This window comes from Carcharhinus amblyrhynchos, chromosome 6 (assembly GCF_965287045.1).
Source record: "Carcharhinus amblyrhynchos chromosome 6, sCarAmb.v2.hapA, whole genome shotgun sequence".
Taxonomy (NCBI): Eukaryota; Metazoa; Chordata; class Chondrichthyes; order Carcharhiniformes; family Carcharhinidae; genus Carcharhinus; species Carcharhinus amblyrhynchos.
Window position 1 is genome coordinate 68,891,874 of NC_137329.1, and position 63,106 is coordinate 68,954,979.

Sequence of the window (63,106 nt, forward strand, 5' to 3'; positions counted from 1 at the left end):
TCCAGTTCTGCCCTCTTGCACATGCCTTCAGTCCATCCCTAATATTAGTTCCTTCAGCAGTCTAATCCCTAACCTCTGGAACTCCCTCCCTAAACATCTCTCCCTTTTAAGATGCACCTTAAAATAAACATCTTCTGGCCATTGGGATATCTCTTTACGTGACTTGGTGTCAAATTTAACCTCGTAATGCTCCAATGAAGAACCTTGAGTTGTTTTACCTTATTAAAGTTGCTACATAAACGTAAGAATGTTGTTGTTGAGCCTGTAAGCGGGGATTAAGGTTGTATTTTCCAGCGCCTCCAGCCTGATTGTATTCTGCAATTATTTCTCTCCTCCAGCTTTGCTGGGGGCCTGAGCAAAGCATTGTCACCACACCAAGAACACAGGGCTGCAGCCCCCTAATTCCTGATGATAAACCTGAAAGGGAGAGCACTATCTTTGACTTTGGGGCTGGATGTTGAGATTCTATTTTGAAAGCTCAGTTACTAGCCTGAAACTGAGCCAGTGTCAGGAGCGGAGCAGGAGACTGTTGGCCATTCCTCTCTCTCAGAATAGCTGCCCATGGCAGCAAGATCTCCTGCCAAGCCCCTCAGCAGCTGCCAACAAAAAGCAAACTACTGTACTCACTGGAAATCTGAAATAAAAACAAGATCTGGCAAAAGCTCTGTCAGCATTTGCAGAGAGAGAAAAACTGTTAACGTTTCAGGACAGTGATGTTTTGCTCCATCAGCTTTCTGTTCAATGATCCCATATGAGCTGAGCTTATCAGACAAGCTGCAGTAAAGAGCAAATCCCGATTAGGAGCACTCTAACACTGAAGGATCATGGGGCTGAAACTCCTATCTGTCGTGTGCAGCCAACCACTTGTCTTTGGGCTTCCAATACAAGAAGCACCAGGATAGATCACAGGAGAAGCTGCCTGGCCAGCCAGGGAAAATAAGCTGAGAGGAATGCCACACCTGGGATATTAGAGCTGATCATTAAAATGTTGTTGACTCTGGTGTTTAATGATTTCCTCCATAGTTGCAAGTAATGCTAGTGGATCCTGAGACAAAACACAAGTGTTTCAACCTAAAGAGTAGTAATGAATGTGGGAGAGTCGTGTGAATCCCTGGAGAATGGCTACGTGGTGATCGACTTATGTACTTTTGTATAAACTGCTACTCTTCTGAATCCAAGTACTCCTCTTGTTAGCTTCCAAGGCCTCAGCCCCACAGTGACTGGGTCCACTTCCTTCAGAACCTCCATGTCCACACAGACTGGGCCTATTCCTCTCAGGCCTCAGTACCTACATTAACTTGGCCTACCTCCTCCAGGGCCTCCAGCTCTAGGCTTTTTCGAATGGCAGAGTTTTCTAGGACACTACAACCACAATCCTCACAATCTACCAATGTGTTGAATTTCCCATCTGAATCCTTAATAATCACAGTTGAGATTGCCTTTGTCTCAATGTTCAAATACTGATATTGACGCTTAATGTGGAGTGCAGTTATGTAAACAAGGAAGCCTTGTCATCCAGAAGCCATTTGGGCACCCACGTAGCTCCAAAACAGCTCTCAGATTGGAGTGTCTCAAGGCAAAAGGCATCCAAGCAAACCAGGCAGTCAAGTTAGGGATAGGAGTAGGCCATTCAAGCTCTCAGGCCTGCTCCACCATTTATAAGATTTGGTTGATTTGAGTGTGGCCTCAACTCTACTTTCCTGTCTTATTCTTGTACCCTTTGACTCCTGTCTCAATCAAGAAGCTATTTGACTTAGCCTCAAAAATATTCCAAGAGCCAGCCTCCACTACACCTTGGGCAAAAGAACTTCACAGCCGTACAACCTCCTACAACAAAAAAATCCTCTTCATTTTAACTGGGGCTAAAAGGATCAATGTATAAGGGGGGACGGGGAGAGTTGGGATCAGGATGTTGAATTTGATGATCAGCCATGATCAAAATGAATGGTGGAGCAGGGTCGAAGGATCAAATGGCCTACTCCTGCTTGTAGTTTCTATGTTTCTATCCCTATAGCTGGAGTACTGTGTGCAGTTCTGGTCACCTCACCATAGGAAGGATGTGATAGCAATAGAGAAAGTACAGAGGAGATCCACCGGGATGTTCCTGGGATGGAGCATTTGAGCTATAAGGAGAGACTGGATAGGCATGGATTATTTCTATAGTCATGATGTGGATATGCCGGCGTTGGACTGGGGTAAACACTGACAACATGTTGTTTCTGTAGAGCAGAGATGTCTAAGGGGGCCATGACTGAGATATATAAGATTATGAGCGGAATGGACAGGGTGAATAAGAAGCAGCTTTTCTTCTTGATTGAGGGATCAATCATGAAGGGACATAGTTTTAGTGTAAGGGGCAGAAGATTCAGAGGGGATTGAGAAAAAGCCCTTTTTACACAGATGGTGGTAAGAATCTGGAATGTATAGCCTGGAAAGGAATTAGAGGCTTTTTTAAAGATTTACAATCTTTAAAGATCTTTTTTAAAGATCTGTTTTTTAATCTTTAAAAAATATTTGGATGAGCACTTGAAATATCGTAACATTCAGGGAATGGGACAAGTGCAGGGAAATGGGATTGTGGCACCTTTAGTGGAATTGTCAATGTAGACTTGATGGGCCAAAGAACCTTTTTTGCACTGTATGACTCTATGAATCTATGGGCGGAATATTATGACCTCATTGTCTCCATTTTGTGGCGCAAGAAAGTCTTAAAATCGAGCATGATGTGATTAGCTGGAATGGCTCCTGTTTCTACCCTCCGTCCCATTTTACCACAAAAAAATTAGTACAACCAGGATCCACCCAAAATGGGCAAAACGTCTATTTGCACTTGTTGCATTTGTCACAATGTAATTAATGAGTTTCCCTCCCAATCAGCCCAGCTCACTTGCCTTAACCACCTTTTCTCGCTGCAACTGGAATCGATGAAGAAAACACTTTGAATATAAAAGTTGGATTCAGGTGCAGGCACAGTGAAGGTGAGTGAGGAGGTAGGTTCTGTGTTCAAAGTGTTCCATGCTGCTGAGGGGGAGGGGTTGTTTTGTGGCAGCCATGTTGCATTTCGGGTCGGGGGCAGGGGGAACTGCAAATGTATGTGGGAGGCTTTTGTTCTCATGGGGTCTGACTTTGGACTGTCAGCGCGGACCCAGGTCTGAGCGCTGACCTTGGGTCTTAGCACTGGCTCTGGGACCTAGTGCTGGCAACAGCAAGCCCAGTCGTTGGTGGGAGATGGGCTGGAAACTCTCTAAAGTGGCAGCGCTGCAGCCTCAGGACTTGTCAAGCAGCACTTTCTGTGGCCACTACTGCATGGGCTCTAGATGTGTGTTGTGAGTGGGGAGGGAATGGGGGAAGCGACTGGAGGCTGTGGGGGGAATGTGGGGAGTTTGTGTTGCAGGGGGTCTGTGGGGGGGTGAGTGTGGAGAGTGTGTGTTGCTGGGGGGCTGTGAGGGGATAGAGGGAGTGTGTGTTGCAGACCAAGAACCTATCTATCTCTGTCTTAAAAACACTCAATGTGGCAATGAGTTCTACAAATTCATCATCCTCTGGCTGAAGTAATTCCTCCTCACCTCAGCTTTAAAGGAACGTGCTTTCATTCTGACATTGTTCCCTCGAGTTCTAGTCTCTCCCATTAGTGGAAACACCCCCTCCATCTAGGCCTCTCAGTATTCTCTAAGTTTCAATTAGATTCCCCCTCATCCTTCTGAACTCCTTCGAGTGTAGAACCAGACTCCTCAACCACTCCTCCTGTGACAAACCCTTCATTCTTGGGGTCATTCTTGCGAGCCTCCTCTGGACCCTTTCCAAGGCCAGCACATCCTTCCTTAGGTATGGGGCCTAAAACTGCTCACAATATTCCAAACGGGGTCTGACCAGAGCCTTATACAGCCTCAGCAGTACATCCCTGCTACTGTATTTTAGCCCTCTAGAAACGAATGTTAACATTGAATTTGCCTTCTTAACTTCCAGCTGAACCTGCATGTTAACCTTAAGAGAGTCCTGAACCAGGACTCCCAATCCCTTTCTGCTTCAGATTTATGGAGCCTTTCCCCATTTAGAAAATAGTTTACATTTCTTGCAACATGAATCTATTCTCCCTCCATACTGTTTTATGGAGGAGGGCAGAATTATAGAAAAGCTTCAGCTGTTACAGAGACATTCCTGTGTCAAAATATATGATTTGCGGCATAAAATTAGTTGGCCCTCATTAAAAAAGACTGGCGCGATAAAGATTTTCCTGTCAGAAGGGATGTCATGATTAAAAACATTGATAGTTGAAGATGAAGACAGAATTGGTTGACACTGAAAATGTAAAAAATGCTTCTTTTTTCTCTGTTGTGACCATAAAGGAAAACAGTACTTTTCCAGAACAATCTATTTTCCAAAATGATTTCTGGGTCTTTCGGGCCAAACCAAGTAGACAAAATGATTTCTCTCTGTTGTAAAACCTGGTATGGATTTTTCACAAAGCAGGAAATGGATGCTTCTTGGTGGAAGCAAAAACTATCTCCCAGCTTACTATAGGAGTGACATTTGGCGATTGAACCTGGGGCTGCAGGAAAATTAAACCAATCTGGATTGGTTCAAGTGGTATACTGAGGTGTTCATTCACCAGGAGTTCATTCATCCAACTTGACAATCACCAGGCAAGAGTGTTCTCTTCCTTTGGGGAACACTTTGGCTGTGACGGGCATTCGGCCTCTGATCTTCAGGTAAGTGTTCTCCAAGGCAGCCTTCACAACACACGACAATACAGAGTTGCTGACCAGAGACTGATAGCCAAGTTCCACACACATAGGACAGCCTCAACCGGGATCTTGGGTTCATGTCTCACTATCTGTAACCCCCACGACTTGCCTGGGCTTGCAAAATCTCACTAACTGTTGTGGCTGGAGACAATACACATCTCTTTAACCTGTACTTAACCCTCTCTCCACTCGCATAGTCTGAACCTTTAAGACTTGATTACCTATGGAGACTCGCATTCCAACCATAATTTTGTATATTGAGTTTGTATCTTTATATGCCCTGTTTGTGAACAGAACTCCCAGTCACCTGATGAAGGGGCAGCGCTCTGAAAGTTAGTGGCTTGTGCTACCAAATAAACCTGTTGGACTTTAACCTGGTGTTGTGAGGCTTCTTACTGTGTTTACCCCAGTCCAATGCTGGCATCTCCACAGCACAGCTTCACAGCGCCAGGGGCCTGGGTTCGATTCCAGACTTGGATCACTGTTTGTGTGGAGTTTGCATGTTCTCCTCATGGGTTTTCTGCAGGTGTTCTGGTTTCCTCCCACAGTCCAAAAGATGTGCTGGTTAGGTCCATTGACCCAAACAGGCGCCAGACTGTGGCGACTTGGGGAATTTCACAGTAATTTCATTGCAGTGTTAATGTAGGCCCTACATGTGACGAATAAATAAACTTTAACTTTAACTTCACTGGTGGGGGGGCTCTTTCAGATCGTTCTTTCATTCTTTCGGGCCGAACCAAGTAAACAAACTTAAATTACATTCGGACAAAGAAAAAGGGGGCAGCTCCCCAAAAGGAGGGGGAACGGCCCAAACAGAAACAAAAGGTACAAAGGAAACTTAAAACACGTCAAATCAAAATGTGATTATCGGGGTCTATAAGGCACCTCAGCCCCTGCGGTGCCCAACGGGCATGGAAGGAACTTCATTGGAGCATTGCAGCAGGCCAAGAACAGAAATGGGTTAACAGACCTTCCAATCAAGTCCTAATTTGATGTCAATTATTCAATAGAAGTCATTGTTATAAAAAGGGCTTACATAGGGCACCATTTTGTTGGTGGAGAATTGTGTGTGAAGTTGGATCAAAGAATCAAAGGTAGTGTTATGAAGAAGCAGAACTTGTGTCTCCTTTACTCGACAGCAACCGAGAGCCTCGGTGGTAGCAGAGGCTGGTTGTTGCTCCCAAGTAAAGGGCTGCAAGTTATGACTTTTTCAGGGGGGTTTTAAAAAAAGGAAGACTTCACTCAAATTCTAAATCAACAAAGGAGTGAGTAAGAATAAAATGGTTGACACCAGAGTAGAGGTGTCAGGATGTGACTATCCACCATTTATTTTCAGAAACTTAATCTTATGATTAATGGAGAAGTGAAGTTGTCATGTGGCCTATGGTAACTGCTTTGGGGGGAAAGGAAACAAAGTATGGTCTTGGCTTTATTTACCTTTTTAGAAGTAAAATCAGATGCAAATTATTTTTCAAACTGTAGCTGGAACACTTGAATTTAGAAGGTCTGGATAATTAAGCTTCATGGATAGATTTACCAAAAAAAACTTACTAATTATGTATGAAGCCTGGTTAGAATTTAATAGATTTTGGGATTCAGAGGAACTTCCATTGAAGAGTATGTGATGGAATTTAGACTATATAAAAGGCTGCAAAAAACACTACCTGAAATTTCCTGTGTGTGTGCATTTAAGTTAATAGACTATCATAAAGTGACCAATATGGATAGGCTCCTTGTTTTGATGAGTGTTAAGTTTGCAGATAATTTCATTGATCAAATGACAGGCTTTACATTCCTTTTTAAGGAAATGTTCTAGCCCTGTGGCTGTTATGACACACAGGACAGTCAGTGATGACTATTATCAGACAGCAAGATTATATGGCCACAAGCAGGTTAAGTATAACAAAAGATTGGGACACAGAAATCCCTTTGCTACCTTATAGCAGGAGGAAGGATATGGAAACTGGTGGCAAGAAAATCAAACCCAGAAATGGCTGGGGTATGTTTGTTTAATGTTTTTGGTATGACTTTATGACTTTAAATTTAATTATCATTTCAACTGTTGAAATGATTTGTGTTTAAGGCTACACATGACATGGAAGAATCAGAGGAAAGAGTGACCAGAAAGAAGGTGCTATCTGATGAGAAGTTTTACTTCTGTAATGAGTGTTCATTGCAGAATCTTTTAATTGTGCTGTAAATAGACAGTGGCTGCACATAGTGTGTGGAATTGACTGGTTAAAATGTTACCTGGACTCTTTCTAACCTTGTTCTGATACCCAGCATTTAAAGAATTTGAAAGTTTACAAGTTTCTGGTTTGGGGATGTCCTGAAGTCACTGAAGAGTGGTGATCCCTTGCAATACTAGTGAATAACTTCTTCAGCACAAATGTGTCAAGTGTGATACTTTTGTTTGAGTAGGCTGTTGATGAAGAAAGCACATATGAAACTGGATATGGAAAATGATAAGGCACCTGTTTTTGGAAAAACAGGACTTCTAATTTACACAATCAGGTCACAATTGTATCCTGTTAATGACAATTTTTCAAGTAAAGAAATTAAGGAAATGTTAGCATCCATAAATGGACTTTAGCTGATTTTAAAAAGCTGTGTTGAAGCTGCATCGGCAGTTTGTGCATTCATCTTCTCGGCCTGAGAAATTTAAAGGATGCTAGGGGTAAGAAGTCAAGACTATACTAAGCTGATAGAACGGGAAATCACTGAGGTTTGTAGGAAGTACAGAAGGATACTATCCTCAGCCAGGGATTTTAATGACGGTGGCCATGTACCTTTAAGATCTGGGATAAAGCAAACAGTATATTTGCACTTTTAGATTTAGCTCAATCATGTATGCAGTAAAGGAGAGTAATTCTGGATCAGATCATGAAAAATGGACAGGGGATGGGGCCATTAGCAAAAGTCATTACAGACAATGGAGGGGAACTTCCTAACAAGGAGTTTAGGGATATGTATGAAAGTATGAAATGTAATAGTCATGAATATGGCTGTGGAGAGCCCACTTAGTAATGAGGTGTGAAAGAAACCATGCAGGTTAAATTCAGCTTTAGCAGGCTGGATATGCAAAGAATTCATTGGAGATGGTTTGGGGGCTGTAGACCATATCAATTTTGTATTTGGTAGAAATCCTAAAGTTCTGGTCCTTGTGAATGATCAGCCACTAACTTTGCAGAGTATTTAAATGCATTACATATAAAGGAGAGCATTTTTGAAAGCAGAATTCTCAAAGAATTTGCAGAGTTTTAAGGCATAATATACTACCATCAAATACCATTTTTAGCAAGGAGACATAGTATACTATGAGGTAACTTTTTAATGACTGGAAAGGCCCATGGAAGCTTATAGGCACAGATGGCAGAATGTGGATATTGAGGAATTTGGAAATAAAGGAAGAGTGTACATACAACAGAAGGTGCTAGAAGCCTTAAAGTTCATTTAAGGTAGATAAATCCCCAGGACCGCATGAAATACATCTCAGGATGTTGTGGGAAGCAATGAAGGAAATTGTGGATCCAAAAGCAGAGATATTTGAATCATTAAAAGCCACAAGTGAGGTGTGTGAATATTGGAGGGTAGCAAATTTTGTGCCCTTTTAAAAAAGGGCTGCAGGGAAAAGCCTGGGAACTACAGGCTGGTGAGCCTCATATCTATAGTGGGTAAGTTGTTAGAAGGAATTGAGACAGGATCTACAGGCATTTAGAGAGGCAAGGACTGATTGGGGACAGTCAGCATAGCTTTGAGTGAAAAATCATCTCTCATTTTGAAGGGGTAACTAAAGTAGATGAGTAGTGCAGTTGATGTTATCTACATGAACTTCAGCAAGGCCTTTGACAAGGTACACCATGGTAGGTTGTTGCATAAGGTTAAATCTGTCAGATGCAAAATTGACTTGATAGAAGGTAAAGGGTTGTTTATTGAACTAGAGACCTGTGACCAGTGGTGTGCTCAGGGATTGGTGTTGGGTCCACTATTTGTTAATATAAATGTAGATGAGAATTTGGGAGGCATGGCTAGTAATTTTTTGGATGACACCAAGATTGGTGGCACAGTGGACTGTGAAGAAGGTTATCTAGGACTGCAACAGATCTTGATCAATTGGGTTGAATGGCAGATGGAGCTTAATTTGGATAAATCTTATTTTGAGGTGAAGCATTTTGGTAAATCGAACCAGGGCAGGACTTGATCAGGTTAATGGTAGGATGTTGGAGAGAGTTATAGAACAGAGATCCAGGATACAGGTTCATAGCTCTTTGAAAATTGAGTCACATGGACAGTGGCAAAAAGGCATTTGGCATGCTTGGTTTCATTGGTCAGAACATTGAATATAGGAGTTGGGCCATCTTGTTGAAGTTCAACAAGATGTTAAGGCCACACTTGGAATACTGTGTACAGTTCTGGTTGCCCTATTATAGAAAGGGTATTATTAAACTAGAAAGAATGCAGAAAAAATTTACTAAATTCTACCAGACTTGATGGTTTGAGTTATAAGGAGAGACTGGATAGACTGTCTTTTTTCTGAGGTAGGAGGCTGAAGCGTGATCTTGTAAAGCTCTAAAATGAGGGGCAGAGATCAGCTAGATAGTCAATATCTTTTCCAAAGGTAGGAGAGCCTAAAACTAGAGGGTATAGGTTTAAGTGGGGGAGGGGAGAAACAAAATGGTCCAGAGGATCAATTTTTTTCTCAGGTGGTGTCTGGAACAAGCTGTCAGAGGTAGTAGTAGACACAGGTACAATTCTGTCTTTTAAAAAGTATTTAGACAGTTACATGGTTAAGATGGTTATCAAGAGATATGGACCAAATGTGGGCAATTGGGGCTAGCTTAGTGATTTAAAAAAAAGCAGCATGAACAAGTTGAGCTGAAGCCTGTTTCTGTGCTGTAAACCTGACTCCTAATTGTTTTGTTACTTGGTAATCAGGCTGTTAAGGGACATTCATCAAGAATAATGAGTGCAATTACAAACTTGCAAATTTAGAGCAGACAAACCTGATGAACCAGGGTCATCTGATACTTGCATGTTACAGAATTGAGGACCAGCTAACTGAAATAGACAGGATACCTGTAGAGGAACACAGTACTTCTGAAATAGAACAGGCCATTTTTCTGAAAGGATAAATGCCAAGAGTGACCTATTTGCCTGATGAGTCCAGTCAATGGAAGGATGCAACTGTTTAAAGCAGAAGGCCACAGGAAAGTATAAACACTGGTTTAATGTACAGAACATAGGGGAGGATGTCAAGACCATGGATTGGGAACATGAAGTTCAAAAACAGAGGGCACAGAAATGTAGCTCCCCTTCAAATAGGAAGTCTGATAGTAAATGTGATCACAGGAAGAGATTGAGAACTATTGAAAGGATATTTGACAGCAGAAGGGAAAGATCAAGCAGTGGTAGTACAGAATGAGATCAGGTGACATGGGGGTGTAGTTTGACAAGATAGTGGGATAAGTAAGACTACAAATGTGGTAGTAGAAGCCCACATGCTCAGTTTAACTCCCAATAAATTAAATGAAAAATTTTATAGAAAGATGCCAAACAGCAAGAACTGCATAGTTGGAGTGAATTTTGGGCGTACACAGGTACCAGATAAGGGACGAGGAGTTCAATCTCACAGATGGATTTGCATGGAAAAGGTGCTTCCCAAAGACCAGGCTTGTGGCAAGGGGATTTGAAAACAATACTTAGATCAGGCTTTGAGTGGATTGTTAAATTCAGGCTGCTGCCAGTTGAAAGCAATGTTTTACTAGCACTATGAATATCTTTATGGTGTCTTTGATACATGTTGATGGGTTTTTTGTGTGGGGTAATAGCAATTCTAAAGCTATAGTAATCTCTGGGCTGAGGAAGAATTCAGGGTTGGAAGTCAGGCTGTAGGCACTTTCAAATATGTTGGGTTGGCGATCAGACAGATTGAGTCAGGTGTCACTTCACATCAACAATCAAATTTGAGTGTCAGTCCAATAGCAGTCAGTTGTGGTGGGACTTCACAAAAAGATGCACTGGTTTCAAAGATGGAAAAAGAGGAACTTTGAAGTTTGAGCAACTGAATTAGCTAGGTAGATAGACTAGATTGGATGTTAGTTTTGATCTGAGAATTGAGTTTAAAAAATGAGTGATCCTACAGTGGAAGACATAAGTGCAAACAAAACATTGGCCAAACTAGAAATGCAAAAGTATTTTGGGGTGATCTTAAGCACTTGAAACTCAGTTTGTAGAGATGCCTCCAATGCCAATTTGTGACAGGGTTTCATACACAGGAGGTTTTATTCTTTTTGTGGGAGGAGGGAAGAATAGAAAATATTGCCCCCTTGTGTGAGGAATTAAAAATGAGTGGATAAAAGCACACTTGCTGCTAAGACAAAAGCTTTGAGGCAGTGGATATAGCCTTTGTACATATCCCAGATATTATCAAATTTTGGGATTAGGGGATTTGGGTAAAATACCCACAGTGTCACAGACAATAAGTCCCTGTGGGGAAATGTACACTCCACAAAAAATAAGATTGAGGACTGACATAGCCAGCTTAATAAATATCAAATTAAATGGGTCAATAGTAGTCATCAGTTATCAATCCAATTTCTTGTACTAAGAGGGGGACTAGTTTGAGGAAATTTTTGGACATTAGGGAAGGGCATATCTATCTTGGAATGCAGGTTTGTTATTTTAAGTTAATTTTAAAGAGGGAATAGTGTTTTGTTCTGTTTTTCTGTGGAAAACCAATATTCAAAATTTTCCCTCAAGGGGAGACAATTAGGAATGAGTTAACAGATCTTCCCATTTAAGTCCTAATTTGATGTCATTATTTGATACAAGTCACTGATATACAGGTGGCACTATTTTGGTGGAGAATTGTGTGAAGTTGAATCAAAGAAATTTATTTTATGAAGAAGCAGAACTTGTCTCCTTTTCTCTACAGCAACCAAGAGGTTCAAACAGGCATGAGGGCAAGGTGCTGAGTTCTGAGCATGCAACAGAAGGTTGGGGTTATGCTTGTGGATTGAGCAAAGTATTCTGCTCAGCTGTCATTCAGCCACCATTTCATCTCCCCAGTGTAGAGGAGACCTCATTGGGAGCAGAGAATACAATAGACCAAGTTGAAGGAGGTGAAAGTAAAAATGTTTCTCCTGAAAGGAGTGTTTGGGGACTTGAATGGTAATGAGGTAAAGGGGCAGATGTTTTATCTTCTGAGTTTGCAAATGTTACAAGATAAAGGTGATGTTTCCCTCTGATTTTTGGACCCACCCCACAAATCTATCTTACCTCAATCTTAAGTGGTGTGAGATGGTAGAAAACTATTGGTTTTGGTAAATTTAAAGCAGAATCTGCCACTATTGTGGACAATTAATGGGTCTTCATTTTTAGAACTGGTGACAACATTATTAAAACAATTAACAAACTAAAACTCACCACTGGAATGGTGTTTCAACTACAAGACTCATTCGGGAATAATGAAGTAAATCATTACAGAATATCGTTCTTAAATAATATAATTCCAGGCATCAGTTGGAAGTATGAACTTTCTTGTGCTTTGGTCTGGAATACTTTGAGTTGAGTAGATGGTGATTTGATGAAGACACTGCAGTTTTCATGTATATTTCATGAGTCTTTCCTTCTCTCCCCAAGAGACAGCAAGCATACTCTAACAGTTATTTTCCTAGTCCAAGTTTAATTAACTCAATAGTACTGCAATTTGTGGCTTAAGGCTGTCAAACAAATTTGAATTCAATTATTTCTTGAGTGCTTGCTTTAAAATTATTGGTCCAATTTCAAAAACTTGTTTTGCTAGGCTGGAACTCTGGCTGCTATTTTGGATACAATGTTGCAAATTTGGTTTTTACCGCCTGCTTTCTGCAGGTTAAAATCCCAAGCGCACAGATGCATTATTTTTAGAGAATGCTATATGATTTCTTTTGGTTTTCATAGCATTTTTCAATATTTACATGTCAAACACCAGATTTTTGATATTGTCTGTATTCTCTGCTCCTGTGAGGTTTCCTCTAAATTGGGGAGACTAAACAGACTGGATGACAGCTTAGCAGAACACCTTTTGCTCAATCCACAAGCATAGCCCTAACCTATTGCATGCTATTTCAACTCAGCACCTTGTCCTCATGCCTGTTTGAACCTCTTATTTGCTGTAAAGGAGATACAAGTTCTGCTGTTTAATGAAATTTATTTCTTTGATCCAAATTATAAAAAGGATCATACCTGGAGAATTGTATATATGCAACTTCATAACAAAAGAATTTATACCACCTTTTCTGGCCTTCCACATTTTTACTTCTCTTTGCCAATCCATATAGCAGCTTGCCTTTTGCCTTTAAGTTTATTGTACATCCAAACTGGCTGACATACAAATTCCATAGAAATATCAGCACTGGTCTGCACCTCAAGCAAGTGTTCTAGCTGTGACCTATATGGCTATTTTCTTGACCTCAAAGACTATCATCTGTCTCTAACAAAGAAATTAGCCCAATAATCCCTCCATGTTCTTCAATTCCCTTTGCCCCAAGAGCTCTAACTCCATCTTGAAAACATTCAATGCTTTGCATGAAATGGCTTTCTGTGGCAGTGAATCACATAGCCTGACCATTCTAGGTGAAGAAATTTCTCCCTAATCCTAAAAGCTTTATCCCTTATCCTTGGCATATGACTGCTGATTCTGGACACCCCCCACAATCAAATATCTTTCCTTTTCCTGTTAATACGTTTGTGCCCCAATGGTTATAATCCCAAGCATCAGGGTAATCAGGCCATCCACCTGAAATGTTTATAACTCTTCACAAACACTGCTTGGCTTGTACGTTTACTCAGTGTTTGTTCACACAAATAACCATATAATTGGTGGGAGTGGCAAGTGGGATGCTGATAAGACAGTTGGCAGAAAAAGAGTGCCCGTTGGGCACCGCAAGGGCTGAGGTGCCTTATAGACCCCGATAATCACATTTTGATTTGATGTGTTTTAAGTTTCCTTTGTACCTTTTGTTTCTGTTCGGGCCGTTCCCCCTCCTTTTGGGGAGCTGCCCCCTTTTTCTTTGTCCGAACGTAATTTAAGTTAGTTTACTTGTTTGACCCGCCTAGAGCACCCCATCTCCTGTGTCCTAAATGACAGTGTGGAGTTGATGTCTGGTGTGAGTAATGGCGGGGGGTGTCAGTCTGAACGGTGTGCTGCCTGCTGCGACCTCTGGACTAGCAGCTTCAAAACAGACATCCCTCCATCCAAGGATCTCACAGTGAATGAAAACCAGAGCCGGCTCCGCCCCGCCGCCAGCCAGGGAAAGGGGTGGAGCTGCGGCCCGGGTTTCGATTGACAGCGGATGATGGCCAATGGGAGGCAGAGGATGGGTATTGGCCCCACCCCGGCGAGGCTCGAGCGTCGAGGTTTTATTTAAAAGGGTAACGGTAGGGCGGGGGACGCAGTGTCTGGAAGCTTCCAGAAGTTGCAGACATGTCAATCAGTCTGGGCAATGGCGTCTGTATCCCTATGATCGGCCTGGGCACCTGGAAAGTGAGTGCGGGACTGACTCCATCTCAGTGAGCGAAGCCTTCTCCGGCCAGGGAAGCCGGGAGATTTGAGGGAGAGGGTCCGTGTGGGTATTGTGCGGGATGGGAGACCCGTGTGGGTATTTTTTTTGGGGGGGGGAAAGGTGAGACGCGGGGTTAGGGCGGGGGCGAGAAAGAGAGAGACCCGGGGTGGGGGAGAGGAGAGAGAGAGACTGGGGGGGGGGGGAGAGAGAGAGACTGGGGGGGGGGGGGAGAGAGAGAGAGACGGGGGAGAGAGAGAGACGGAGGGAGAGAGACGGGGGGAGAGGGGGAGAGACGGGGGGAGAGAGAGAGAGACGGGGGGAGAGAGGGGGAGAGAGAGAGAGACGGGGGGAGAGAGAGAGAGACGGGGGGAGAGAGAGAGAGACGGGGGGAGAGAGGGGGAGAGAGAGAGAGACGGGGGGAGAGAGGGGGAGAGAGAGAGAGACGGGGGGAGAGAGGGGGAGACGGGGGGAGAGGGGGAGAGAGAGACGGGGGGAGAGAGAGAGAGACGGGGGGGAGAGGGAGAGAGACGGGGGGGGAAGAGGGGGAGGGAGAGAGACGGGGGTGGTGGGGATAGAGGGAGAGAGAGAGAGACCCGGGGGGGGGCGGGGGGAGACCGGGGGAGGGAGAGACTGAGAGAGACGGGGGGCGTGGTTTGGGGGGGATGGGGCTGGGGGATGCAGCCAGTTGAGGGATTGAGGATTGATTATCTAACAGGAAGCAGAGAGTTAGAATCAATGGATGCTGTTCTGGTTGGCAGTTGGTGACTAGTGGAGTGCCGCAGGTATCGGTGCTGGGGCCTCAACTGTTTACCATTTACATAGATGATCTGGAGGAGGAGGAGGCTGAGTGTAGGGTAACAAAATTGGCTGATGACACGAAAATGAGTGGAAAAGCGAATTGCGTGGAGGGCGCGGAAAGTCTGCAGAGAGATCTGGATAGGCTGAGTGAGTGGGCGAGGACCTGGCAGATGGAGTATAACGTTAGCAAATGTGAGGTTATCCACTTGGTAGAAATAATACTAGGAGGGTTATTATTTAAAGGGTGAAAAGCTGCAGCATGCTACGGTGCAGAGGGACCTAGGGGTCCTTGTGCATGAATCGCAAAAACTCAGTCTGCAGGTGCAGCAGGTGATCAAGAAGGCGAATGGAATGCTGGCCTGTATATCGAGGGGGATAGAATATAAAAGCAGGGAGGTCTTGCTGCAACTGTGCAGGGCACTGGTGAGGCCACAACTGGAGTACTGTGTGCAGTTTTGGTCACAGCATTTGCAAAAGGATATATTGGCCTTGGAGGGAGTACAGAGAAGCTTCATCAGGCTGATACTGGAGATGAGGGGGTTAGCTTATGAAGAGAGATTGAATAGACTTGGCATTTACTCGTTAGAGTTTAGAAGGCTGAGGGGGGATCTTATAGAGACTTATAAGATAATGAAGGGGCTAGACAGGGTAGAGGTGGAGAGATTCTTCACATTTAGAAAGGAAAACAGAACTAGAGGGCACAGCCTCAAAATAAGGGGGGCGGTGGGGGCAGTTTATTATTCACTCAAAGGGTGGTGAATCTCTGAAATTATCTGCCTGTTGAAGTGGTGGAGGCTACCGCATTGAATATATTTAAGTCACAGGTAGATAGATTTCTGATAGACAAGGGAATTTCGGGTTATGGGGAGAAAGCGGGAAAGTGGAACTGATCCACTTCAGGTCAGCCACGATCTTATTGAATGGCGGGGCAGGCTCTAAGGGCTAGATGGCCTACTCCTGCTCCTATTTCTTATGTTCTTATGTAAGTTATTGAGCTGCATTTTTTTTAGCTGAATTCAGCCAAGAAGTGGGTGGGGCTGGAAAACGTGGCGAGCCATTCAAAAGTCAACTGAGTTCTCGAAAGGAGTGGAAAATCTTTAGCAGAAAAACCCATTTGAATAAGCAATTTGATAATGTAGTGAAGAAGATAGCATCTTAGACCTGTGAGAGCAGATTAAAAACTATTCACGCAAACATGAAATTGTGAATTTAATGGAATGAGGACTAATGAAGTGTAAATTCATTGTCAAATTGGGTGTAGAAAGGGAAAGATTAGATGAGGAAATGAAAAATAAAATTTATCACTTAATCTTTTAACAATTAAAACAAAGGAAGACTCTAGAATTGTAATAATTTTCAGTGTCATTGATGTTCATTGGCAATAAATAGCTCTCAGGTTGTTCAAAATTGTGCTCCAGATTATCAGGTTTAACTTATGGCAAGATTAATTTCTTTCTATAGCAAGTCCAGAGGTGTATTTCAACATGTATTTCACTGGCAATGAGGATAGTCATATTATAAAGATAGTGTTGATCGTGGATGGGATGTACTACTTGAAATTTAGCTTTTAGTCGAACAGGGTACCCTTAAGATTTTGCTCACCCCCAAGAAATAGCCAGAGAGGATGGATAGTTAGTCCCTAATAGCATTGACCCTCAGTAACAATTTCCTATCAATTTACTAATCTCATCGCCTTCTCTCCCACTTCATATACATATTTGAGCTGCATAACTAAATATGTTAGAAATGGGCAAGTCACAATTTTCCAAACTGATCCAGATGGCTCAAGTGAAAGCAGACCAATGGTTGAAAAAAAATGATGAGGCATTCTGATACAAGTACAAAATGGTGAAAACAAAAATTGCTAGAAATATTCAGCAGGCCAGGTAGCATATTTGGTAAAGAGTTATCAGGCCATCAACTTAAAATGTTGATTCTATTCCTCTGTGCACAAATGCTGCCTGACCTGAATATTTTCAGCACTTTCTGCTTTCATTTAAGTCATCTGGGTCAGTTAGGAAAATTATGACCTCTCCACTTCTTAATATAGATAGATATGCAGCTCAAATATAGGTCTGTGAAGTGGGAGAGAGCTGAATAATTGAAGTTGTTACTGAGTGTCAACGATATTAGGGAGGGGATCATGGATAGACATTCAGGTAGCTCTAGATACATTCTATTTGGATTATACATAATTCTGCCTACAATTTCCCCATACTAAATTCTATCAGTTCCCTGCCTCTGAGGGTCTACAAATTCCCTTTAAGTGCTGCATAACCCCCTTCACTTCACTCCTACCAGTAACTCTTGAGAAAATGTAGAGACTGTCCAAGGCATAATTGCCTGCAGTTTTTATTTTACTTGTTTAACCTTTCTCAGAGATGGTTGAGCACGTAGGGAGGGATAAGAAACATCATTTGAAAGAAACAAAAATTCATAGATATTGACTAATTGAGGGGCAAATGTGCAGAGATAGGGAATTGCATTTTCAAAAAAGGGTAGACTGGGATAGACATTAAGGGGATGGTAGGGATGCAGTGAACCAAATATGCATGCAGTTGGAGAGTGGACACTCAGTGTAATGGGATTGGTGTTAGAAGTGCAAACTAGGTATATAAGGATTTACAGAATTGGTGAACTATGTGGTAAGATGGAGGGAAGAATACCTATATATGGAACAGATAGAAAGCGTGAGTGTGTATTTAGTGTATAATCAAGGATACGTGAGCACAAAGGAAGTTTTGAAATTAGTATGTGAATGGAAAATGCATGTAGAAGAATGCAGTGGGAGCGATGTATGGAGATTAGGGAGCGCGAACAGGAAATAGGGCACTGGACACCTGCAGAGACGAGGAGAGGAATGAATGCAGTGTGACACTGAAGTGGGAGGGAAGTGTTGATATGTGCAGAAAAGTTGAGTTACAAATGCTGACTTACAGAATGGCGTTTGGTCTTGTAAGAGAAATGAGAGTCAATAAACAGGATACAGTGGCATTGTGTAGTGTTAAAGGAGGAAGAAGAGACGTGCAGGTGCAAAAATGGGACTGAGGGTCTTATGCACAGCTGCATGTTTGCATGATAATATGTGCTGATCATGGACAGGCACTCTAGTGAAGTAATAGGAAGAGTTGGTTACAGTCATTCAATGTGTTTTACACAAGCCTTGATGAACACTTTGCTTTATTCAGTCAAAACCAGGTGAAGTGACAGAAGCAGTGAAGAATGCTATTACCACTGGTTATCGTTACATTGATGGTGCATATGTTTATGAGAATGAGAAGGAAGTGGGTGAAGGCATACATCAAATGATAAACAATGGGGTTGTAAAGCGTGAAGACCTCTTCATTGTCAGTAAGGTAAAGTGGAAAATTTTGAAAGTTATTCACCAGTACTTAAGTGGCAGCAGTGTCTGCATCTACAGGATACACTAGAGCAACTAGCCATTGCACCTTTTTGACAGTAGCTTCCAGTCCTGATCACTACCTATTAGAATTCAAGGGCAGCAGATGCACAGGATTGCAACCATCTATAGATTCCCCTCTGAGCCACACGGCATCCTGATTTGGAACTACACTGCTGTTCCTTCACTGTCACTGGATCAAAATTCTGGAGCTCCCTACATCATATGGACTGCAATGGTTCAAGGTGGTTCCCACCACCTTGAGATAATATAGGATGGACAACAAATGTTGCCCTTGCCAGTGATCACTACTCAAATTACATGAAAAAGTAAATTAAAATTTCTCATTTATTTTGAGAAAGGAACAGAGAGAATGTATTTAATTTACACAATTAATTTAGAACTCTTGTTTGCAAGGTGTTAACATTTTGCAAAAGAATTCCATACTCAGACAGAAGTGTGTTGTCTTGGAGCATGCAACTTGATGGGAGAGGGTTAAAATGTTTGTTTTTAATGCATTGATCTTGAATTCCTCTAATGCTAGTTTTTATTGTCCTGTTAGCTGTGGAGCACCTTTCATGCAAAATGTCGGGTGAGGGAAGCTTGTTGTAAAACCCTGTCTGACCTGAAGTTAAAATATTTGGATCTCTACCTTATTCACTGGCCCATGGGATTCCAGGTAAAGTATTCAATTAGGACATTTTTGCATGTTTTCCTTTTAATGGACATATGTTGCTTGTTCACTAGTTTGTTTGTTTGTTTGTTTGTTTGTTTATTGTATTGGTTAGATGGTTGGTACAGCAAGTTAAACCGTATTGTCACTAAAGAGAACCCAAGTTATGTTGCAAAGTTGTTAGATACAATTAACATTTAAGAGAATCCAAACACCTCATTTTAATCAATGAAGAGGCAGTAGCTTAGTTGTATTTTCACTGCACTACTAATCCAGAAACCTCTGGAGACATGGGTGAAATCTCACCACATAAGATGGTGAAAATTTCATCAAATAAAAAATTGCTGTAATTAAAAGTCCATGACCATGAAACTGTTTTTAATTTTGGGAAACCACATGAATAGCTTGTCATTTCATTGGAATAACTGAAAAGGTTGCATATTGGGTGATATATTTTTTACACTGCTGCCCCTCAGCTCCAGGAACCTAGGTTTGATTCCTGGCTTGGATCATTGTTTGTGCGGAGTTTGCATGTTCTCCGTGTGTGTGTGTGTGTGTGTGTTTCCTCTGGGTGCTCTGGCTTCCTCCCATAATTCAAAAATTTGCGGGTTAGGTGCAGTGGCCATGCTGAATTGCCCCTTTGTCCTGCAATGCATAGGTTAGAGGGATTACCAGGGTTAATATGTGGGGTTATGGGGATAGGGCCAAGGTGGGATTGCTGTCAGTGTAGACTCGATGTGCCAAATGGCAGCCTCCTGCACTGTAGGGTTCTTTAGCTAAGTCCACTTGCTATTTTATGGTCTTGCGTTCGCGCTATTATTCTTTTAAGTCAATGTGGATCTGATCTTTTGATAAACTCCAAGCTGATTTGAATTACATTTGTTTCAAAATCATCAGTTTCTCCTTTCTCTTTTCTCGATGTTTCTACTTCTCTAACCTTTTTAGGTTAACATTAACCTTCTAACCGCCAATCTAAGATTCCTAAACTAGAAGTTATATTCTAAATCATAAATAATGAAATAAATATTCTTGACATACGGAAGTGCCAGGACCGATGTAGGCAATTTGATTCTAACAGGGGAATTTTATCTTTCTTATTTTTTCTGCACCAAACGAAACAATAAATGCCATTTAGCAGCTGTAGGTGCTAATCCCATAATGGCTGCTAACTATCATGAGAGGCCAAAATTGGGAATTTTACTGTGAGATTTCAAAATGCAATCTTCCCCCGCCCCTTCTGATGATGATATCAGCTTCATGCCCAGGGAGAGTATAAGCCTTATTAGCATTGATTATAGTAAATCATAGTTTAACTAAACAGCTTGTTGTCACTGCTTCTGCCCCCTCTATATTATAACACCTAGCTGGCATGACACCTCATCTGCATGAATGGCTATTGTTTTCAAAATTGACAACCAGTCGTAACGATCACGTTGGCAGTGCACTGGTAAGTATAGCCACCAGGTGGTGAGTGACAATCTTGTGCATTGCCCCAAGAATGGATTCTCTAGAAAGCCCCATGTGTGGGGGAAGAGGATGTGGATGCGTGAGGGGAGAGTGCGCCAGTAGAGAGTGGGGGGCTGGGAACTGCCCTGATATTCACATTGGGTGAGGACACCCCAGTGTTTGTGGGAGGGGGATTATCTGGCATATTTTGGAGTGCCCCAGTCTTTGGAGCTGGACTTGCCAGCCTTTTTGGGCCCTGCCCCACCAGAAAGACAGTGCAAACCACACCCAAAGAACAATACAGCACAGGAAACAGGCCCTTCAGCCCTTCAAACCTGTGCTGCTCATGCTATTCGTTTGTATCCCTCCATTCCCAGTCTGTTCATCTGGCTATCCAGATAAGTCTTAAACAATCCCAGCGTGTCCGCTTCTACCATCTTGTTTGGCAGTGCATTCCAGACCCCCACCACGCTCTGTAAAATACATCCCTCTGACATCTGTGTTAAACCTTGCACCCCTCACCTTGAACCTGTGACCCTGTGTGTTTGTCATCTCTGACCTGGGAAAAAGGTTCCCACTGTTCACCCTATCTATGGCCTTTATAGTTTTATATACCTCTGTTAGGTTGCCCTCATCCTCCGTCTTTCCAGGGAGAACAACCGCAGTTTACCCAATCTCTCCTCATAGCTAAGACCCTCCATACCAGTCAACATCCTAGTAAACCTTTTCTATACTCTCTCCAAAACCTCCACATCCTTCTGGTAGTGTGACGACCAGAACTGGACGTAGTATTCCAAATGTGGCCAAACCAACATTCTATATAGCTGCACCATCATACGCCAACTTTTATACTCCTGTAAAGGCAAGCATGCCATATGCCTTCTTCACCACCTTCTCCACCTGTGTTGCCCTTTTTAAGGATCTGTGGACCTGCACACCCAGGTCTCTCTGTGCGTCTGTACTCCTGATGGTTCTGCCATTTATTGTATAGCTCCCCCCTACATTAGTTCTACCAAAATGCATCACTTCACATTTATCTGGATTAAATTCCATCTGCCATTTCTCTGCCCAGTTTTCCAGCCTGTCTATATCCTGCTGTTCATCACTATCCACAAGTCCAGCCGTCTTTGTGTCATCCGCAAACTTACTGATCACACCAGTTGCACCTTCTTCCATATCATTTATATATATCACAAACAGCAGAGGTCCCAGTACAGAGCCCTGCGGAACACCACTAGTCACAGACCTCCAGCCGGAAAAAGACCCTTCCGCTGCTACCCTCTGTCTTCTATGGCCAAGCCAGTTCTCCACCCATCTAGCTAGCTCCAGATTTTTTGGGCACTACATGCCATGAATTCTGCTGTACATTTGGAGAGATGCATGCTGGTTTTCAGTCTGAACCTGACTGACAAATTTTGGGAAAATTTTATTGAATGTACTGAATTTGAAAAGCTTCAGCCATTATTTGTTTAGTTGGGACTAGGAGACATAGCAGAATTGAAGTAATATTACAGCTGGAGTGATGATTTGAGTATAATATTACAGTTGAAAATGGGGAAGTGGGGCAATACAGTGAGGAGGACAGTAATTGACTTGAAGAACATTAACATATTGGTGTAATAGGTAGATAGAAGTTTAAAGTGATTTGTTTTGATAGAATGAATGAGGGAGGCAATATGATCAAAATAGTACATTTTTTAAAAAGGCGTGCAGAAACCAAAAGACTTGTATATAAACATTAGTCTTTCAGGGTGACAAAGTGGGTTCAGACTTGCATATACTTTTCAAAAATAGAGGAAGAGTGTAAAAGCAAGAAAGTTGTATTAAAACTGGAAATATTGTGAACTGTGAAGAGGTCAACTTCAGGGGAATGTAAACTGGAGGATTGGGAGGTTAAATGGCAGATTAAATTTACTGCAGAAAAGTGTTAAGTGACATTTTGGTAGGATGAGCAGAACCAGTTGTGAAAGTGGTTAAGAAGGCAAACAATCATAGGATTTATAAACCAGGCATAGAATACAAAAGCAAGGAAATTATGTTGAATTGTTACTGGTTTAATCTCTGCACCATACTTCAAGAAATTTGTGGAAGTTTTAACGATTGGTTTCTAGGGTGAGGGAATTCAATTTGTGGTTACATTGGAGAACCTGTCATTCTTCCTTTTTACAGGAGAGAAAGTTGAGTAGGCATTTGATAAATCATGTGAGGTCTACAGATCTATTCCTATTAGTTTGTCGAGAACAAGAGGATACTCATTATCAGGTGACTGGCAAAAGAAACAAAGGTGACATGATCTGGAGTGTGTTACTTGACAAATGTGGCAGAGGCGGATTCAAATGTGGCTCTTAAAAGGGAGTTGGGTAAGCGTCTGTAGTGCTACAGGATAAAACACTGAGAAGACCTAATCATGTCTCCACAGGTTGTAACCTTCCAGTGATCATAAGCAGCAGGAGTATTTTGATGAATTTGGGCAACAAAATTTAAGATACATATTCTGGTTTTGGAGAGGAGGCAAATGAGATTTATCAGGATGAAAGACTTAGTTATGTGGTGACTGGAGAGGCTGGGTTGTTCTTTTGAGGAAAGAGCAAGAGATTTAAGAGGTGTTCTAATTATGAATGCTTATAGTTGCAGAACGTCCAGTAACCAGGGAGGAAAGAAGCAGAGATGATACCAGTGAGCCGGGGAGGAGATTTACACTGGCATGATATGGAAATGCACTACCTGAAGTAGTGGAAGCAGATTGTGATCACTTTCAAAAGGGAACTGGATAAATGTTGGAAGAGAAGCAATTGCTATGCTTCTAGGGAAAGACCAGGAGGGTTGGGACTAACTGCTTAGCAAAGATCTGGTATAAGCATGATGGGCCACCTTCTATTTTATCATTTATGAAATTTGGGGATATGAATATAGTGGAGTTGTGATTAGGTATTTTTTTTGTGGAATGTTGTAAGCAAATTCAAATGGCCATTAGTTCAGTCCTGCTCCTAGTTCATATAATTCATATGGTGAGGAAAGCAAGATGATAACTATAATCATGTGGGACTTGAACTCCTAGCATTTCTAGTCTGCCAGAGATGAGATTATCGTTGCGGGGGTCTAATTCAGTGTACCTAGTGATATTTGGATTGTGGTGTACACAGTCTGTCTTCAGTGGTTGAGTTCATTTACAGCTTGATTAATTGGGCAATAACTTTCCACCCAGTGGTGTAAAGTGATGTCCCACTTGAAGTAGATGAGTCTAAAGGCATTGACCTGCTCTGGAAAACATTGTTCAAACTTCTGTCTGGAGCTGCTTGTAGTCTGCAATGAGTTGCCTCAGCACAGTGCTGTTGAGTCAGGGTGGTGGTTGTCAGCTCTGCACAGGGCTGGTTTGGGGTTGGGGGGTGGGGTGGTGGTGTCATAGTGGAGGGCTGGGAATACCCTAGGAGTAGGTGGGGGTATCTTGAGTGGGGCTCAAGTGTGGGTATTTAAAATTGTTATGCTGAAGTTAGAAGTAGTTTTATTTCTCCTAACTCTGAGTAAGTACTACTGTAGAACTGACAAAATCATTTGAAGTTAGCAATTTAAATTGATTTGTCACATGGTTTCCAGACAGCTCAATTGTCCTTGGGAAGTTATTGTTTCAGGACGATTGGAGGAGGAAGGAGAAGGAGCTATACTAGAACAGTTCAGGAGCAGGGGAATGTTGAGATTTTCTAGCCCTTCCCATTATTAGGATTGCAGCGGTACTGAAAAATCCTGCCAGTGATGAGCTGTGCTGTGGGTGGGGCTGTGGAACGCCCTGCTCATTGAGATTTGGGTTGAGACAGAAGAGCTAAGGGAGTGGATTTTGTAGAGTACCATAGAACAATCAATAGTGAATTACAGTGAGGGAAGATCAAAAGAAGCATTTGGAAAATGTACGCCCTAACAAGTATGCATAGTGGTTACATAGAACACTACAGCACAAACAGGCCCTTCGGCCCACTAGTTGCGCCGATCACTTCTATACCTACTAAGCCATAGACCTATCTATAACCCCCAATCCCATTAGATCCCATATACCCATCCAGAAGTCTTTTAAAAGACCCCAGCGAGTTTGCCTCCACCACCACCGACGGCAGCCGATTCCATTCACTCACCACCCTCTGAGTGAAAAACTTACCCCGACATCTCCTCTGTACTTGCTTCCCTGCACCGTAAATCTGTGTCCTCTCGTAGCGACCATTTCAGCCCTGGGAAATAGTCTCTGAGAATCCACCCTATCTATTCCTCTCAACATCTTATAAACCTCTATCAGGTCGCCTCTCAACCTTCGTCTCTCCAGGGAGGACAGTCCCAGCTCCCTCAACCTATCTTCATAAGGCATGCCTCCCAATCCAGGCAACAACCTTGTAAATCTCCTCTGCACCCTTTCAATAGCTTCCATGTCCTTCCTATAGTGAGGCGACCAGAACTGCGCACAGTACTCCAAGTGGGGTCTGACAAGGGTCTTATAAAGTTGCAGCATTACCTCCCGACTCCTAAACTCAATCCCTCGATTAATGAAGGCCAGTACACCATACGCCTTCTTGACCACATCCTCCACCTGTGAGGCCAATTTAAGAGTCCTATGGACCCGGACCCCAAGATGCCTCTGCTCTTCAAGACAGCTAAGACTCCTGCCCTTGATATTGTATTCCTTCATCCCATTGGTCCTGCCAGAATGGATCACTACACATTTATCTACGTTGAAGTCCATCTGCCACTTGTCCGCCCAGTCTTGCATCCTATCTATGTCCCGCTGCAACTTCTGACATCCCTCCAGACCATCCACAACACCACCAACCTTCATATCGTCTGCGAACTTACTAACCCATCCCTCCACGTCCTCATCCAGGTCATTTATGAAAATGACAAACAGCAAGGGTCCTAGAACAGATCCCTGGGGCACTTCACTAGTGACCGACCTCCATGCAGAAAAAGACCCATCCTCAACCACTCTCTGCCTTCTGCAGGCAAGCCAGTTCTGGATCCACAAGGCCAAAGCCCCTTGGATCCCATGCTCTCTCACCTTCTCAAGAAGTCTTGCATGGGGGACCTTATCAAACGCCTTGCTGAAGTCCATGTAAACCACATCTACCGTTCTTCCTTCGTCAATGTGCTCAGTCACGTTCTCAAAGAACTCAACTAGGCTCGTAAGGCATGATCTGCCCTTGACAAAACCATGTTGACTGTTTCTGATCATTCTAAACTTCTCCAAATGCTCATAAATCTTGTCCCTCAGAAGCCTCTCCATCAACTTACCAACCACTGAGGTCAGACTCACCGGTCGGTAATTTCCTGGGCTATCCCTGTTCCCTTTCTTGAAAATAGGAACCACATCCGCAATCTTCCAATCCTTCGGAACCTCTCCCGTCTCCTTCGACGAAGCAAAGATCATCGCCAGGGGCTTTGCAATCACTTCCCTCACCTCCCACAGTAACCTGGGGTACATCCCATCTGGTCCCGGTGACTTGTCTATCTTGATAGTTTAAAAGTTCTAACACATTCTCTTCCTTAACATCCACATACTCAATCTTTTCAGACTGCTGCAAACCTATAGTACAACCTCCCAGATCACTTTCCACCATGAATACCGATGCAAAGTACTCATTAAGCACCTCTGCCATTTCTTCCGGTTCCACACAGACTTTTCCCCCTTCACCTTTTATAGGTCCTATCCCTTCTCTTCTCATCCTTTTTCTTTTCACATATTTGTAGAAGGCCTTGAGATTCTCCTTAATCTTACCTGCCAAGGCCTTCTCATGACCCCCTCTGGCTCTCCTGATTTCCTTTTTAAGCTCCTTTCTACAAGCCTTATACTCCTCTTGATCCTTAACATCTCCTAGCTGTCTGAACCTTTTATACACCTTTCCTTTGCTGCCTCACAGTACCAGGGACTGTGGTTCAAATCTGCCTTGAGTGACTCTGTGTGGAGTTTGCATTTTCTTCCTATCTCTGTGGGCTTCCTCCAGGTGCTCCACTTTCCTCCGACAGTCCAAAAATGCGCAGGTTAAGTTGATCGTCCATGCTAAATTGTCCCTTGCTGTTCCAAGATCTATAGGATAGAGGAATTGGCAAGGTAAAAGTGTGGGGTTATGAGGGGTAGGGTCTGGATAAGATATTCTGTTAGAGCCCCGTTAGAATGGGCTGAATATCTGGCTTCTGCACTGTGAGGACAGTGTGCACTTTTGTAATATCTTGCTAAATATACTGAGGCCTTTGAACCTAATAGAACATCAATGCTGATTAGAAATATTTTTGCATGGTATAAAATTTTGTGGGTTGGTGTACTTTTCAAATGTGAAATAAATGAAAACTTACTAATAATTATCTATTAAATCATGCGTCCATTCACCAACTTTGGCATAGCTTTCTCAGCAACACCAGCCATGTCTTTTTCTTTTTCTCTACCACATCTATCCTCTAAGTTTCAGGAACATTCTTTAAAAATTACTTTTAAATATCTCTTTAAGGCTGGTAGTGTGAATCTTCCCTTGGATGCAGAAGGATTTATAATACCAAGTGACACTGATTTTGTCGATACCTGGGAGGTAAGTGTTTGTGTTTGAATTTAATTGTCTGGTTTCACTTTAGATGAAAATTCAAAAATCAATCACATGTACTTGCTTATCATTGCTAAATTAGTTTAAAATGGGGAGAATGTCCAGAGAGATGATGATGATTTTGTTTTGAAGCTGTTAGCCACACGTATACGTCTAAATGTATTTCCTATTCTGATAGGCTGTTTCAATGACTTCATTTATACAATGTAACTGCATTCTAGAGGCCCGTGCGTTGATCTAGCATTAATTATGCACTTTTTTCTTTGAAGTAGATTTTTTTTTCCCTTCATAGGCTATGGAAGACTTGATTGCTCAAGGTTTAGTTAAGACTATCGGAGTGTCCAACTTCAACCAGGAGCAGATTGAACGGATCCTCAATAAACCAAATCTGAAGTACAAACCTGCAGTCAACCAGGTAATGGATAAATACTTCTTAGAGTCATAGAGGTTTACAGCATGGAAATAGGTCCTTTGGCCCAACTTGTCCAGGCCTTTTAAGATCCCTAAGCTAATCCCAATTGCCTGCATTTGGCCTATATTCCTTTATACCCATCATACCCATGTAACTAAATGCTTTTTAAAGACAAAATTGTACCCACTCTTCTACTATCTCTGGCAGCTTGTTCCAGACACTTACTGCCCTCTGTGGAAAAAAATTGCCCCTCTGGACACTTTTGTATCTCTCCCCTCTCACCTTAAACCTTTGCCCTCTAGTTTTAGACTCCCCTACCTTTTGGGAAAAGATATTGACTATCTACCTTGCCTGAGCCCCTCGTTATTTTATAGACCTCTATAAGGTCATCCCTCAGCCAGAGAAAGAAGTCCCAGTCTATCCAGCCTCTCCTTATAACTCAATCCATCAAGTACCAGTGGCATCCTGGTACATCTTTTCTGCACTCTTTCTAGTTTAATAATATCCTTTCTATGATAGGGTGACCAGAATTTCACACAGTATTCCAAGTGTGGCCTCACCAATGTCTTGTACAACTTTAACAAGACATCCCAACTCCTGTATTCATTGTTCTGAGCAGTGAAACCAGGCATGTCGAATGCCTTCTTCATCACTCAGTCTACCTGTGACTTCACTTTTCAAGGAGCTTTTTAATCATTGGTTTCTGGATTATTTTTATTATTGATACTTGCAACTTTTTTTGTGAAATTAAATCAGTAGCCTGTTAAGAGTTTTTTTTGTTCTGCTTGCTCTAATAGATTGAATGCCACCCTTACCTGACTCAAGAAGCTCTGATCGCCTATTGCCATTCAAAAAGCATTGTTGTGACTGCCTATAGCCCACTGGGATCTCCAGACAGACCATGGTACCTGATTTTTTTTTTCACTCATTAACCTCTATCTAATCTAGTGCAGGAAAACTTACTAATCCTCAGTAATTTGTATAAAGATTTGCTTCTGCACGTTTCTAGCTCTGGGATCTGTTGCTGATGTGTGTCAAGGAGTGTTGGGTTTAGGGTTCCTTCAAAGTAGATGTGAAAAACCACTACTTAATGTTTCCACCTTCTTTGACTCAGTATATATCACTTAAGAAAGTTCTTTTGTACACATTTTCAGGAATGTCACTTTGTCATTTTATACTGTTATGACTTCAATCCCTATTAGGATAACAGAAGTACCCCATTATTACTACTCTGTAGTTCTTGTAACTTTCAGTACTTTGCTTCTTTATTTTTTTTCCACTCTTTGGTTTGTAGTTTACAACCAGTAGTGTAAGAACTCTTTAATTCCTTCTTTCTAACCAAATAAACTGGATTTGATCTTATGGGGGAAAAAATTTTAAGGGTGGAATTTTATGACCTCATCCCACCAGTATGTTGGGGATTTCAACTGCACCCATGAGGCCGAGGATGACATTGGACCCCTCTGCCACACACCAGCAAAATGGTGAGCTATGCGACCTGGTTGAGCCCCTCGATTTGGTGGATGTCTGGAAGCATCTTCATTCTGGCTCCAGTGTCTTCACCTATGTGGGACCTGGAGTTGGAGCATTCAAACTTGAAATGTAAGGTGTACATGTCCAGTGGCATGTACCATTGATGTCCATGTGGCAGGTGCCATGATCAGACTACCACCTGGTGTGGGTGGATCTCATTCCATCTCACATCAGAGTCATTCCAAGGAGTCCTGGCCAGCGAACTGGCAACAGCTGAAGGCATAGGTTACCGCTCACCTGAATCATTGGACATGACTGCATCAAGTGTTATCTTTACAAAGCTCAAGTTCTCGTTAAATCAGCTGATTGCCTTCATGTTGTGGTACGTGCTGGTCAATTTGACACCTTCCTGGACTTAGTTACAAATATCCAGAGAATTCCCTTGCAGTTCTTCTGGTTCAAAAGACCACGCTGCATTGCTACTGTTGTTTTGAGTCCCTTGCTAAGGGAGGGAGGGTGGTCAGATGCTAGTGTGCCTTCACACTCAGGTGGTGACCTTCCGCCTTCAAACCTTGCAATGATACCTTTATGTTGAGCTCCCCCCCCCACCACTATGAGAACTATGATGTGCAGCTTCTGCTCACAAACCAGAGGGGCCTTCAGAACTTGCACGCATTGCCCATCTCTTACGAGGACCTCCTTAATGTCTGGGACATTGTCGCCTTCTGCCACAGTGCAGAATAACAGTTGCTGTCCAGGAGCCGTTGCTTGGGAATCCGCTCTCCAACTCTATTTCCGGTGACTGGTGCAGAGGCTGGCTGTGGCTGGTGGAACAATCAGGGTCAAGATGTCCTGGGTGGCAGATGAAAGCAGTAGGTGACACCACTAATTGGGTCAGCGTGTGGTGATGGGCGGTCAGCCCGCAAAACGGTCGTGCTTGGACCCAATGTCATATGAGTTTTCTAAGAAACAATGGAATCCCATCTGAGTGTGCTCCTGCTTGCACAAAATTTCACATTGGCCCCAAATCCAGACCCGTTCCCCTGAGGGTGGAGCCCTGCAGTTTGAGACGCCTCACAAATGCCCCCTGTGCCCTTTGCCACTGCATGGAGGGTTTTCCTGTCTGGGTTGCTGCTGTACACCTTTCACTACTGTGCCCTTGCCTGTCAGCCAGATGTGCCTTGTTGCTGTCAGGTGGTGGAGGTACTTTTTATGGAGGGATCCTCCCCCACTACGTCAAAGACCTGGAGTGGAGAGCAGTACGTGCAGCAGTACCATACAACTGTAAATTGCATTGGTTTATGGGCTCCCAAGAAACTTGCCCCTTTTGTGTTGCTGTGGAGTCTGTGGACTATGTCAAGATTATAGGCTGCACTCTTTTGGTACCTTCCCCTTTTTAGGTATCTGCTCCTCTACCACAGCTATTTTCAGGACTGGGTTTCCATGGTAAGGGAACATGTGGTATACTGTTGAGGCCTTCTGTATCCATTGGAGACCTGCAAGGACAGGGGTGTATTATCAACCCCCTTTATTCTCATTTTGATTTATTGTTTAAAGTTTCCTTTTTTGTTTTGGGCATTTCTCCTCTTTTTTCCCTTCTTGCTTTGTCCCTGAGTTTGCATAGAGTCATAAAGGTTTATAGCATGGAAACAGGCCTTTTGGCCCAACTTGTCCATGCTGCCCTTTTTTTTAAAAACCCCTAAGCTAATCCCAATTGCCTGTATTTGGCCCATGACCCTTTATACCAATTGTATCCATGTAACTATCTAACTGCTTTTTAAAAATTGTACCCGCCTCTACTATTACCTCTGGCAGCTTGTTCCAGACACTCACTGCTCTCTGTGTGGAAAAAGTTGCCCCTCTGGACACTTCTGTATCTCTCACCTTAAACCTATCCCCTCTAGTTTTAGATTCCCCTAATTTTGGGAAAAGATAATGACGATCTACATTGTCTATGTCCCTCATTATTTTATAGACCTCAATAGGGTGACCCCTCAGCCTCCTATGCTCCAGAGGAAAAGTCCTAGTCTATTTAGCCTCTCCTTATAACTCAATCCATCAAGTCCCAGTAGCATCCTAGTACATCGTTTCTGCACCCTTTCTAGTTTATTAGTATCCTTTCTATAATTGGGTGACCAGAATTGCACACTATTCCAAGTGTGGTCTTGCCAATGTCTTGTACAACTTCAACAAGATGTCCCAACTCGTATATTCAATGTTCTGACCGATGAAACCAAGCATGCCGAATGCCTTCTTCACCACTCTGTTCACCTGTGACTCCACATTCAAGGACCTATGATCTCTTTGTTCTGTAACTCTCCCAACAATTTAGTTTATTTGATTTGCCCAAAAGAACTGCCTTCTTGATAACTTAAACTCCATGGCCTACATCTAGATGTCCAGGATGTACATCAGAGGTGGAAGTGGGTCAGCTGTGTTCTGCACCTCCTGGTCTCAACTGACTTAAAGATGTCATGAATAGCATGGATAGGGGATTGGCTGTCAAATAGGAGGCAGAGAGTGGGTGTCAATGGGTGATATTCGGATTGGCGGTTGGTGACTAGTGGAGTGCCCCAGGGATTGGTGCTGGAGCCTCAGCTATTTACCATTTATATAGATGATCTGGAGGAGGGAGCCATGTGTAAGGTGTCGAAATTTGCCGATGACAAAGATAAGTGGTACAGCAAATTGTGCGGAGGGTGTGGAAAGCCTGCAGAGGGATCTAGATAGGCTGAGCGAGTGGGCGAGGACCTGGCAGATGGAATACAATGTTGGCAAGTGTGAGGTTATCCACTTTGGTAGGAATAATAGTAGGAAGGACTACTACTTACAGGGCAAAAAGCTGCAGCATGCTACGGTGCAGAGGGACCTGGGGGTCCTTGTGCATGAGTCGCAAAAACCCAGCTGACAGGTGCAGCAGGTGATCAGGAAGGCAAATGGGATGCTGGCCTTCATAGCGAGGGGGATTGAATATAAAAGTAGGGAGGTCTTGCTGCAACTGTACAGGGCACTGGTGAGGCCGCAGCTGGAGTACTGTGCAGTTTTGGTCGCCGCACTTGCGCAAGGATATTTTGGCCTTGGAGGGAGTGCACAGGAGGTTCACTAGGCTGATACTGGAGTTGAGGGAGTTGAGCTATGAGGGGAGGCTGAATAGACTGGGCTTGTACTTGTTAGAGTTTAGAAGGATGAGGGGGGATCTCATTGAGACGTATAAGGTGATGAAAGGGTTGGATAGGGTAGAGGTGGAGAGGTTCTTCCCGCTCAGGACAGCAGGACTAGAGGGCACAGCCGGTGAATCTCTGGAATTCTCTGCCCGTTGAAGTGGTGGAGGCTACCTCGCTAAATATATTTAAGACGCGGGTAGATAGGTTTTTGATAGGCAAGGGGATTAAGGGTTATGGGGAGAAAGCGGGAAAGTGGAACTGAGCCACTTCAGATTAGCCATGATCTTATTGAATGGCGGGGCAGGCTCGAAGGGCTAGATGGCCTACTCCTGCTCCTATTTCTTATGTTCTTATGAATATAAATGCTGTGAACTGCACCAGTGTCTGGAAGGGCTGGCCACTGAGTTAGAAGGTCCTGATGTGAGCTCCAGTTCTTCCTCCCTCACTAAGTTTGTGGGACTATGAGACAGCAGGACAGCTGCAATGAACTCCAGGCCCAACTGTGTCATCGCTATGGTGTGCAAGCCCTCAGCAATAGTCATTTAAGACTGGGCTAAGCTCTCAAAACCCACAGCCATGGATCACAGTGACTGGAAAGAATGGGTGTTCTCTCACACACCCCATTCAAGGGTGCACTGACACCCTGACCTGTGGCCGAGGGGAATCAAGGGAGGAATCAAGTCCAGTGCTCCCTACTACTGCAGGGGAACGGTCCCCCAAGGATCCTGGGGGTTAGTGGGCTGGCAATAAGGGGCTGAGCTTGCCACTGTCCCCTGGGATGGGGGTCTCATGGCTGGACTATCCCTTCTAGCCCTGGCAGACATGAGAATCAGCCCTGTCATGGTGATTTCAGGCAGCTTTGTGATCAACATAGCTGTGAAAAATTTGAAGTGATCTGGTCACTTTAACCTCCGTATCCTCTGGTAACCTGGCAGGCTTTTAACTCACTACAGCAGGGATTTCCCTTTCTCCTTTATCAGAAGTTGCAGGTATGAGCAGGCCTTTTAAGTCCTTGGAAATGGAGGAAATGTCAGTTATATCTGTGGTTTCTTCAAAGAGAATAAGCAAATGCCTGTTTTGCAGAGAATTTATGCTCATTCTGCCTCTCTGCACTCTCAATCCTGTCTTTTCCCATAGCCCTGCAAGTTTTGGAATTTTCTCAGAATCCCATGTTACTGGTTTCCAATCTTAGTTGCACTGTTTTGAAGAAGGTATTGTTTCTTTCATACGCTACTCGTGTGCACAACTCGTTTGAAGCAGTGATAATGAAGGCCAACTCTCAGGATGCATATCATCAACCAAGAATAGTCTTTAATGGATTAAGGATTCTGGAAAATGTAACCTTGAATAATTTGGCTTCCTTTCATTGTTCTAGGGCGAAACCGGATGACCCAAATCTCCTTCAAGATCCAAAGATCATTAAAATAGCTTGTCGTCTTCATAGAACAGCAGCACAGGTATCAGCCCATTTATTAAATCTACAATGGTGTGGCATTGGGTTTGAGTACAACAGCAACAGTTTTAATATATGCTTTTAAGTTTGGTATTAATTAGTCTTTACTGTAAGAAAATGAATAAATGTTTCACGTGCTTGTAATGTATTCTGATTTACAATGCTATTTTGATTTTTTTTACAGTAGAAACAAGCTAAGAGGATTGTACTGCGAAGATAGAATCATTATAGAACTCAATTCAAACATATAAATTTCCTAGGGTAAATGCTAGGTCAATGGTTTCTCTGGCTATATTCTCTCAAACTCTTGAGGGTTACAATCTCAATTTCTATTTGGAATTAAGATGAAGAAAAATATCTTCATTCAAATGGTTTTGAAACTTTCTACCCAGAGAGATCTGGGTGCTCAGTCGATGAGTATTAGAGGCCTGTAGGTTTTGGGTATTGAAGGAATTTGGGAAATGAGGATAGAGGAAAGTTGGAGTTGCGGTAAAAGATGAACAATGAATTTGTTGAATGGTAGAATAGGCTTTCTGTAGCCTAATTCTGTTCCAATTTCTTGTATTCCAATGACTAGATTTTTATAAGCTGCAATAGTTTCAATTCAAGAGACTTCAGTACAATGACCAAGCAGAGTCCCCCTCGGCAGGAGTAATCAGTTTGTGCAGAAAGCTTTACAGCTACCTTTTCCTGCTGCAGAAGGCTCTCACTTTACCAGGTGACAGATGCTTCATCATAATAGCATTGCCCCTGTGTTGTAGTGGAGAATTTCTTGTTTTCCGAGCTGTGATATTAAAACTTAACAAAGTTTGTTTGAAAAAACAACTGGCCTTTATTATCACAAAACTGCATGCAGTATATGGCAGAATCTTGGAAACAGAGAACAGTCCTTACAAACTGCTGATTCTATTCCAAGACCGCGCCAACTACAAGGATCAGTTCAATAGTTATACCTTTTTCTTATTAGCTTACATGACCTCAGGAGTTCAATTAGTAATACGAGCAGTAGTACATCATTATTTGTATTATGATCCGGTGACCTCTGAGACCTCTGTCTTATCAATAATATCATTACCTTGTCCTTTGAAGGAACAGGAAGGTTCTGTGATCTCTGACCATATCTTGTTTTCTGATGTAATAGAAGGTTCTGTGACTCTGACCTTATCTTGCCTTACTTCTCCAGCCCTAAGTTATGTGGAGTCAGCCTTATCAGGTCTTGACCTTCTCCGGTCTTATTCATGTCTTAGGTTATGCGGAGTCAGTGTTCCTTTTTTTTTACCAAATACTTGACCAATTTTCCCATCATGCCACCACTTCATTCGTACAACTTCACACCTGAGCACCAAACATAAGATTTTTAAAAACCTCCAAGAATCAGTGTAACTATTCTGTCAGTTTGTGATGCAATTGTTCTTATTGTTGGGACTTTGTTTCAGGTCTTGATCCGTTTCCATATTCAGAGGGGAGTGACTGTAATCCCAAAATCTGTTACTAAAGAACGTATTCAGGAAAATTTTAAGGTAGGTGAGCCTTGGTGTGGGGAGTTCTGTAGCACAGAGAGTGCAGATTTACTGAAAAACAAAATTGCTGGAAAATCTCAGATCTCACAGCATATGGAGAAATAAACAGTTAAGTTTCAAGTCTGGTGGGGGGGGGGAGGAGGAAGGGTGGTGGTTTGGTGGAAGTGAAAGTCAGGGTTATATTAGAAGCAGAGGGACAGATATTTGTTGCATCAGCACCTATTCCTTAGGATACAGTTGCATTAGAAGCAATATAGTGAGAGTTCATTTGACTGATTATTGCAATGACAAGGTTTTCTTATGAGGAAAGGTTGTGCATGTATCTATTAGAAGATTTGAGAGGTGATCTTACTGAATCTCACATCTTGAGGAGTGATTTATAGAACTCAATTCAAACATATAAATTTTCTTTTCTGAATGTTTCTTCTGGGAGACTAGAGCTAGGCAGCACAGTTTAAAATTAAGGGACCCCCATTTGAGACTGAGGATAAAAAGAAATATTTTCTCCTGGATTTAGTCTGTGGAATTCTCTTGTTCAGAAAGCAGTCTAGGCAGAAGAATTGGATATTTTAAAGTTCTATAAGGTTGACTCTCTTGTCAATCAAGAATCATATCAAGGGAGACATTGGGTTAGATGGGAAGGTTGAGGCCAAAATCAAATCAGCCGTGATCTTATCAAATGGCAGAGCATGCTCAAGGCTGAATGGCCTACTCCTTCTCATTCACATGTTCGCACTTTGAATTTCTTCATTCTGTACCAGAGCTAATTACATTGAAGATGGGAGAAATTTGGGATGTTAAAAAAAAACTTTAGAGAGAAAACTGGCCATCTTGGGATCCCTGTGTTGAAGACCAAGGTGCCATCATTACTCACTAGCTTTACTGGTATGTCTGAATATTTTTTAAATGGGCTACCAATTAAAAGATTATTTCCGCGTGTATAGTAATAGCAGTGTGGTGTTTCACCACATTTCCATAGATTTGTGCCCCATTATAAAAATAGTTTTGTGCTTTATGCAGGTTTTTGATTTTAAGTTGAGTGATGATGACATGAAGACTATCCTGTCTTTCAACAAGAACTGGCGCTGCTGTCCAATGCAGTGGTGAGTTGCCACTAACAAATTATATATTCTTGTTTAATTATTTTTGATGCAATTTTTGCATTGCTGAGTGTGGAACACAATGATTTGCAGAGCTGACTGTTTCATAAACAGTGTGTGGCGGGTGCAGGTTTATATAAAACTGGGTTGCTGTTGAGTATTTTTTCCCTTTTTTCTCAGCTAGAAAATTGATTTGCTATTGCTTTAACTGAATAGCTAGCTAATCAAATAAATAAGATAGACATGGCAGATCAGGTGGTGTGCCATAACCACAGCATGTGGAAGTTTCTGGAGAGTGTTGTGGTCCCAGAGACCTGGATCTGGATTTTAGTGTTTATAATGTGAAGAACTACTAAGCAGAGTTGCTGAGCTGCAGCCATGGCAGGACATCAGGGAAGAAGGAAGAAGAGTTACCTGGAAATGGTGTTCCAGAAAACGGTCACCTCATTTTATGTTGAGTGCAACATTTAAAGTTGGACAAAGATCAGAGACAGGAGAGTGTAACTGAGTCAGGATGTGGGATGGAGGATCCTCAGCCTTCGACTTTAATAATGTACTTGCTACTTCTCTGGATGAGGGCAAGGACTAAAGGGTGTATGGGTAAACTGATTCCAGCATTATTGTGCAAAAAGTCATTGAAGAGAGGAGAATTAAAATGAATTGAGGTGCTGGGTACAGTATTGTCAGTGAAATAGATATTGTTTCTTGAAACTGGGAGTTTGGAAGTCTGCCCAGGTGACCCGAGTGACAGGGTTCAAGGCATCTCATCATGACGAGAGGAGAACCTGGAGGGGGAGGATCCAATTATTGCAGTCTATGTTGAAACCAATGATATGGATAGAACTAAGAATGAGATTCTGAGGGAGTTTGAGAAACTATGTTCTAAATTGATAAGCAGAGCCTTTGCGTAGTGAACTCTGGATTACTCCCTGAGCCAGATGCAAATTGACATAGGGTCAGAAGAATTGGAGAACAAAGAACAACCCAGCACAAGAAACAGACCCTTCGGCCCAACGAGCCCACGCCGCCATCTTAACAAAGCATTAACAAAGTAAACAAGTGGCTTAAATAATTGTGGTAAGAAGTGGGTCTCGATTCAAGGGTATTCATTGGCACCTATACTTGGAAAAGTTGAGCTGTTCCATTGGGATGGGCTCCATTTAATATATGCTGGAATCAGCATCCAGGCAAAATATGTAACTAAAATATGAGATGAGAGGGTTCTGATGAAGGAAAGTAGACAAACTAGGGGCACAAATGGGCTTGATGTAATTGCCGTAACAGTCTATGGGTGTTTGGAAGGTGACCACAATTGGGAAATAAATATTTCCATTTTCAAAAAAGCAGGCATAATGGGGAACATGATAAATTGCCCTAATAATTAAGGAAGGCATAAGACACTAGTTTTTGAAAAACTTGGCTCAATTTGAATCAGTCTGGTTGGCGATTAGGAATAACAAGGGTCGCAAAAGATTGGTCGGAATACTTTTTAGTTCTCCTAACAGTAGTTTTCGAATTGGAAAAGAATATGAAGGAAGAAATAATTAGAGTAGTGATAACTGGGGTGGGGGGGGGGGGTCTTAAATCTTCACATGGGTCAAATCAAATTGGTGCAAAGTGACTATAGTGCTGAGTTGGTAGGATGCTTTTTGAGATGCGGTATAGTAGAATGTGAAACAGAGATAGGGTGGGGGAAGAATCTTGCGTTGTGGGATGAGGTGGGTATGATGAGTAATTTCATGGCAAAGGATAGTGATCGTAATACAACTGGTAAAACCAGAATCTTAAATCAAGCCAATTACATCACAGTGCAGAAGAGTTGGCTAAAATAGGTTGGGTAAATTTTAAAGAAATGATAATGAAAACTCAGAAAATCCATTCATAATTTACTAGGGAAGTTAAAGATAATAGATGAAAAAAAGCTTGCCTCCTACTTTGCCCTTAGCTCATCCAGATGTTGTCCACTTCTGCTTTTTCTTGGGCAGATTGCAACTCCAATGAGGAATCTCTGAATCTGAAACAAGGCAATTAGGAGTGAGCCAATTGGCCATTTTCTGTGATTCTGCATTCCAGGACTCACCTGTAGAAATGTGTAGAATCTTGCAATCTGCGCCCACCATGGGACCTTCCAATTACATTAACTATGAATTAGATACAGCCAGGGGTGGTTGGGTTTTACCTATGGATCCAGGGCTTTATAAATTGCATTGAATGCAGCAATCAGACTGCAGTAATAACAGCCAGTTAATCAGAAGCACCCACCTAGTATGTTACCAGCACAAGAAGATCATTTAACTGTGTTTCAGGTATACAGGGAACTGCTGTAGTGCATTTACCCTCTGATCATCTAAGTTTCTCCAACACTTCTCACCCAGCTAGTCTTGGCAATTGACCCTTGAGACTCTCGGACTGGCTGATTATCCAGTGATAAACGTACCATAGAGGCATAGGAGAGTTACAGTGGGAATCATCTTAATAATAGAGTCGGAATAGAGCAAGAGGTTTCAGATGGGCTGCAGCAGTTCAAGTGGTGGTTCATTTTCTCAATGACAGTCAGAAATGGGCAACAAATGCTGACCTTTTCAAGATGCCCACATGCCATGAAAAATATTGGGGGCAATTTTTCCATCTGAAAAAATTCTAAGGCCCTGATTTTTTACCAGCATGCCTGCCTGAGGCCAAAGGGGAATGCCATTCTGCAAACCTCGCCTGCCCCAATTTTGGGGTGGCCCTGCCGGTAAAATCAGCTGAAGTGTTTCACTATGCTCAAAAAATTTACAAGGTGGGAAAAAAAACCAATCAGTGGGGGCGGGGAAAGCATATGCTAAGCTCTCCTGGGGAAGCTGGTTACAGAAGTGTCGGTTCCCCATTCTCCCAGTGTACTGGGAGATCTGCTATCCTCCCCCACACCCACATCAGTGGCAGTGTAAGCACACCGCTTCCACCACCACTCCCTGCCCCGCAATGACAAATGTTGCCAGTATCGGAACCAACCCAATGAGTTCCCTGTCATGGTCCTGTTAGCTGATCATGCTTCTCACTGCTGCCAATCCTTTTGACACTGCTGTGGTGTCAGTTGGGCACTGCCCAGCCATGCCCCTGACCACCCAGGGGCTTCAATGGCTCTGATTTCCTTCCCTCTGGCATGACATGTCTGTTCCTTGCTGATGGTACCAGAATCTTCCTCATCAGCGAGACCTCTCACTGACAAGTGGGGGGGACCTTCCAGGAGGCCAGACCAGACATGTTAATATCATATAAATCATGACATTAATATTTAAATTGACAAAGCTGTGCCACAAAGATAGTTTTCAGTGCAAAACTAGCTCATGCTGGTGTGAAATTTTTGTGTGTGATTTGTCCCAGTTCACTGCACCAATCGCCTGGCACAGTGGGCCAGAAAGATTGTGCCCATAATGTAGCTTGTAAATAACTGAAGCTCCAGCACTGATCCTTGCAATACTCTAGTCATTTTAGTCTGCCCACTTTAGAATGCCTCATTTATTGCAACTCTGCATATTAAATATATTTGAACAGTTAGTTGACAAGAAGCAAAGTAACCAATCTTGGCTGACAGAGATGAAATTCAGTAAGAAGTCTCACAACACCACGTTAAAGTCCAACAAGTTTATTTGGTAGCAAAAGCCATTAGTTTTCAGAGCCCTGCTCCTTCTTCAGGTAAGTGGGAGAACTCCCACTTGGCGTTGTGAGACTTTTTACTGTGTTTACCCCAGTCCAACGCCGGCATCTCCACAAGATGAAATTCACCCAGAGAACACTAAAATTGGGTGCAAGTACCCTTCTTAAAAGTGATATGTCTCAGCTATTGCCAAGCAACCCTCTTGTAAAGATTAATTTTTAATATGAATGTGGAATATCATCTGTTCATTGTGTAAATTTTTTAGCATTTAAAACATTTTCCAAGTGTTTCTTTCCCACTTCTCCCTCAATTCCACCTTTATGGACCTGTATTCTAACTACAGATTCCTGGTTCAGTCTCTCTGCTGGTCCTTAAATTCTTCAGTATGATTGCGTAAGGAGATCCACTTGCTTATGTTCTTAGCAGTCCCAGATGACCTAAAGAGATTGGATTGTTGACAAACAGGAACCCATTGAAAGTCTTGGGACAAGTTCTAAGTGTAACATGTTGTGTAACCAAAATCCTGTTGGCATGAGTGAATTTTATTCTTTCCTCTTGATTTATTAGACCTATCTCTAACATTCTTCTCTCTTTTCAGGGCTATTAAGCACAAGGATTACCCATTCTAAGAACCTGTTAACCTGTATTTCAAGTGAGACATCCTGGTCATGTATTTTGAAGATTTGTGGCTTCTCTATTTTACAGTAGAATTAATCTAATGCTTCTTGAAACAACTGAAACACTCCTTTTTAGCTATATGGTGGAATATTTTGGAAGCTTTAAGTTTTCTGATTATGTCCATGATGAACAACAAACACTTCTGTAAACATTATGATATATTTTAGAAGCTACTTGACTTTTCTTATTATGTCCATGCTACAAATAAACATTTTTAGAAGGTTTTTCTTTTCTGCATTGTCTTGCCATGCAAATCTGGGAACTGCAATCATACTGCAGCCTACAATTTCCTGATCTGCATGTTTGGCAGGTGCAGCTCCTGCTTTTGACATCAATTTACCTTTTCTAATCTTGAAATTAAATCTTTTGATGTTTTATTAGCGGGTTTGACTGCTTTCAGTAACTGATAAAAGGAGCCTAATAACATTGGACAAAAGTCAGATAAAGTTTTAATGTTGACTTGGGGCCAACAATAAATTAAGCAGAGCTTTTCCATGCATCAAAATAGAGACCAACTTTGTATTGCATCTTAGGATTTTAGATGTACAGAATTTAATGCAACGAAAAATTATAGTAAGTCAGTATTCTTTTTGATGTTGACCTTTGGGCAATTAACTCCAACATAAGAAATAGGGGCACGAGTAGATGACATAGCCAATTGAGCCTACTCCCACCATTCAACTAGATTGTGACTTGTGTTTCAAATTCATTTTTCCACCTGCTTGCCATATCCCTTATTTGAGACCAGAAATCTACCCTAGCCTTGAATGTATTTAATGATAGAGGATTCACAATGTTTGGGACAAAGAATTCCAAAGTACTTACACCCCCACACACACCCCCACCCAAGTGATTATCCCCTTATCATGAGATTTGTGTCCTTGTGTTCTAGATTTCCTAACCCAAGGAAACAATCTTAAGGCATCCACTTCTCAAGCCCCATCAGAGTTTTGTAAGTTTTTAAAAATCTATGATTGGTCCCTGGACAAAATTCCCCCAAAGTTGTTCTGGATGAGATATCCTCTGTTATATGCCTGAGTTAGGAAGGATGAACTTTTCTTTAATTCCCTTTTCTTTAATTCAACCTTCTTGAGTGATCTCAACAGGATTACTTCAAAAGGGTCCTTTTGTGGATACTTTTTCCAGAGACTATAAACTTACGCTTTGAAAAAAGCAAGAAAAAAATGAGTTAGCTCCTAAATGCTAGAAAAATAATACACATGCACACATTTTTCACAGATTAAAAATGAGAATTGAGTCCAGAAAAAAGTGAACTTTGACTTGTCCATGAGTAGTAGACAATGAGAGATTGTAGTCATTTGACATCCATGATTCTGGTAGTGCTGACTTCAACAGGTGAGTAGTTGGTTTTGATATTCCTGGATCCTGGAGGTCAACAAAATTGTCCTTCCTCGCCAGCTGTAGCTTTGCTGACTTGGTTTGCTTCAGCAATCCCAGAGAATGAAACCTGCCAAATCAGCAGAGGATGCTGCCCTGTTTTTGTTTGCGTCACATGCCCAGCATTAGTCCACACTGACCAATTTTTTTCAGCTTTTTAATCCCAGTTTTATTTTGTAAAAGAAAAAAATTATCTTGGGCATTATTTACAACACATCATTCCTGCTGGGATAATAATTAGCATCCATTATCTCCTCTAGAGAAGGCAATTAGTGTCTTTCATGCCTTTTATGTCCTGTCTGGAAACAGACTGCAATATTCCATTGTCTTGCAGTATTAGCCACACTGGAGCAATTCCAACAATGACTGAATTTACATTCCCAGAATTTAAATCCTTAGCCATCTTCTTATTAAACACGTGTCTTATTTAAAATTAATACAGCGGGTCTGGAAGCAGCTTTGGACAGAAACAGTTAATGTTCCAGGTTTAAATGACCTGCAGAACCTCTAGCATCTGCAGTATTCTGCTTTTATTTGAGTATTTCATTTAAAAGTTCAATATGTCTCTGTAATTCAGGATTTTTTTCATTAGCCTCATTCTAAAATCCTGAATATAAATCTAATTACTCAGCCTCATCATAAGATAACCCTGTGCAACTGCAGCAAGACTTCTTTATTCTTCCAATCCCCTGCAGCAAAACGAAGAACAATACACCACAGGAACAGGCTCTTTGGCCCACCAAGCCTGTGCTGATCACGTCCTATCTAGTCCAACCACCTATAGCCTTCTATTCCCTGCCTGTTCATGTGTCACCATCCTGTCTGTCTCAACCACCTCACTTGGCAGTGCATTTCAGGCCCCCACCATACTGTATAATAAAAAAAAGCTTCCCCTGGCCCCCACAATCATCTGTACTGAACCTCTTTCTCCCCCTCCCTCTGCTTTGAACTCTGCATTGTGCCCCCTTGTAATTGTCGTTTCTGCCCTAGTGAACAAGTTGAAAACTTCTTGCCCCTTATCTCCCTCAATTTTATAAACTATCAAGTCACACTCTCAGCCTCTGTCTTCCCAGGAAGAACATTCCCAGTTTATTCAATCTCTCCTCATAGCTAATGCCCTCCATATCAGGCAACATCCTAGTAAACTTTTCTGTACTCCCTCCAAAACCTCCACATCCTGGGAGTGGGGTGACCCGAAGTGGACAGAATTCTTCAGGCACACTGGCCTAAAAACCAGAAATTACTGTCCAATCTTCAATGGTGTTTCACATTCTCCACAACCCACCTGCTAAAATTCCAGTGGTGGGTGGGATTGGGAGAATTCCAGCTGTTTTCCAAATGTAGCCTAACCAATATTTTATATAACATAATTTGCCAACTTTTATACTAGATGTCCTGGTCATTTGAAGGCAAGCATGCCGTATGCTTTCTTTCTGCTTTTCACCTGCGCTACCACTTCTAAGGATCTGCGAACCTATACTCCCAGATCGTCGTGTCTATGTTCTTGATGGTTCTGCAATTTATGTTATAGCTCCCGCCTAAAATGCATCACCTCGCATTTGTCTGGATTAAATTACATCTACCATTTCTCTGCCCAATTTTCCAGCCTATTGATTTCCTGCTGCATTTTCTGACAATTTTTGTTACTATCTGCTATTCTAGCAATCTTAGTATCATCTGCAAACTTGTTACTCAGACTAGTTGTTTTCTTCCAAGTCATTTATATACGTTACAACCAGCAGAGAATCCAGCACTGATCTCTGTCGAACACCACTAGTTACAGACCCCCATTCAAAAAAACATCCTTCTGCCGCTTCCCTCTATCTCCTATGGCCAAGCCAGTTCTGAATCCAACTAGCTAGTTCACCCTTGATCCTGTGTGACTTTTGCATCAGCCTGACATCGGAAACTTTCTCAAATGCTTTACTAAGTAAAAGTCTGTATAGGCAACATCTGCGGCCCTTCCCTCATCAATCACGATCAAAAGCCTATATGATATTTACCTTCCTAGTTGCTTCCTGCAATAGCATGTTAACTTTGTGCATTCCCTAGACTGGCACTCACAAGTCTGAATATCAATTATGTAGCTCTTTAAAAAATTTTTTTTTATTCTCACAACCAAAGGGAATAACTTCAGCCTTAGACAATACATTCCATCTGCCATCTTGTTGTGCACACATCTATCTCTTTACTGCCTTTTCTCCCCAAAGCTTACCTTCCACTTAGTTTGGAATCATCAAATTTTGATAATAATTCTGTTGCTTCATTGAAATCATTTAATATAGATTATAAATAGCTGAGACCCCACTACTGATTCTTGCAACACCACTATTCACAGCCTGCCAACTTGAAAGCCCTGTTTATGTCCACTCTCTGCTTTCTATCCATTAAACAATCCTTGTCAATAGCATGGTGGTACAGTGGTTAGCACTGCTGCGTCACAGTGCCAGGGACCCTGGTTTGATTCCCAGCTTGGGTCACAGTCTATGGAGTCTGCACGCTGTCCCTGAGTTTCCTCCAGGTGCTTTGCTTTTCTCCCACAGTCCAAAAGACGTGCTAGTTAGGTGCATTGGTCATGCTAAATTCTCCCTCAGTGTACCCAAACAGGTTCTGGAGTATGGCAACTAGGGGATTTTCTCAATAATTTCTAGTAAGTGTTAATGTAAGTCTACTTGTGACAAATAATAAAACTTGTAACTTTACTCTGAACATCCCGTTTTGTGCCACTTTTGAATGGTGTCCCATCAAATGCCTTCTGAAAATTCAATTACTGGTTCCCTTTTTAGTCCACTAATTATACATCCTCAAAAAACTAATAAATTTATTCTAGTCGTGCTGTGCTTTTCTAAGTGTGTTACTAAACTTCCTAAATATTAAGTTCTAGCTTTTGCCCAACACTGTTCTTAGTCTAGTTCACTGTTTTCTTCCTTCTTGAAAAATGGTGTAACGTTTGGCATGTTGCAGTCCAGTAGAACCTTTCCTGAATCTGAAGAATTTTGGAAAACCATAGCTGGCCCATCCACTGTCTCTGTAGTGATTTGTCTTCGAAGTCTAGGGTGTAACCATTTGGTCCCGAGGGTTTGACAGATTTTAGACTCATATGTTTCTCCCATGTTATTTGGAAAATCTTGAGCCCAGAGTCTTGTGCATGGAAATGGCAGCACAAGCTCAAAATCTCAGTTTTGAAAAAAAGTGTTTAACCGGCAGCAGAGACAAAGAGATGCTGCTGCAAGTGACCGGGGCCAGAGGCTTGCAGCAGTCCAGGGAGCGGGAGCAAGAGCACAGGATCAAACTTGAGACAGTACCAGCCTCGGTTCTCCAGCGTTGGTGCTCATACCTTCAGTGATTCTGTTTCAGGCCAGAGACGTGCAGCTGACCTGGGGGATGGTCTCTGCCACATACTGCATGAGCTGGCACCCCATGTCTGTGGTCTTTAAAATCACAGTTGCACTAAACTTTTATTCTGATTGTTCCTGCTCCTTCCAGGGCAGCATAGGAGACATCAATGCCATCTGCTAATCTACCATTCACTAATGTTCCAGGGAGGTCACAGATGCTCTGTATGGAAGGGCAGTAATGTTTATACATTTGTACTGGGATCATTTAAGCCAGAACATCAGGGCCATGGGCTTTGCCCTCATAACAGGGATGCCCCAGTTGCAAATAGTCATTGACTACCCATATGATTCTCAGGTCACCATCATGGCAGATGGCCACATTCATGAACAGCTCCCTCAACATTCAGTTTGTCTGTAACCACATATTGAGTATCATTCAGCTTTGTGTTCATTTCCAGGGGAGCATCCATGACAATTATATCTTGGATCACTTGCAAATCCAGTTGTCTTTGAGGGAGAGAAGTGACTAGAGGGATGACTCCTCATGGACAAGGTGTAGCCACTCAAAGTGGCTGAAGGCTGCAATGCGGAGGCACAAATGCCAACAGAGACTTGATACAATGAGGCTCATGCTTCAACATGTGTGCTAGTGGAGCAGGCCATTGGACTTCTGAAGATGCAGTTCCGATGCCTGAACTGGTCGAAGGGTGCTTTACAATATAGCCCCCAGAGGGTGTCCCACATTATGGTGTGCTGCACATTCCACAACTTAGCACTGCAGAGGCAAAACCATCTGGGACAGGAGGAAATGGGTGATTCTAGAACTATATACAATGGTGACCTTTCTATATTTGTGCCTACTTTCACCTGTGCCTGTTAGGTGCCTATAACTTCCTACTCTTTCTTACTCTCACACTACACCTATGCTTCCCCAGGAACCACAACTGATGTTGGAGGGGACCCCTGGCTTCCACACCCTGTTGCTTAAGATGATGTGGCAGGTGTCACCTGGATCTTACAGGTTCAGGCCTGCTTTCGGGCAGCACAGGTGTTGTCCTCCTTAGTGTGTGGGGCTGGAGGAGTGGGGGAACTCTCATAGGTTGGTCGCTCCTGGTGTGGAAGGCCCTAGGCTGTGCACCAGATGCTTCTCATCTCTTTGGGTGCCCGATAGCCTCAATGCTCCTGTTGGGGATAGAGGGACAGCTGGAGTGAGGTTCAGAACCCCCTCCATCCTTTGATGCTGCTGCTCATGGATTCCCAATAGTTCCTACAGCACACAGTTGACAACCAGCACTATGGAGTTCAAGACTTCAGACATGACAGAGACTGAAGGTGGTTCACTTCTGGCTGAGCGAAAAAGGTTCTTCATCTTCTGACATTGCCGTCCTGTCCTCTTCTGGAGTGCACATGCACTCACAAGGGCTGCCATTGCCTCCCAGGTGGAGGGTGACCTTGCTGGAAAGCCTTCTGGAGTGGACGTAGAGTGTATCCACTTTGCTCCACTCCATTCAGTAGTTTGGTCAGGGCTCTTCTGAAAATCGAGATGTGGACCTCGTGGCTGCCATCCCCTGGAATAGATCTGGAACAAGTGCTGGGAATTTAAGTTTTAAGGTTTATTTATTAGTGTCATAAGTAGAATCATAGAATCTTACAGTGCAGAAGGAGGCCATTTGGCCCTTTGAGTCTGCACCGACCACAATCCTAGCTAGTCCCTTTGATACTAAGGGGCAATTTAGCATAGCCAGTCAACCTAACCCACACATCTTTGGACTGTGGGAGGAAACCGTAGCACCCAGAGGAAACCCCCACAGACTCAGGGAGAAATCCCATACAGACAGTCACCCAAGCCAGAAATTGAACCAGGGTCCCTGGCGTTATGAGGCAGCAGTGCTAACCATTGTGCCACCGTGCCGCCCCATGTATATATGCAGGTAGGCTTACATTAACAAAGCAATGAAGTTAGTATGAAAATCCCCTACTCGCCACACTCCAGCGTCTGTTTGGGTACACTGAGGGAGAATTTAGAATGGCCAGTGCACATAAAGAGGCCATCTTTCAAACTGTGGGAGGTATCCAGAGCAAGCTCATGCAGACACAAGGACAACTTGTAGACTTCGCAGACAGTGACCCAAGCCAGGAATTGAACCTGTGCTCCTGGCACTGTGAGGCAGTAGAATTAGCCACCGTGCCACCCATGTATATATGTAACTCCCCAGTGATTGCAGTGATCAATTTGTGGCAGTGTGGCTGCTGTGAGCACAGCATGAAACATTTTTAATGAGGCATAAGATTCAGCTTGAAATCACACAGGGAGCATCAGTGGGAATCATTCAGCTTTTCTCGCCAGAACCAGCACTCTGCCAAATGCTTGTCAGGTTCTGCCCTAAATCCCTGCTGATATTGATTTCACCAGTTTCCTCACTTTTTAGTCCGTAGGTTGTCATCTGGTACAGAACTTATGTCTTCTACTGAAAAGTAAGGCAACTAATTTCAAAGCCTCTACCACTTCCTCATACTCCATGACAATTTTTCCTGTCTCTGCTTCTAAGGGAGCAATGTTTACTCTCTTTTTGATACAAAAGCCACAATCTTTTTATTTCCGTTAGTTTACTTTTTAGTTTTTTTCCCTTTTTCAGCCTTTGGTGGCCTTCTCTGGTTTCCAAAACACACCCAATCCTCAGATTTGCTACTTTGTTCTTGTTTTACAACATTGTTGGCCTAATCTTTTAATCTAGTGCTGATAGTGGTATAAATGCAGGAAGTGCTGGAAAAACACAGCTGGTCAGGCAGCATCGTGGAGAGAAACAGTTAACCACTGAAAACCACTATCCTCATTTGCAGCTGGGATTCTCCGGTACCGCTGGAAGTGAATGGAGTCTTAACTGGAATACCAAATTCCCTCTTGTTTTTAACAAGGCTGACACGGACGAGATCGGGGAATCTCACCCAACATTCCAAGGCCAATATCTACTGGTTCAGCTTCAGAGGGATGGAGTCAGTGACTGGGGACTGGAGATTTTGGTAGGGACTGAAAATGATGGACTATATTTTCCTGGTCCCATGGTGATGGGGGTTAGAGGTAGGCAGATTGGAAAATAAGGAAGAGCTGAATCTTTGATAGCTTCTTGACACATTCCCATCAGATCTGGAGATCCAATACCAACCAGACAAAAGCTGGTTGGCCATGGCAGATGGTGGAATTTGAATTCAATAAAAGGTATCTGGAATTAAGAATCTACTGATGACCATGAAACCATTGTTGATTGTCGGAAAAGACCCACCTGGTTCACTAGCGTCCTTTAGTGCCACTTTTATCTGATCTGGCCTACATGTGACTCCAGAGCCACCGCAATGTGGTTGACTCTCAACTGCCCTTGGGCAACTAGGGATGGACAATATATCTGGCCAGCCAGCATTGCCCATGTCCCTCCAAATGAATAAAAAAATGAGGATCCAGCTACACTTGGGTAGCGAGGAATGGAAGCCCCACCCAGTTGAGAAACAGAGGAGGATGATGTGGTCAGCTATATCAATGAAAAGTTAAAGTTTATTTATTAGTCACAAGTAGTCTTACATTAACACTGCAATGAAGCCACTATGAAAATCCTCTAGTCGCCACACTCCAGCACCTGTTCGGGTATGCTGAGGGAGAATTTGGCATGGCCAATTCACCTAATCTGCACATCTTTGAACTGTGGGAGGAAACCAGAGAACATTGATGTTCTCTCAACACAAGCAACTGATGAAGAGAGCTATCTTTATAGTTCTTTTCAATTATCTGATCCGAGTGATGGATTGCTTTCATGTCTCTGCACTTAAGAGTTGTGTCCTCTCCAACTTTTCTGCACTCTTCGAAGTCCTTCAATGTGTTGTCAGCTCCAGAACGATTTCCAGCTTTACAGCAACTCCACACCTGAACTCCTCCATTCATATTTCCTTCCATGCCTCAGCACTGAAACAGCCCTGAAAGTCAAATAATATGTGACCATAATCACAATAAACTACTCTTTGTCAGCCTTATTGATCTATCTGCAGTCATGGTGGCACAATGGTTAGCACTGCCACTTCACAGCGCCAGGAACCTGGATTCAATTCTTGGCTAGGGTCACTGCCTGTGTGGAGTTTGCACATTTTCCCTGCTTCTGTGTGATTTTTCTCCAGGTACTCTGGTTTCCTCCCACAGGGCATAGGTTTAAGGTGAGAGGAGAGAGTTACAAAAGGGTTCAGAGGGGAAATTTTTTCACACAAAGGGTGGTGAGTGTCTGGAACAAGCTGCCAGAGGTATTGGTAGATGTGGGTACAATTTTGTCTTTTAAAAAGCGTTTAGACACCTTACCTGAGTAAGATGGCTATTGAGGGATATGGGCCAAGCGCGGGCAACTGGGACCAGCTTAGTCATTAAAAAAAAAGAGTGGCATGGACAGATTGTGCCGAAAGGCCTGTTTCCATGCTGTAAACCTCTACGACGCTATAACTTACCTTGAACATGTTTGTACAGTATTAGTTTTTTATGGAATTTACAAACATTTCACTCATCATTAGCTCATAGTTGGACTTCATAGTTAACATTTAGATACAATAAAAATGCAGCTGATACTGATTAAATACAAAATATTTGAGACTAAAAAGGAATACTGAAAGTAATATTCATGCAGTAATATTCAAAATCTACTGATGTGTGTATAAATTATCAGACTGGTAATCCACAAGTCGACAGCATGAAAAGATGTTCTAGGCAGTACCCAAATTCCTGAGTGGCTCCTTGACCAAATCTGTGTTCAAATCTAAAAGCACATGAAAACACAACACATGAGACTGAATACATCAATAGACTGAAAGCTATAACTAAGAAACATTCAAAGAGTGAAATTACAGGACAAAAAATCTCAGAGCAACTGCATGTTATCAGTAAACAATTCCATTTTATAGCTGCAATCTTGTCATCATTCTGTCTGTCCTCATAGATACTGCATACATGCCACAGCTTAAATTAGAGCTTTTTTTAAAATGCGCACGTTACATGTAGCCTTGCCTTTGCAGAATTGGATTATTTTCCATTAAGGCTCACATGCCTCTCTGATCATCATAAAAATCTCAGTTACTTTAAACATGAAGAATCTTTAAAGATGTATATTACTGATGGAGGAAGAAATGGTGAGTTAATTTTTCTCCTTCCTGTCTCTTGAGTTACAGGATGTGTTTTAGAAGGGATGTTTTAAATCTTTTGATTGTTGTGATTTTTAGCAATAAATACAAAGCAGTGTTTTGGGTAAATTTAGTTTGGAAGAGAAGATTCACACAACACCCCAAAATATAAACATAATGAAACAGCCTCCCTCACAAACATTGCCACACATATAAGTAAAGTTGGTTTCCAGAGATGCATACTTTTAGGCTAACAATAGAAACACAAGAAGCAAATCATGCCCTTAAATTTAGTCCCTTGAGATGTACCCCTTGCAGAGCCAATGGGTTCCCTCTTGTGGTTCTATGGATGAAAGGAAGTTCCTGGGTTTCCAGACAAATTCAAGGCTATATTTCTATGATGATGGATGTTTGGAGATGAAGACAAATGAGCCTTTCTCTCACTGTCTCAGTTGACTAGTTATTAGATGGTGTTTTTTTCTTGTTGGAGGAGCAGTCTGTTTCATCCTGTTGGTTTCCAGACTGACTTGTGTGTCACTGGTTCCTGGAGTAATAAGATTCATTATCTGAAGTCAGTTTCAATCATCTGACCACACGATCAATGCTTTAATTGTCAACACTGATGATTCAAAGTTAGAAGTCATCATTACACAGTGGAAGCTGAACTCACATACAATGCATCTGGGAGGCTATTGATTTTGAGCTTTGATAAATGGCCAATCAATAGAAGGTGTAAAATTCACAAATTTTAAAGCTGTTGTCAAGTTGGTGTCTTCCACCCATAGGCACTTACATTTTAATGAGTTTCCAGAACCATGCTCAGACAAGAGTTTGTCTTTCATACAGGAAACATAGGTCTGCTGACCTTTGGTGGCCATGGGACTGGGAACGTCTGAATTGTGGAGTTTTTTCAAGGAGCAGCTACTGCGAGTCCGTGATAGGTATGTCCCTGTCAGGCAAGGAGGAATTGGTAGGGCGAGGGAACCGTGGTGCACCAAAAAAGTTTTTTCGTTGGTTAAGAGGAAAAAGGAGGCTTATGTTCGGATGAGACGTGAGGGCTTGGGTAGTGCACTAGAAAACTTTAGATTGGCTAGGAGGGAGTTGAAGAGTGAGCTAAGAAGGGCTAAAAGAGGACATGAGAAGACTTTGGCTGATAGGGTTAAGGAGAATCCTAAGGCGTTCTATAGGTATGTCAAGAACAGAAGGTTGGTTAGGGCAAGATTAGGGCCAGTTATAGACAGCAGAGGGAAGTTATGTGTGGAACCGGAGGAGATTGGAGAGGCATTGAACCAATATTTCTCTTCGGTGTTCACGCAGGGGGACATGGATATAGCTGAGGAGGACACTGGATTGCAGGGGAGTAGAATTGACAGTGTTGCAATTGATAAGGAGGATGTGCTAGATATTCTGGAGGGTCTGAAAATAGATAAGCCCCCTGGTCCGGATGGGATTTACCCCAGGATTCTCTGGGAGGCAAGAGAAGTGATTGCAGAGCCTCTGGCTCTGATCTTCAGGTCGTCGTTGGCCTCTGGTATAGTACCGGAAGATTGGAGGTTAGCGAATGTTGTCCCATTGTTTAAGAAGGGGAACAGAGACTTCCCTGGGAATTATAGACCGGTGAGTCTCACTTCTGTTGTGGGCAAGGTTTTAGAAAAAATTATTCGGGATAGGATTTATAGTTATTTGGAGAGCAATGAATTGATTGGAGATAGTCAGCATGGTTTTGTGGCAGGTAGGTCGTGCCTTACTAACCTTATTGAGTTTTTTGAGAAAGTGACCAAAGAGGTGGATGGGGGGTAAGGCAGTGGACGTGGTGTATATGGATTTTAGTAAGGCGTTTGATAAGGTTCACCATGGTAGGCTTCTGCAGAAAATGCAGATGTATGGGATTGGGGGTGATCTAGGGAATTGGATCAGGAATTGGCTAGCGGATAGGAGACAGAGGGTGGTGGTTGATGGTAAATATTCATCATGGAGTTCGGTTACGAGTGGTGTGCCTCAGGGATCTGTTTTGGGGCCACTGCTGTTTGTAATTTTTATTAATGATCTGGATGAGGGTATAGTTGGGTGGATTAGTAAATTTGCTGATGACACCAAAGTCGGAGGTGTGGTAGGTAGTGATGAAGGGTGTCATAGTTTGCAGGAAGACTTAGACAGGTTGCAGAGCTGGGCCGAGAGGTGGCGGATGGAGTTTAATGCGGAGAAGTGTGAGGTAATTCACTTTGGTAGGAATAACAGATGTGTCGAGTATAGGGCTAACGGGAGGACTTTGAATAGTGTGGAGGAGCAGAGGGATCTAGGTGTATGTGTACATAGATCCCTGAAAGTTGGGAGTCAAGTAGATAAGGTTGTTAAGAAGGCATACGGTGTCTTGGCGTTTATTGGTAGGGGGATTGAATTTAGGAGTCGCAGCGTCATGTTGCAACCGTACACAACTCTGGTGCGGCCGCACTTGGAGTACTGTGTGCAGTTCTGGTCCCCACATTACAGAAAGGATGTGGAGGCTTTGGAGAGGGTGCAGAGGAGGTTTACCAGGATGTTGCCTGGTATGGAGGGGAGGTCCTATGAGGAGAGGCTGAGGGATTTGGGGTTGTTTTCGCTGGAAAGAAGGCGGCTAAGAGGGGATCTTATTGAAACATATAAGATGATTAGAGGTTTAGATAGGGTGGATAGTGATAGCCTTTTTCCTCGGATGGAGAAAGCTAGCACGAGGGGGCATGGCTTTAAATTAAGGGGTGGTAGTTATAGGACGGATGTCAGGGGTAGGTTCTTTACCCAGAGGGTGGTGAGGGATTGGAATGCCCTGCCTGCTGCAGTTGTAAATGCGCCTAGTTTGGGGGCGTTTAAGAGATCCGTGGATAGGTTTATGGACGAAAAGGGATTTGTTTAGGTTAGTGGGTCATTGTTTTGTAACTGGTCGGTGCAACATCGTGGGCCGAAGGGCCTGTTCTGCGCTGTAATGTTCTATGTTCTATGTTCTATGTTTGTTGCACACTGTCTATTTTACTACGTTTTGTAACAAGTCTACATTTAATAGAGTCTGTGTCTTGAAAGTTAAGAATTGTATCCTTACTGGTTATGTTTCTGATGGCAGCAATTTAAACATGCTAGTTCTAGGCTGATGTTAGTAAATGGATTGCTTATATTGAAAGGGCCGTTGCTGCCTTTTCTGTCTGAGATGATTCGAAGTTCATTGAACACAGTTCTTTAATCATGGGTCCATTTCTATTTATAGACTTGTTCTGCTCTCTGTCTAACATTTTCATCTTTCCATAGACATCTTTTCCCATCCCTGATTGCCCTTGAGAAGGTGATGGTGACATTGTGTACCATATAAAAGATAACTGCAGGAACTCAAGTCAACTTCAACAACACCTTTCTAACCCACAGCTGTATCATCAAGAAGGACAATAGTGGATGTACAGTGTTAGGACCATATGAGGAAAGGTAGAAATTACTCCCATATTCTACCAGTCCAGGTCTGACAATAACAGGGTTTTTGAAGATGATCTATTTTGCCAATACTGCACAAATTCTATTATGTAGGCTTTCAGATTATAAAGAATTAAACAGGTGTTTTAAACAAAGCACAGGATACATTTATTGAAACTCCAAATTAGAAATAAAGGTAAATTGCCACAACCATTCATATGTCACACATATTCTCTGGGCCTATATTTACACAGTAAGAAGTCTCATGACAGCAGGTTAACCTGGTGTTGTCAGACTTCTTACTGTGTTTACCCCAGTCCAACGCTGGCACCTCCACATCATGACTACCATCGCCACCTATGTAGAATACATTAATACAAATGATAGAATAAGAAACCAAAAGAGAAAATGCTGGAAAATCTCAGCAGGTCTGGCAGCATCTGTAAGGAGAGAAAAGAGCCGATGTTTCAAGTCCAGATGACCCTTTGTCAAAGCTAAAAGGCAGAGAAAGTGGGAGATATTTGTACTGCAGGGTGAGGGAATGAAAAAATGAGTCATAGCCATAGAAACCAGGGGAAAAGATTGCTAATAGCTGTCCACAGAGAGAATAAAAGGTGTGAACGGCCAAACGGTAGAGAAGCTGGAAGTGTGTCAGATGAAGATGTTGCAGGAGGCGGAGGGGAAGGATGGGGCAGAGATAGAATGCAAATAAGGGTAAGTGGGGGGAGAGAAAAGGGAAGAGGGATGAAGTAAGGGAAAGATGAGGAGGGAAGAAAAATTAAGAAAGACAATAAAGGAATAAAAGATAGAGAATAATAAAAAATAAAATAGAATGAAAACGTAAAGGGCTGACGTAGGGTAGAGCAAATCATCTGAAGTTGTTGAATTCTATGTTTAGACCAGAAGGCTGTAAAGTGTCTAGCCAGAAGATGAGATGCTGTTCCTCCATTTTGCGTTGAGCTTCATTGGAACATTGCAGCAAGCCAAGGACAGACATATGAGCATGGGAGCAGGATCATGTATTAAAATGGCAAGCAGCCAGAAGGACAGGCTAATTGCACACAGACTGAAGGTGCTCAGCAAAGCGATCATCCAGTCTACTTTCATTCTACTTTATTTAATTTTTTACTGTTCTCTATCTTTTATTTCTTTATTATCTTACTTCATTTTTCTTCCCCCCCACACCCCACCACCACTTGAATGCTTGAACATCTTCTTTCTGTGCTATAACCATTCTATGATTCTAAACAAGGTTTTCCGCATTCACTGAACAATATCACGGGGGATCTGCGGCTAGGAATTAGATTGGCTTATGCTTCTGAGTGAAAAAAAAGCATGTTTAAAAAATTCTTTCACAGGAATCACTGGCTAGGCCAAAATTATTGCCCATCCCTAAATGCCCTTGAGAAGGTTATGGTGAACTGTCTTCATGAACCCCTACAGTTCCTCTAGTGTAGTTACATTCACAATGTTGTTAGGGAGGGAGCGCCAGGATTTTGACCCAGCGACAATGAGGGTATTTCCAAGTCAGAATGGTGAGTGACTTGGAGGGGATGTGCAGGAACTATAGATTGGTGACACCAATCTATAGTTCCTGCACATCCCACATTGAATAAGTTAATATTGAAGTAAAGGGGATTGGAAAGGTGAAAATTACTGAACTATGTTCAGGAGAACCTCCTTGGCCAGTGTGTTCTTGCCACTGGGACAGTGATACTACTAGATCTGGGTGGCGGGGAATGAGGTGGACCAAGTGTTTGTGGGGAAACATTTGGGTAAGAGTGATCACAATTTACAGCCGTAAAGTCATAGAGGTTTACAGCATGAAAACAGACCCTTCAGCTCAACTTGCCCATGCAGCCCCTTTTTTAACCCTTAAGCTAGTCCCAATTGCCTGCATTTGGCCCCTATCCCTTTATACCCATCTAACCCATGTAACTGATTTAATGCTTTTTAAAAGACAAAATTGTACCTGCCTCTACTACTACCTCTGGCAACTTGTTCCAGACACTCGCCACCCTCTGTGTGAAATAAATGCCCCTCTGGACCCTTTTGTATCTCTCCCCTCTCACCTTAAACTATGCCCTGTAGTTTTAGACTCCCCTACCTTTGCCCCTCATTATTTTATGGATCTCTATAAGATCACCCCTAAGCTCCTACACTCTAGAGGGAAAAGGTCCTAGTCTATTCAGCCTTTCCTTATAACTCAACCATCAAGTCCCGGTAGCATCCTAGTAAGTCTATTCTTTGCTCTTTCTAGTTTAATAATATCCTTTCTATAATAGAGTGACCAGAACTGTACATAGTAATCCAAGTGTGGGCTTACTGATGTCTTGTACAACTTCAACAAGATGTCCCAACTCCTGTATTCAATGTTCTGACCAATGAAACCAAGCATGCCGAATGCCTTCTCCATCACTCTGTGCACCTGTGACTCCACTTTTAAGGAGCTATGAACCGGTACCACTCGATCTCTTTGTTCTATAACACTCCCCAATGCCCTACCATCAACTGAGCAAGTCCTGCTCTGGTTCGATTGACCAAAATGCGTCATCTTGCATCTTATAGGGTTCAGGTTAGCAATGGAGCAATGTAAGTAACAATCCAATATAAAACTTCAAAATTGGAAGTGGATGGATTTAAATGGATGAGAAGGGACCTAGCCACGGCAAGATGGAACCAGAAACTGACTGATTTCAGATACAGTTCTGGCATATGTCAACAAGGATGAAATGTAACAGAACCAAAGTCAGTGATTCTTGGAAGACAAGAGAGATAGAAATTATGATAAAATGGAAAAGGAAGAAGGTGTATGCTACATGTCAGATGACTTCTTCAAATGAGATCTAGGCCAAACACTATAGGTTGAGAGGAGAAGTGAAGAGGAAAATGAGCCTTTTAAGGAACAGTTGATAAGGCTGCAGGACAGGCATGTGCCTGTAAAAAGGAAGGATAGGAAAGGTAGGATTCGAGAACCGTGGATAACCAGGGAAACTGAGGATCTGATCAAAAAGAAAAGAGAGGTGTATGTTAGGTCCAGGGAACTGAAAACAGATGGAGCGCTGGTGGAATACAGAGAAAGTAGGAAAGAACTCAAACGGGGAGTTAGAAGGGCAAAAAGAGGTCATGAAATGTTCTTGGCAGACAGGATTAAGGAGTATCCTAAGGCATTTTATTCATACATTAGGAACAAAAGAGTTGTCAGAGAAAAAATCGGACCTCTCAGGGACAAAGGAGGGGAATTATGCTTAGAACCCAAGGGAATAGGGGAGATCTTAAATGAATACTTTGCATCAGTATTCACAAAGGAGAGGAACGTGTTGACTGAGAGTGTCTCAGAGGGAGGTGTTGATCTGTTAGAGAAAATCTCCATTACAACGGAGAAAGTGTTAGGTTTTTTAGGGAACATTAAAACTGACAAATCCTCAGGGCCTAGACTGCTCAGGGAGACAAGAGATGAAATTGCTGGGCCTCTGACGGAAATCTTTGTCTTTTCATTGGACACAAGTGAGGTCCCAGAGGATTGGAGGATAGTGAATGTGGTACCGTTATTTAAGAAGGATAGCAGGGGTAACCCAGTTAGTTATAGGCCGGTGAACTTGACATCCATGGTAGGGAAGCTGTTGGAGACGATTCTTAGAGATAGGATATATGCACATTTAGAACAGAACTATCTCATTAGTGACAGACAACATGGATTTGTAAGAGGGGGGTTGTGCCTTACAAATTTGGTAGAGTTTCTTGAGGAGGTGACAAAAACGGTTAACAAAGGAAGGGCTTTGGATGTCGCCTATCTGGATTTCAATAAGGCGTTTGACAAAGTCCCTCATGGCAGGTTGGTGAAAAAGGTTAAGGCTCATGGGATACAAAGAGAGGTGGCTAAATGGGTAGAGATGGCTTGGCGACAGGAGACAGAGGGTATCAGTCGAAGGGTCTTTTTCCGGCTGGAGGTCTGTGACCAGTGGTGTTCCGCAGGGCTCTATGCTGGGACCTCTGCTACTTGTGATATGTATATAAATGATTTGGAAGAAGGTGTAACTGGTGTGATCAGTAAGTTTGCGAATGACACAAAGATGGCTGGACTTTGCTGATAGCAATGAACATTGTCGGACAATACAGTAGGATATAGATAGGCTGGAAAATTGGGCAGAGAAATGGCAGATGGAATTTAATCCAGATAAATGCGAAGTGATGCATTTTGGTAGAACTAATGTAGGGGGGGAGTTATACAATAAATGGCAGAACCATCAAGAGTATAGAAACACAGAGGGACCTAGGTGTGCAAGTCCACAAATCCTTGAAGGTGGCAGCACAGGTGGAGAAGGTGGTGAAGAAGGCATATGGTATGCTTGCCTTTATAGAACCAGGTATAGAGTATAAAAACTGGAGTCTGATGTTACAGCTGTATAGAACGTTGGTTAGACCACATTTGGAGTACTGCGTCCAGTTCTGGTCGCCACACTACCAGAAGGATGTGGAGGCTTTGGAGAGAGTGCACACGGTCAGGTTGGACAACCCACTCAGTCACCTGCTACATGGACCTGTTGATGGCAGATTTGGCAAGGCCCAGGAGCAGGTTAAGGTTCATTATACAAGCTTGGCCCAATCCAGAACTATAAAAGCTCAGCAATGAGTTCTGCTTTCAAACTGAATTTTTGACTTAGGTTGATTGAAATCTTTAATTGTTTATGATAAGTTACTCTTTCTGTGATCTAGTTTGTCAACTTCTCAATGTTTATTTACACAGGACTATGAGAGATGTGAAGTCCCTCTAATTGTACTTTTGATTGATCCTTGTATAGGGCTGTAGGAAGAGTAATTGTTTTGCAAAAGAACTTTGTGAACGGGCATTTCATTTTCTGTCTGCAGATTCACACTTGTCATTGTCATCAAGTGGCTTATTGTTTACTGAGTCAATGGAAATGGAAGTGGCTTGAGTTGGCATGGACGTATTAGGGGTCATGGTGATGTCGGGCAATGGTGGGGTTAAGGAGATGGTGATAGATGAAAGGCCAAAAATCTTCTAACACAAGTCGGGACAAGTCTCAGAAAACTGAAGTGGGCCTTCCAGCCAGCTTGCCTCAATATTTGGCTCCCACATGGCCACCAACATCCTGCATCTGAGGTCAGTAAACCATGTATCCACCCCCTCAGAGCAAACATTGTGCATACCTGGGCATTTGTTAACCGAGGCAGGTCTCGTGAGTTGGGAAATTTCCCGATTTGAATTACCCACATCGGTAGCTAAATCCTGCTTCCAAGAATTGTGAGTGAATCGTTTACAGCATTCCCTCATATTGGGATGACGTGGTAGATTGTCTTAACCCTACATTGTTACAGCTACGTCTGTGTGCATTCTGATATTTAAAGTTCAAAGCAGTGAAAGTTATCTTTACCAAATGAATGGTGTGGCAGGGTATTATATTGTCTGTTGTGATGCAGAGTGGCTGTAGTAAACAGATTGGCCAAATGCAAAAACATTGGCTGATAAAATGGATGTGAAGAACACATGCTGCTCATCACACTGTCAAAATTTCTGAAAGCACTTCTTCAAATTGCTACAACTGTCTTTTGGCATAACAGTGATTGTTGTTAGTGTAAACACAGCACCCATTTTGCCTAATAATTTGGAGTAAACCCACATGAGATCAACAGTCAGTTCATCAGTTTTTAGAAGGTTATCAGCCCCAGACATGAAATGGACAATCTGTTCTCCTTTGTTTAGTGTCATGGGTCAACTGAACCAGCAGGACAAGCAGATAAAGTTGGTTCAACATCTGTTTTGAATGATAGCATCTCCAATCACACAGCAAGCCAGTAGCACCACACTGGAATGATTAATGTACTCAAATCCTGATGTGGATCTGAAAACCTTACAATTGATAACCATGCCAAATGAACAAATTGTGACTCGGAGAAGGTGCTGAGAGATAGAGATTGCATCATTATGAACTCAGTCAGCAATAGGTGTGTGAACAGAAACCAACAGCCCTCACATCCCACCATGTCCATTTCCAATTCTCCTCCCACACTAACTGGTGTACTAAGGCAGACTTTTGCCCATTTCCATAGCTAGTTGTTCTCGTAGGCTGGCAAAAGTCATGGGACTCCTCTGGATCCCCTCTGTGAAGCATTGAGTTCCTGCAGGAGTAATAGGATAACTATAGATCATAGAATCCCTACAGTGCAGAAGGAAGCCATTCAGCCATCAAACCTGTACCAACAATAGTCCCATCCAGGACTTATCCCCATAACCCCACGTATTTAACCTGTTAATCCCTCTGACACTAGGGGCAATTTACCATGGCCAATCAACCTAATCCATACATCTTTGGACTGTGGGAGGAAATCAGAGGACCCCAGAGGAAGCCACACAGACACAGGGAGAATGTGCAAATGCCACACAGTCACCCAAGGGCAGAATTGAACCTGGTTCCCTGGCACTGTGAGGTAACAGGACTAACCATTGTGCCACCATGCCATCCAAATCCTCAGTTCTACCCACCCCATTCTCTTTGTTTTCATAGTGAAACTGAAGGTACATTTAAAAAACTGGAAATCTCTTTTCCTTTTTCCAATTCTGAGCTGTCTTACTGTGAGCAGGGGTAATGTTGAAATTCACAAAGTGACAGGCAAGTACCCCTAGCCCTCAGCCCAGTTTACATGCGATACACAAAAAGGAGTAGTGTTGAGGCAGGGGTTCAACTGAATATTTCAAAACTGAACTTGATAGATTTTTATTACGTAAGGTGTTAAGGATTACAGAACCCAGGTGGATAGATAGAGTTAAGAACAGAACAGCCCTGAGGCCCCGAATGGCTGACATTCCTATGTTTATGCAATTATGTTTTATTGTAAGATTTTTGTGAGCATAAAGTGATGTTCCGTTTGTGGAAGGTGTCCTTGTTGCAATTTGGGAATGTATGTTAAATGATGAATCTGCTGTAATGTTATGTGAGTGTTTTGATATGCAATAAACTGGAAAGTCTATAGTGTGCAGACATGGTACAAGTCGGTTAAGTCGTGCCACATATGTCCTGCCTGATGACAGGACCTTAGCAGGGCAGCACAGTGGCACAGTTGTTAGCACTGCTGCCTCTCGGCGCCAGGGATCTGAATTCAGTTCCAGCCTCGGGTGACTGTGTAGAGTTTGCACATTCTCCCCATGTCTGCATGGGTTTCCTCTGGGTGCTCTAATTTCCTCCCATAGCCCAAAGATGTATGGGTTAGGCTGATTGGCCATGTTAATTGCCCCTTATTGGGAGGGAGACTCAGAGGGTAAATATTTCAGGTAAGGGGGATACTGCCTGAGTGGGATTGTTGTTGGTGCAGGCTCACTGCACCAAATGGCCTCCTTCTGCACTGTAGGGATTTTATGATTAGCTCTTTGTTTGCTGATGCTTCCTTCTAAGTTGTTTCCCCTGACTGTTTTTGTCATTGGTGCTTTACCATTGCCTTACAATCTCAGGAACAGCTCCAAGTAAACCTCAGTCTATCAAACCTAGGCTGTTGCTGTTAATCTAAGCCATACATGGCCATCTAAGCTAACCAGCCTCCTGGGTTCCCTTTGGGGTGACTTTTCCAAATATATTTTAATGCCTGAAATTCTATTGTCTACCTGTCTTCATGTGTAGTGATGTTTTCAATCACTCTTCTGTTATTTATTTAAGTATTGCATGATTGTGTTAAGAACTGGTCATACGATTTGATGATGGTGTCACTGGGATGTTGTACAGTCTTCTAATTAGTTTCAGCTCGTACTTTGTGCAACATCTTCTTCAATAAGCCTGTTGTTGTTATTTTGAATCTATGTGTACAAACCATATCATTTTATTTTTTGTTAAAAGCCCACAACTCCTAATATATTTAGAACATTATCTTCCACTTTTTCTGGCAGCACTACCTCTAGCCATAGCCCCAAGACAGAGGGCAGGTTGAATTAGAATTGGTGGCAAGAAAATTGGTGGCATCAGTCTTCCAAACATTAATTTGCAGGAAATTGCAACACATCCAGCAGCATCTGACAACATCAAGACTGTGGAGGGGTCAAAAGCAGGATTGAAGAGTGGGATTTACAATGTCCATCAATCAGAACTGAAATCCAACATAGCCAGGATGGAGTACACAGAGGGAATAGCATTTAAGCTACATTGTTCTCTGCACTATTCTGCACCTTGGGCATTGTATCCAGCATTGGTTACCAGGACACCAGAGAGACTTCTGGAGATAGTGCAGGAAGTGCCATATGACCAATGGACTATGGGGAGAGACTGCAGGGGCCATATTCCTGCGGAGTGTCCCATTGCAAGGCCATATCCACAAGAGAACCCAAATTATACCTGGAAAGCGGAAATCCAATTCCCGCCCCCACCATCCTCCCCCACCTCCCCCTTGGGATTTACAACTAAGAAAAGATGACAATTTGGATGGAAATGGTTAATCTGGAATATTACTTCAATTCAAAGTGCGAGAACAGAATAGGGGGACAGGTTTAAACTGGTAGAAGATCATTTCTGTGCACTTTTCATGATATCTTTCTTCAGAGAGTGATCAACAAGTCAAATAAATATTCAGATAGAGTGGTGGAGGTGAACATTTAGAATCAGTTAAGTAACAATTTGAAAATACAACTGGACATATTAGGATAAATTAAAATGACCTTGTGATCCTATAGATATCAGTTGTATTTGGTCATAAAAAGTGCAGTTACCCTTGCTTACCAAGCATCTATTCAGCTCTGCCTTAGAAGTATTCCATCAAAGTTTCACAGTCACACAACCCTCTGAGAGAAAAAAATTCTCCTCATCTCTGTCCTTAAAGGGCAACTCCGAATTTTAAAACAATGCCCCCTATTTCTGAACTCGCCCACAAGAGGAAACATTCTTTCCACGTCTAACTTGTCAAAGCTGTGTTTTACATTCGGCTAACTTGTGCCACTGTGAAAACAGTTACCGACTCGTTAGTGACCATGTAGACATGTGAAACTGATTTCAGAATTCTGGCAATATATGGACCGGCTCTGAGGGGAATATTTCTGGAGTGTTGGAAGAATAAATTGTTTCAACAATGTCCTTAAAGGCAGAACAGCCGGAGACTTCTCCTGGTTAATGTATGAATCTGGTCCTACGCTTCATGATTGGTCACGACAACTTGGCTTCAGGGGAAAGAAATACACAT

The 63,106-nt window shown here is 42.6% G+C and overlaps 1 protein-coding gene across 2 annotated transcripts; it reads left to right on the forward strand.

The window, feature by feature from the left end:
• The first annotated feature begins 14,139 nt into the window (after nucleotides 1-14,139).
• Nucleotides 14,140-40,840, forward strand: LOC145343988 (aldo-keto reductase family 1 member B1-like). Of its 2 annotated transcripts, none has more exons than XR_013886825.1 (10): nucleotides 14,140-14,271; nucleotides 18,277-18,444; nucleotides 19,051-19,167; nucleotides 27,087-27,164; nucleotides 27,469-27,591; nucleotides 28,386-28,492; nucleotides 33,601-33,682; nucleotides 35,115-35,198; nucleotides 35,960-36,083; nucleotides 36,219-36,301. XR_013886825.1 is itself a non-coding variant. In XM_080190594.1 (10 exons), exons 1-10 carry the CDS (start codon nucleotides 14,212-14,214, stop codon nucleotides 40,565-40,567), a joined length of 933 nt encoding a protein of 310 aa, XP_080046720.1. In that variant the 5' UTR covers nucleotides 14,140-14,211; the 3' UTR covers nucleotides 40,568-40,840. The 2 variants fall into 2 exon arrangements, 1 of the variants encoding a protein (XP_080046720.1); XM_080190594.1 differs by lacking the exon at nucleotides 35,960-36,083 and adding an exon at nucleotides 40,537-40,840.
• The last annotated feature ends 22,266 nt before the right edge of the window (nucleotides 40,841-63,106 follow it).

Bases quoted from the DNA above. Each gene is read 5' to 3' on its own strand.
- LOC145343988 (XM_080190594.1), top strand. From the start codon at position 14,212: ATGTCAATCAGTCTGGGCAATGGCGTCTGTATCCCTATGATCGGCCTG. The intron at 27,165-27,468 runs GTAAGTGTTTGT...TTCCCTTCATAG, and splicing joins ATTTTGTCGATACCTGGGAG to GCTATGGAAGACTTGATTGC. The intron at 33,683-35,114 runs GTATCAGCCCAT...ACTTTGTTTCAG, and splicing joins TTCATAGAACAGCAGCACAG to GTCTTGATCCGTTTCCATAT.